Source organism: Anastrepha ludens, chromosome 4 (assembly GCF_028408465.1).
Source record: "Anastrepha ludens isolate Willacy chromosome 4, idAnaLude1.1, whole genome shotgun sequence".
Classification (NCBI taxonomy): Eukaryota; Metazoa; Arthropoda; class Insecta; order Diptera; family Tephritidae; genus Anastrepha; species Anastrepha ludens.
The window spans coordinates 53610500-53682588 of NC_071500.1; the positions used below are offsets into that span (position 1 = coordinate 53610500).

The window sequence follows — 72089 nt, forward strand, 5'->3', positions numbered from 1 at the left end:
TCAGTGCAAGTATCGAGTGACTAGCACCGGATATTGTGAAAAACATATTAAAAACGCTCGCCTAATCATTGCATTAAAATCTATGGTCCTAAGGTCACTTATGTATATAGGTTATGAAAATGTTTTAAGAAATTTTTCACGAAATTTTGCTGTGAAAATATTCTTAATTTAAATTTTTTTTTTCTTTGGTAAACCTATAAGAAATAGAAAAAAGCTGATGGTTACAATAATTGTATTTTTTATGATTTTGATTTTAACATAGCTGCTACTTCAGGTGGCAACTCCCTTTCACAAATTGTTAGCTTATTTAGGATACAATGGATCATATGCAATTTATCTTTTAAAACTTCATGTCAAATAAATGCTAACCTTACTTTGGAGTGTCAATAATATAACCCATTCTTCTTCACTAAGATATATAGTTTTCCTTGAACAATTAACAATTAATCATAAGCTATTTTTGGGCATACATTCCAACATGCCTACATTTTGTAACGACATTTTTCTAACCTACATATTTCTATACTTATATCTACATATGCCCTTGGAATTTTTGGTCAAAAGTGCATAGAGATGCTTTGGTAGGTTTCAGTCGACGTATGTAGCCAATTCTATGCGCAGAGCCATTCTTTTGTTACGATAATCTTGTGAAGCCTAACACTTCTGAATTCAACTCTCTAATTCTATTATAGGCCAATTCAACGTCATATTCAAGTGAGTTAATGCCTTATCTGCAGTTCGTATCATCTCTTAAGGGTATCTTAATTTTGAAAAATCGTTTTTTCTTTAGTCACCGCCTGTATCATATACGAGGTCTGTTCAAAAAGTATCGCGAATTTTGTGTTTTTTCAAAAATTATTGATTTATTCTTAATATCTATTTTGTTCCCTTCAAAATAATCCCCATGAGATATTATGCACTTGTACCAACGTTTTTTCCAATCTTCGAAGCACTTCAAAAAATCTTTTTTTTTATCTTGTTCAGCTCCTCCCCCGATGCTGTCTTTATCTCGTTAATCGTACCGTCGTCCTTTCATGGGCCTCTTCTGTTTCGGGAACAAGAAAAATTCACAGGGGGCCAGACCTGGGGAATATGGTGGCTGTGGCATCATTAGTGTGAGCTGGGGCGTTATAGTGATTCCAGAGCCATTTTTTGTTCTTCCACAAATCCGGGCGTTTCTGGCGGATTGTTTCGCGCAAATTGCGCATAACTTGCAGGTAATATTCCTTATTGACCATTTTACTCTGTCGCAAGAACTCATGATGCAGTCGAAGAAAACGGTAAGCAAAACTTTTACATTCGACCGATTCAGCTTCCATTGAGATGATTGAGCTTTGATTTCCACGTCATAACCAAAAACCCACGATTCGTCACCAGTTATGACCCTCTAGAGCAAATTTGGGTGGGCGCGGACAGAGACCAACATCTCATTAACACTGTCCATGCGATGCTGCTTTTGGTCGAAATTTAGCCGAACTCGTCGGCATGAGTGAGAGACATGAGTACCAACATATCGCGACAAAAAAAAAAATGAAATTCGAATATACGTAACCTGCGAAAATTCAAAATTCGCGATACTTTATGAACACACCTCGTATTACCACCTAGCATGATTTATTCAATCATTCGAAGTAAAATTAGCTTTCCACATAAATACATCAACTGTAAATGTAAAAGTTGTATTCCATAGAACATGGAAAAAATAAAAAAAAATTTGGAAAAATGAGTTTATATCTAAGTACTTGTGTCTCTAAAAATACCATAATTTTGATTAAGTATATAGCTATTGCCGAATGCGACATCGTATAAATAAGCGTAAGGAATTTCAGTCCATTCGCGTTATAACTACCCGCCATACATTCATTTAAATACAAAAATTAAAGTGAAAATCAAGGGAAAAACAATTCTATCGTCTTGAGCGCTCTGTTATAAGAGCTCTAGATGAAATAAACTGGGGTCAATTGACCTCTGCATATTCAATGTATGTATGTATTTTGCAGTAAAACTTAGCAAAATTCTGAATATATTTTTCTCAATTTGCATCGTATTGTCACCAGGAAGTTTTTAGTAGAAATAAAGGGGAGGGCCCCATTACGTGCACTTTTTAACATTGCTCCGTAGCTGTAAATTTGACAAGATCCGGAGAATATGGCTGATGCTGAAGGACCTCTAGCTCGAGCTCTTTAAGTGCAACTTTGACGATTTATGCAACATGGGGCCTGGTGTCGTCGTGAAGGAGTATGGTTCTACCATATCGGTTAAGCCTTTTCAGTCGAGTAGCCTCATTCGCGAGGTGTAGCTGGGCAATGTAGAGCTACTTGTTAACAGTAGTATTCTTCTCGAGTATAACCCAGTCCTACCAAACACATATTATGATCTTCGTTGGATGAAGATCCTCCTGGGCTCTCGTCTTTGGCGTTTTTCCCGGAACCACCCACTCCTTTCTTTGCTTCATATTGATGTATTGCCACTATTTCTCATCTCCTGTGGTGATTCTGTATAAAAAGCGCTGTTAATGACCGCGTGTTGCTCGATGGCGGGCGAGGTGCTCAGAAGCAATTCAAAGGCGACTTTCTTTTTTTTTTTTCATTGAGCTCGTGAGCCACTAGGACTCTCAATTTTTCGGTAAATGCCATTGAATGAAGGTGATTAAGAATTGTTTTATGACCGCAGTTCTTTTTTTCCGCCAATTCACGACCAACGATGGTTTGGCGACCGTTCTCCTTCAAAAGTGATTTCAGACATTCTTCATCGAACTCAGAATGCCATCCGCTGTGAGGCGTGCCATCGACGTCGAAGTCGCCATTTTTGAACTTTACAAAACATTTCCGTGAAATAGACTCACCTATGACAACTTCTCCACACACGTTGCAAATGTTCCGGGCTGCTTCGTCAGCTTTTTGCTCTCGATAAAAAGCAAAGAAGAGCAGGTGTCGAGAGTGTTGATTTTGCCTCCTGAGTATTCCATTTCTAAGCCTCAAAACTAATAAAAAATCTACAAAATCCTTAAAAATACAATTAAAATATTGTAGTTTTGTAGAGCACAAAGATTTCTATCGAATGAATACATACCATTTGCCAAACAACGAACAAATCGTTGTAAAATAAGGAAAATATAAAAACGCATTGAACTTATACTAATCCCCGAACCAAATTGTTTTTAATCAACGTCCTAACATATTTGAAGATCTTATAACGAAAGAACGAATAGCAGGTACAAAATTTAGCCTAGGTGGCTGCATTGAGAAACTCTTGAAGTATCATGAAGTGACATCTAAGTTTAATTTTGTTTGTACCAGTTTATTCCCATATTCCACCATTAAACTTGTTCTTAAAATAAAATATGTAGTACTCGTATATGTTTAAATATAAAGCCAATAACTCGTATATTTGCTACCACACACTTTTTACCTTTTCCTACTTCTCACTGAACTTGCAACTTACCCCCCCCCCCCCCTTAAGGAGCACTTCTACACTCTTTCGTACTCAGTGCATTTATGCTTTTCATTCCTGCTAATCTCCAGGTCCACATTTATTGCACAAAAACGTTATTGTTGTTTGGTTTTTTGCCTTTATTCTGTTGCTACCCTTGTGCATTGCATTGGCTTTGCTATCGATGTGACGTAATGCCTCATTGCCATTGTTGTTTGTGATTTTTGCGGTTTGCCAACGCTTGTTTCCTTCCGGCTCAACGCTTTGGTTGCCCTTGGATGCGTTCCATTGTTTTTTGTTGGGGATTTAATGTGTACGCTGTTGTCAGTTTACGCATGAATTAACTGTGGTAATGTGGCATAAAATGTGGTTTCAACAGTAGCCAGGGATGAAAAGAAAGAAAAAATAACAGGGTATCAGTAGAGACTCAAATACCACCCACTGGTAGTTAACGGTTAAATCCATAAATACGATAATAATTTAATTTTTTCAACCAGCATACCAAAATATATAAATCAGTTCAAAAAATATGTACAAAAAATATATGTGTAAGATATAAAGTGAATAGCGAAAAGTGAAAACTGTGGCCAAACGACAGTTCCAAACCAAAAACGAAACCAAAGAAACAAAAAAGAGCAAAATCACCGCAGGTGTCCTTCGCTTGGCAAGGATAACCGCATAATCGCCGCGTAAATTCATTCAAAATGATTAACAATAATTTAGATTATGAGCGTAATAGCAATACAACGCCAGATAGTGTTGCCACCAATACCGCAGCAGCGCATACAACAACAGCAATGCGGTCAACCACAGTTTCGCCAACAACGGCGAACAGCAACAATCAGAATAGCAACAGCAATCAGCCGAGTGTCGACAATGGCAGCTACTTTAATCGCTTCGACAATCGCATCGCCGCCAATTTAGCTGCTGTGCTGACGGGTTCACGCTTCCGCTCGTCGTCCACATCATCGAGTACGTCGTCGGCATCAAAAACCCTACAACGGAAAAGGAATGCGAATAATCTCCACAACACTCAGGGCATCTCGAATTCAAGTACAAATATGAATACAGTTGGCAAAGCTATTGGCAATCACTACAACGGCATTTCCACTTTGGGTGGAAGACATAATCCACCCACTCACTTGCAGCTGCACGGCTCAGTGGGGCGCAGTCGACGGCCGTTGCATTTATTCACGCAAGCGAATTTGAAGTGAGTAGCGCGAAAATATTTGATATTATTTCTTTTATTTTATCTTTTTTGTTATTACAAGTAGTAGACAAAGATATTCCGCGTATTATATATAAGTACAAGTAAAGCGTAGAATATTAAAGCACAAATGCTAAAGTATGGCCTGCTAAGCGAATGAATTGTCGTGACACGTGTCCTGAACATAAAATGCAATGAATGTAGCAAACGTGGCAGAAATGTAAGTTCCAAGGGTAAATTGTTTGAAAGATTTTGAAATAATCGAGGGATTCATGAAGTATGGGTGGTAACCAGCCAAAACTATATGGATGTAAGCTGAAAATACTTGTATAACAAAAGTTTTTTGTTCTTTTAATCCCTTCAGACAGAATATTTTTGATAAACAAGAGGGTGATGTATAGGTATGACGTAATGCAAGCAGTATAAAGTTATTCTCCACATTTTACTCTGTATAGGTACTGTAGAGTATTTGATTAAGATCGTTAGGTCAGACGATATCGGTGGCCTGCGAATGGCGCCGCCATGTAGGTGACGTAACTCTCGAACTACCAATAGAGTTAAATGTCAATACAATCGTCCAATATCGGTGTGCATCTTTAAAGAACCGAACTAAAATCTACATTAAAATATGCCTTTTTCGGCATGCAGGGGCAACTGATGAATTTGCCGTGGCTCTTTGTAACTAAAACTCCATCAATGGCGTTTGTCCACAAAGCTGATTAACCAGAGCCTGATCACTGATGATTACATTCTTTTCGTGGTCAGATGAACATATTTTAATTTTTACCGATTTCAGCGTACTATTTAATCATATAGTTATATTATAATGTTACATACTACTATACTTAGTTACATGATCACCCTATTCCTATATTATACCTACTCTTAATTCTAACTTAATCTTACTCTTATATTTAATTACTTATGCTAACTGTTATTTAAACCAACAACTGTTTTACATACTTTCTCACACTCTACACCCCCCACACGCTTACTCACGCACTCAACAAACACTCAACATACACACAACATGCATTCCTACATTCATTGCTAGTTTTACTTTCTCCCATTCTCATTAAATGTTAAATATTAGTTAAGCTTTAGGTTAAGAAGAGTTTTTGTTAAACTGGGAGTTGAAATAAAGTTCTTGGAAGAAGAATACGTGTTTCACTTCGTTATTGGCGCAGTCGGTCAAAAGCCTAAAAGGCACGGCAAAAATTAAAAAATTATTAAAAGTAGAATTTGTGGCGCAATCAATAAATTAAAACAAACATTCGGTACAAAAAAATAAATTAATAAAAATTGGTGGCAAATAATTCTAAAAGCACTAAATAATCTGAACTTAAAAAAATATTAATAAAAGAGTTTATTTATTGCGTATTTAAAAAAAACAATTTCAGTTCTGAACTTACTTTTTAATAAAACAATTTCAAGTTCCTATTATTGAAATGCTGGAAAATAAAACCTTGAAGTCAATTAAAGGTCACCTTGAAGTCAATTCAAAGTGAGAGACTGGAATAAAATAAAGCCAACTACAACTCCAAAACCAACAAAGCAGCGAGAAAGCAGCAGCGGCGGCATCGGAGAACATATCAGCGAGGGCAGTGGTTGAAGAAAAAGGAAAGCAACAGGCGTCATTCGGCGTAGATTTTCAAATCAACAGAGAGTTACATATATACATATGTACATATTCGCAGATATACCATAAAGTAAGTTGTGCTATAGTGAAAAAAAAAAAAAATTAGAAAGGTGCATACCTACATATATATGTACATACTCGTATAAATAAATATACGTACATATACTTACTTACTTACACATATACTTTTGTGAAGAAAAAAAAAAAACATTAAGATTAAAAAAAAGGAAATAAATAAGGGACAAACGTATATAAAATAAGTATAAATATAAAATGGATAACTTAGATGTAAACACTAAATTTAAGATTATTTCTACAAATTTAAGTAGTATACCAAGCTATGATGGAAATGCAGATGCTCTTTTAAGTTTTGTACAAAGAATTGATTTAATGATACCCATATTAGAATCGTTCCCTATAGAGTTTAAAATTTTGCTTATGGGTAATATTAAAGACAAAGTAATTGGAAGTGCAAGAAGATCAATTCTAATTAATGGCAATGTAGATACCTGGCCAGAAATAAAGAAAATTTTAGTTGATAATCACGGCGAACAAAAATCTGTTGATGAGTTAATTGATAAAATAAGATCTTGTCGGTGTGATTCAACTATAGAAAATTTTTATAATAATCTAAATGCTTTATTATGTCGCTTAAATAATGCTCTGTATTTTAGTAATAACAATTTCTTAGAAATTAATTCTGAAAGTAATGGCAGAATTGCTCTCAATTCTTTCAAATATGGATTACCGGAGCCTGTTAGGAGTATTATTGTGAGCAGGAATCCGAAAAATTTAAAAGACGCGTATGATATAATAAAATCCAATGGGTATCTGAAATATAACAATAAAAAATACTGTGATCATGTTACACATACAACATGCAGCCATTCAAATTTTCAACAAAATAATAATAAAAATAGTATTACAAAATTTCAACAACAATAATGATAGACAATTTCGTAATAGTAGTAGGCAAAACTACAACAGTAATGACAGTAAATCTTACTATAACAAATATAATGGACAAAATTTTAGCAAGAACAACAGTGGATAACCTTACAACAACAATACAACATTCCAGCAGCGTCATGCAAACGATAGTCAAAATTTTTCATCACAGCCGATGTTTAGTAATAGGTATAGCAGACAAACAGGCCGGCAACCAGAAAACAATTTTCAAACAACAAATTATATTGATACAAATAGGATTCCTTACAGTAACCAAAATTATAAAAATACATCAGTTGAACCAATGGAGTTAGGTGTTAACGAGAGTTTTCAAAATTTTCAATATCCCGGGAAAAGAAATTACCCTATATAGTGATTGATACGCATATTAGAAAGCTTAGGTTTATAATTGATACAGGGGCAGAGTATAGCATAATAAATCCTGAAGTATGCAACCCTAAGTATGCTGTTAAGCCAATCATTCGCGTATTAAAAGTTTTGGGAAGAACTGTCTATACGAGTAAGCAATATTCTATACCTTTATTTAAAGAATTTAAAAAACCCAATACTTGTGTGAGCTTTCTGGAATACTCATTTCATAAATATTTCGATGGTATTATAGGAAACAATATTTTACTTTTTTTAAATACAATAATCGATTATCAAAATAGAAAACTAAAAACCGATGAAGCAACTATACCTATATATTTTAATAAAGAAGAAGAGATTTTAGAAAATGAATATTTAAAAAATGGAAACTTAGAAATACTTACTTATGAAGATAGAATAGATAAATCCTCCAATGATATTTTTGCTAAACATTTAAATATAAGAGACAAGGAAATACTAAGTACACTTTTAAACGAATATCAGGATATATTTTACAAAGAAGGAGAAAGCTTGCCCTTTACCAAAGAAATTCAACACAGAATAATAACAAAAACTTATATCCCAGTGTACAGTAAACTTTATAGGTATCCGGTAATACATCGATCGGAAGTAGATCGGCAAATTCGTGATATGCTAGCTCAAAAAATAATTGTACCAAGTAATAGCCCATATAATTCACCTTTATGGGTTGTACCCAAAAAGGCGAATAGAGATGGGGCACCGCAATGGCGAGTTGTCATTGATTACCGGAAGCTCAATGATCAAACAGTCGATGATAAGTTCCCAATTCCGAATATGCAAGACATATTCGACAAATTGGGAAAATGTTGCTACTTCAGCACAATTGACCTAGCAAAGGGATTTCACCAAATTGAAGTACACCCTAATGATAGAGCAAAAACGGCTTTCTCAACGGCAGATGGCCATTATGAATTCACCCGTATGCCCTTTGGCCTTAAGACAGCACCTGCCACCTTTCAGAGGTTAATTAATTATGTTTTAAGGGAATATATAAATAAAATTTGTGTTGTTTACTTAGACGACATACTTATATTTTCAACTAGTTTTGACGAGCATATAGTCTCAATTAAGAAAATATTTAATACTCTACGAGCGTCGAATTTAAAAATTCAATTTAACAAATGTCAATTTGCTGGCTTCACAACAAAATTTCTGGGACACATTGTATCTGAAGACGGTATAAAACCGGATCCTTCGAAAATAACGGCGATTAATAATATGAAACCCCCAACTAGTGTAAAAGAAATAAAACAATTCCTTGGTATGACAGGATATTATAGAAAATTTATACGGGACTACGCAAAACTAGCTTACCCAATGGTTCGATTTCTGAAGGCAAACGCAATATTGGATTTTAAAAATATAGATTTTTTAAAAGCTTTTAATACATTAAAAACTCTAATTACCAATGAACCTGTCTTACAGCCACCAGATTTTGGTAAAAAATTTGTGCTTACAACTGATGCATCTCAGTTCGCTATTGGCGCGGTACTAAGCCAAAAAAATCACCCTATATGCTATGCATCTCGCACTTTATGTGATCATGAGATAAGATATTCAACTATAGAGAAAGAAGCTCTGGCTATGGTATGGGCTGTAAAGCATTTTAGAACTTATTTATATGGACGAAAGTTCATCATCCAAACGGATCATAAACCGCTTATTTGGCTTCACAATCTAAAGGAGCCTAATATGAAATTACAAAGATGGAAAATACTTCTAAATGAATACGATTTTGAAATAACGTATATTAAGGGAAAAGATAATAACGTGGCAGATACATTAAGCAGATATTTTGAGCAGTATAATAAAAATAGTGAAGTAGCTAATTTGTACAATAATATTGAAGGCAGTAAAATGGAAATTGATGATGAAAAGTGTGATAATTTGGATTCAATGTCTATAGAAGCAGCACACAGTGCTCTTGGGGATAATTCAAAATATATATTTATAACAGAAAAAAGCATTAATTATTACAAAAATCAGATATATCTCAGTTACGGTCAACGTGAACAGTTTTTTATAAAAATCGTTAACAAAAAGTGTCAGACTCATATAGTAGTAACGAAAAACTCGAATTTAAAAGATATCATGGAAAAAGTCTTGATAAACAAGGGAATTATGTGCATTTTTTGTGATGATAATGAACTATTTATAAAGTTCCAGTATATATACGTAAATTTTTTTGAGAATAATAATCTTACTTTGTACAAATCAAACGTTGTTTTAATAGAAGTTACGGATAAAAATGACATGTTAACAATAATAGAAAAAGAACATATTCGAAATAACCATAGGGGAATACAGGAAGTATATTCAGAACTAAAAAATAAATACTTTTACCCTAAACTATATAAAATAATAACGATTTTTATAAATAATTGCTCTATATGTAATATTGCTAAACATGACAGAAATCTTATCAAAATTCCATACCAAATTTCTGAAAGTCCATCACACTTTAACGATATAGTTCATATTGACATATGGTTTCCCTGCAGAAATACATTTTATTTAACCACAATAGATAAATTTTCTAAGTATGCGACATTTCACAAATTGAATGATCGAAATTGGATATCAATTTTAGCAGCTTTAAAAGAGCGAATTTTATTTTTAGGCAAAATGAATAAACTTATATTTGACAACGATCGTTGCATACTTCATAGCGCAGTTAAATTGTTTTTAAAAGAACAGGAGTTTGATACGCACACAACGACACCATATCTTAAAACCGGAAACTCAGACATTGAGAGGTTACATGGCACACTCAATGAGCATCTACGAATATTAAAAGCAGATAAAAGTAATACAACATTAACCTTGGAAGAAAAATTATTCAAAATTTTTGAAACTTATAATAGAACTATACACTCAAGTACGAAAAAAAGACCAATTGATTTTATAATTAAAAATTTTAGTAAAGAAGAAATAGAAAATTTGAGTAACGAATATGAAAAGCGTAAAATACAAAAAATTAATAAATTAAATGTGGATAGAAACTGTGAAGGGGAGCAGTTGGAAAACATAGTCGTCAATAGGCAAATAGAGAAAGCTCAGCCGAAGTATAAGAAACTTGAAAGTCATGATCGTCAAGGCAATTATGTTGTCGATACTTCCAATAACCGAAAAACTAAATATTATAAGAGTCAATAGAAAAGAAAATACAGGTTTACCAATGATAGTTCAAATTGATCTTGCATTTATTCACCTAAAGAAAAAAAAAATAAAAATAAAAATAAGAAAAAAAAAGACAGAAATTACGTGCGTAAACAAAAACAAATATGCACTTCAAAATAATTCTATTTTTGTAAATTTATTAGGTACTTATTTGCGTGGTAGCAAATAACTTAAGGGTGGAGGAGTTATATTATAATGTTACATACTACTATACTTAGTTACATGATCACCCTATTCCTATATTATACCTACTCTTAATTCTAACTTAATCTTACTCTTATATTTAATTACTTATGCTAACTGTTATTTAAACCAACAACTGTTTTACATACTTTCTCACACTCTACACCCCCCACACGCTTACTCACGCACTCAACAAACACTCAACATACACACAACATGCATTCCTACATTCATTGCTAGTTTTACTTTCTCCCATTCTCATTAAATGTTAAATATTAGTTAAGCTTTAGGTTAAGAAGAGTTTTTGTTAAACTGGGAGTTGAAATAAAGTTCTTGGAAGAAGAATACGTGTTTCACTTCGTTATTATATAGCCTAACAGCTGGTAATATCGATAACTATGGTTTGACAGCTGAGAGTAGCATTTCTGTTCAGTAAGGTTTGGCAGATCATCATGAATCGTTTAACGTCAGAAACACGCGTCCAAATTGTGGAAATTTAATTTTAAATAAATAAATCCGTTCGCGAAGTTCATAGAGCGAATTGTTGGAAAACAACCAGTTGGCATCTGTCCTTCGTCTTCGTGGAAAATTTTACCTAAGGATCTTGGCTTAGGTGCCTATAAAATATAGCTCGTGCAAGAATTGAAGCCAATTGATCATCGCTTGCGAAGCATTTTAGCTTGTTGGGCTCATTTGGATTGATTATTTAGATTTATTGAGATAAGTACCAAAAAAGTATTCAAATATCAGAATAAATGCCATTAAATTATATGCCAGATTATAATGGAAAAAAATCATTCAAGCAATATTTCTGTTTTGTATTATCATTTTATGTTCACAAGCTATTAAAGAAACATCCGATATTACAAAGATGTCCGGTGTATACTATAGCTATCCTAGCGCACATGTTGAAAACCTACAGGGGTTATTTAATTGGCACTTATGCCCTTTACCAGGTTTTTGAATGAGCTTCTTATTAAATTTGCAAGTGCTTTGATGTAGTTCTTCAATTTTGCATCAACTTCGAATGATAGATATTTTTATGAAAGTAGTTAAATTAATTAAATACACTCTTCACAGTGTCAGGTAATGAGTCCCACACTCTAACAGCGTTAATGAAAAATAATCTAGGTAATGTTGTTTAATTATATTTTGGAGCGATTGTGAAACTGTTGTGTCTTCGAGATTTTGCTGGTATCAACTTCTCTAACATTAAGTTTCCACATAAATATGCAATTTTCAGCAGACAGATAATTTTCAAGACAAGTAGTAGTACTTTGTACCTTTGCTCGCCAGGCAGAGATATGCTCGTATCTACCAGTCATTCATGACGCGTTGCATTATTAAACGCTACATTAAATTTCTGGTATGTTATTGAATACAATTCGCTATATAAAACCTCAGAGTAGACAATGAGTGGCATAATTACTTGAAAAACTAATTTGAGTATCGTTTTAACATAATTGGTAGAAACTCTCAACCTGTACTTCTCACATCCCTATTTATATGGTCAGATTCTTTACCTTATCCGTAAAACTAAGGAAACTGATACCTATCCGCAATTTAGAGGCGTTATCAACATACGCTACACTATTACATATAGATAATACAAATAACTTCGACGCATTCAAACATAGAAGAGGTATCATTAGCCTAGGCACAAAAATATCAAGCAAATCGTTGTATATTTTGAAACATATAGTAAATCCTCAACGAGACTAATATGACTGGACAACTACAATTATATATCATCAAACGGTAAAATTATCATTGACAAAGAGGCGGAATAGAAGTTCACCAAGGATATACCCTTTTAAATACCAGTGCGCTCAGTTCTAGGATGATATGTTAATACGCTTGTCTTAACCGTCTGCGTTCTAACTCCAAGATAGCTGGCCGTGAATTTCACCATACTACATTTGAAGTAGAAATAATGTTTCATCTTCGAACACAACAAATTGTGATCCCCTGCGTCAAATGTTTTTGAAAAGTCAAGTAAGCAAAAATGTGGCATGTCACTTAATTCTAATATCATCCAGTATTTTAGCCATTGCTGGCGAGCAAATACATATCGCACCCTAAATACAAAAGGGTCACAACTTAAAAATTTCCACACAAGATTATAACAGTCCTACCAAAAAACAAAAAAATTATTTTTGCCATATGTCATCCGCGGACCGTTTTATTGATAACGTCTCGTTAATACATATTTGAGCAGAAGGTACATTTTGAGTTGTGATCCTTTTGTATTTAGGGTGCGATATGCTTGAAGCGAGATTGTAGTGAGGAGAGTAAACGGTTCTGTTGCACAAATGAAGAAATTTGCGTGGCCATCAAGTTTCACAAGCCTTTGCAGAGCTTTTGTAGGTCTGTAGCCCCTAGCATAAATAGTATTTATCTTTTCCGGACTGCTGGGAAACATGAACTGGTAAAACAATAGTTTATTACATTTGCAAGATGCTCTCTTATATCCTGGATAACTATTCGAATGAGTTTTAGATTCTATCAGCCCCTATAGCATTAGACTTAGTTTAAATTTATTAATTTTAAAAGGAGATATTTGTATACTTTTAATTTAATTTAGTTTAAATAGTTTATTAACAAAATGTACGTAAATATCCATAAATCAAGTAGAAAGCATAACAAGACAAGATACAATATAGGATAGACATTAGACTAGGATATACGATACGACAATATTATGTAAAAGTTAATGAAAGAATGAATAAAGAATATTCTTCAAGTTGTTCTTACTTAGAACTGAAGTCCAGATACGAGCAGCATTGACATAAAGCTGTCTTGCAGAGTGAATTGTGATCAAAAATGTTGTAAATTTTCTGTTGTGATTAATAAAAGGAATATTTTTACATAATCTGCTTAAAAGAACATAGATGTAGTAAAAATAAACCCATTGCTAAAGCTTTCAAGCCAAAAATGTAGGACTGTGAGTCAATGCCAGGGAAATGAAATCCATGGACTCTTACTCTATAAAAGGTTCACAATTTTATCGTTTACCCATTGAAAACGTCAACAGATTATCTATCTTGGAAGCCAAATCATACTGAAGGTGAAGCAAAATACGGTATTGGTGTCAGAACCAAAAAAAAAAACCAAGGCAGTCTTTGCAAGCCTCAAAAGGAACTGGTTTTCCAAGCTGGTGATGCTACAAATTTTAAATCCTTACTGAATGGATGTGAAACGTTTTAGGGGTCTGTATTTGCGGCATGGAAGTTGCAAACATTTGGTCATCCGATACCTTAGAACCGTCCTGGTGACCTGACAACTGGATTTTAATCGAGCAAATCCTTGATCGAAGCAGACAGAGACTAGTAGGCACTGAAATACGGCAGCGGAAATGGAAATGGATTGGATATACAATACCCAAGTCAGCGACCGACATAAGTAGAATGACACTGGACTGGAAGTCCCAAAGATCGCGCAGCAGGGGACGCCCTAAATGATCTTGGCGACGTTACTTATATATTTGGGTGTTTGGCCAAGCTCCTCCTTTTTTTTGTGGCGAGCATCGTGATGTTGTTCCACAAACGGAGGGACCTAGTACAGGTTAAGCCGAATTCGAATGACAAATGGTTTTTTGAGAAGAGCTTTTACATGGCAGAAATACACTCGGAAGTTTGCCATTGCCTCCCTAGGGGCAACTGCTATTAGAAAAAACGGCGGGCACTTTAGCCGTAGTCTTTATGAAAAGTTTTTAAAAATTGACGAATCTCTCTCATGAACTCTTATTAAGACGAAAGCGAAAAGTAGACAACATTGGCTATCATTTGAAGCGACTTCAAGTAGTAACAATAATAATAATAATAAGTAAAATACGTTTCATTATTATTAGGTAAAATTTGTGCCGTTTCATTCAATACCATTTTGTTATTTTGAGAGTAATTTCATTATATCTGTACCATGTAAATACTCGCCTATATTGGAAAAGAACTGGGAAACAGATTATCTCAATTCAATTTCAGAACTATTTTTTACCTTCTTTGCTTTTATGATGAAAAGTCCCAATTTTGGCAATAGCTCCGATCTTGATGAAATTTTTCGCCCATTCTTTCATTTTCAGTTGATCTTGGATAGAATTTTATAACATATACTTCGAGTTCTGCAGCAGTAAGGGGAAAATATCACGCACATGTATATATAAAAATATATATTCTAGGAATCGTGCATTAATCCACCAAAATTATTACCACCAAACTTAGAACTGCTCTCTCCCCTTTTTAACAAACATTTTTGCTGACTTTTAATGCAGGATAGATTGAATTAAACGACTTACCACATATCGCACCCTAAATACAAAAGGGGCACAACTCAAAATTTTCCACACTCGAGCTTGACTTGTTTACAGTAACACAGAAAACAAACTATATGACATATCACGCTGAAATTTGCCATGTAAGCTTGTAACAGTCCTACCAAAAAACAAAAAATTTATTTTTGCCATATGTCATCCGCGGACCGTTTTATTGATAACGTCTCGTTCATATTTGAGCAGAAGTACATTTTGAGTTGTGACCCTTTTGTATTTAGGGTGCGATATGTAAATGCAATTCTTAAACGCTCACATAATACCATACAAATAACAACACAAAGCTGCAGTAAACAGAACTAAACACCATCATACAATAAAAAAATATATGAGACACAAATTCCAATGCAACCCTCATTGCGAGCAAATATATGCACATACATAAATAATCGCAGAAACTACAAAAGCGTACATGCAGCAGCCCACAAACCCACAACTTACATATGTATATATAATATAAGTGTATATATTGCACATGTGCTTTGAAGTTTATTGACTGCAGTTGTCAATTTCGATTATCTTCAAATGCTAAATCAAACAAAACAAAACAGAAAACAAACCAGCGTAAGGACACCGAAAACACTTATGCACTTTTTAAGCGCAGACTTTGGCTATGCAGACGACCCAGACACATGCGTGCACAACCACCACGATGACAGCCAAAACAGGAAACTACACACCACAAACATTTACGCAATTTCCTGCACACAATCCGGCCGCAAACCCACACCCATGACCCCCATCTCAATACTGGCAAAACTTCACTATAAATATTTAACTGCGCCATTATACTTAGTCACTAGAAGTCAACAAAATTTTCTTATATTCAATACAATATTCTACTTCCTTCAACGTATATATGTACATACATATGTACAATTTTCTATTACTAACGGTCTGCTTCATATATTTCTTCTCCCCTTTTTACTTTTTATTGCATGTCCTTTCATACTCGATAATGATAATATAGCTGCAATGACAACGAGAAAGCCGTACATATACCACCCAGCTCGGACGAAGACAACTCACCCACAGAGCTGAATAATTGCAAGCGTTTGGCCGACAAACCGCCGTTGGTAAGTACAGACACTTTTCAAAAATGTATAGCTTATATGCGCACTCGTCTATTGAATATGTTTGTAGTTCAGTGATGTGGTCGGTATGAGCTGGAACTGAAAGGAGAGAAACAATACAAAATGTCTATGGAAAATACAAATCACTCAAACAAAACAAAACGAGGCAAGCAATAAGGGGGTCGCATTTCTTATTGAAAAAATATTGACAGCTGATGTAAAATAGCACACCAATGCATATATGCGTATATAAAAATACTAGCACTAGTATATCACCGAAACACGCCACCATATAGAAATCAAAAAACTAAAAAACAAAAAAGGTAGTAAATTGCAAAAGTTTTGCTTTTTCGCTATTATTTTTGCATATTTTATGTGATATTGACGTTGATAAGGGTGACTACGCGGGGTTCCGGCGCATTTGGTTGTCACGCCAGCATTAAGGTGCAGTCAGACATGACAACGAAAGTGATTCTTAAGCTCACTCTGCCATCGAAAATGTTTACTTACGCTGTGAAGAGCCAAAAAGTAGTTTGAGAAAGTTATTTTGTAGCTTTGGAAGAAGAGGCAATTTGAGCTTCGATTTTGGGCTCGTTTAGTATTTTATTTATAAAAGCACAAGGACTCGGTGTGAATATAAGGTCGCTTGCTGCTGATGAGTAGATCATTGTTATTGTTTTTAATTACACGGGATGTCTATAAATTATTTGCTTCGCCTTTTGGGAAATACTATTGATGAAAAAAAAAAAAAAAAATTACGGTCATCACTTCCAGAACGAAAACTGGCATAGCCAGACGGAATTTATTGGAAAATTTGGAAAGTTATTTTCCACTTGGTAACAATGTACAGGCAGGCTTTTATTCTATGATACAATATTGGCTAATCGATGTGGAATATTAATAATACGATTGTGTGCGGCGTTTACGTACACCGGTCGGCCCTTCTCCGTTTGTTGTAAATTTTGTCTATTTGTATTCCCTGCAAATGTTGTGAATTTATTTAGATACATATTCTTTCTCACTCTCTCTCTCTCTCTCTCTCTCTCTCATTCTCTCTCGCGTCTCTCCCTCTTTCTTTCTCTGAAATTTTACATCTATTGTGTACTAAGCTATACGCACTTTTTTTTTTTGTGTTGGATTGATTGAACGTTACGTTCATTTCGCTCGTTATTCCCTTGCATAGCGTCTCAGAAATGCTATTGTAAATTAGCATAAGTCTTCGGCAATATCTGACTAACATGATTTACGAATACAAAACTAGAGCGAAATGTCACGCCTAAATCAGAAAACTCTTTAACTTTAAACAGAACAACAATTGGCAGATTAAGGAACAACATTTAGAGGTTTTGCAAATGTGACATGAAAACATTTCTTTATATTAAGTAAAAGCTTATTGTACACACTCCAAGAGACGAGTTTGTTTAAATCATGCTGTACTAAAGAAGCATCCGATTACTTCACTAAACATTTTCAGACCACCAGCACAGAGTAATAACCTACAATAGTTAAAACAGACCCCAATGCCGCTTATTAAAAGGGAAAATAAAATAGGACAAAGAATACTCCCCTGTGGCACACCCGGAGAGTTTACACATATGTAGGAATTAGTACCTTGAATTTGTACAAACGATTTTCTTTCGGATATATTTTTTCATATGACTGGAAAAGTTGTGGGAATCCCAGTGTTACATTTTCAGATATTACTGAACTCTTAATGAAAGAAATATGAAAAAAATTTGGGGAAATATGAAAAGAGTTGGGGTGTTTTTCAAAAATGCCAAACCATTTTTTTCGCACACACAAATCATTTTTGGGTTTCAACTGCATTTTATTTTCGTTCGAAATATGTTTATCCTGAAAAATCCAACAAAAAAGGAAACAAATAAATCAGTTTTCGCAAAAATGTCGAACAAAAAATATTAAATTATATTTAATTTTATTATTAAGTACGCAACTAAGTTCCCGCTGTTTGTCAATAGATGCTGCCAGCTATGTGTACTAGTCGATTCCATCATAACCTAAACGTCATAAACCAAGGTTAGACATATCGAAAACAAACTGCTTCGACACATTAGTCATTTTGTTTTGGTATCATATATACATACTTTTGGTTTTGTGAAAATGTCATTTGCGGGAAGTGTTGGTTTTCCTCTTTCATTCGAAAAAAACGGCGGCTGAAGCGCATCGAGAGCTACAAAAAGTTTATGGAGATGCTGGTTTAAGGGAAACATTGTGCCGAGGTAGGTTCCGTCGCTTCAAAGACGGTGATTTTAATGTTGACGACCATCCGCGTGAAGGAAGGCCAGAAACTTTCGAAGACACTGAATTGTAGGCATTGCTCAATGAGTATTCGTGTCAAACGCAAGAAAAGCTTGCTTCAGTTACCCGCCATTTCATTTCCAAGTGTTTTTTTCATCGCATCGTGACGGGTGATGGAAAGAGAATTCATTACAGCAATCTAAAGAAAAGAGAGAAAGGGGACTGCCCGGTATTCACGCTGGGATGTATTTGGTGCGACCAAATTGGTTTTATTTATTATGAACTGTTAAAACCAAGTGAATCCATCACTGGGGATCGGTGTCGACTACAACTGATGCGATTGAGCCGAGCACTGCGCGAGAAGCGGCTGCAATACGCGGAGAGGCATGAAAAAGTGATTCTACAGGAAGACGACGCTTAGCCTTACGTTGCCAAAACCGTTAAGTTCAACGTGGAAACACTGAAATAGGAAATCCTACCCCACCCATCATATTCTCCGATCGATGGCACATGGTCTAGCTGGCCATTCATATGAAGACATCAAAAAATGGCTTGATCCGTAAATAGCCTCAAAATATGAACAGTTTTACCGGGACGGTATACGAGATCTACCAAAAAGATGGGGAAAAAGTAGTAGCCAATGATTCAGTTGTAACCATTTTCTCAGAATAAAGTTGTATTTTCATCAAAAAAACAGCGAGAACTTAGTTGCGCACCTAATATATTTAATTTTATATAAATACAATTTTATTATGAAACATAATTTTTTACATTTTTTTAAATGTATATTTTTTTAAAATGGCTTTTTATAAATATAATATTTTTGTTAAAAGTATGTTTTATTCTGGAAAATCAATTATTTTATTATTTTTTATTATTATTAATATAATTTATATATTATAAAAACTTTTAATTAAAAAAAATGTATACCAGAAATTTTCAGCATTGAATAAATTTTATTATTAATTCTTTTTAAAATTTTTTTCAGTTTACTGCTTATTTTACCCAAGTCTAAAAATGAACCAATTTGTAGAAAAATTTACGACAACGTCTAAAATACTTGAATCACTTGGCGCAAAATCGCACACTTTTCTTACGATATTGAAATTTCATTTGTTGGGTCGTCTTGCAGATTGACAATTAAAGAACTGTGCTATATTATAGATTTTGCTTTGAAGTTTTTGATAAATAGACAGCCAGGTATGCAGATTAAATGATCTGCTTTTGCTAGAAACAGGTTTTAAAGACGAACTTATTCAAGAATGATAGATTTACAAGGTTTGGCTATTAACTATGGTGAAAAAGATAGTTGTAAGGGAGCTTCGACTGCCACGCCCCAAGGGATTCGGCAGCCAAGTTCTCCAGAATCATTTCGTATGTGTTGACACACTCGTCCAATCAGTCGTCGTTAAGATTGCAACGAATAAGATTCTGTTGCTTCTTTCGTATATCTCAGTTCTTTTGGTCAGCTCTCCTACGTCAGCCCATCAGCTAAATTGCCAAATTCGCTCTGAGCCGAACAACAGTATGTAAGTGAGCACTCATTCTTAATTATTTTCACCATAATCTTATCTTAACCTCGGCATCGGTCACCTTTAGTCCATTAGCGGAATTTTCGCCGTGGAAGTTGATTTTTCCGTCTGTCAAGTGAAATATTACTTGATTCCCCAACTTGGCGTTGAAGTCGGTGGCCATGATTTATATGTTGTGACATCGGCAGTGCTCATAGAACCTTACCTTTATCTTTCGCTAGGTAAAACCATCTTCCAAGGTTGAAAGTTTCAAGTTTTGTCATAAGCAACGTAAGCAACTTTGCATCTACTTTCTTGAAAAGGCATTTTTAGAGCTGCAGATCGACGTTTAAAATATGTCTTGAAACGAGTTTTCGTAAATTTTATAATTAAATAAAAAGAAAAGGAATTTAAACTTAACCTTAAATGTGCGCGACCCTCTCACCATTTTATTATAATTTTGTACCAAAATCGAATCCTCTCCATTGTGATTCATTTATTTTTTGATATCAAAATAAGACAGAAGATAAACAACAAAACTTTCGAACAGGCAACGCAATTTCGCTTTTTACATTCTGCGGGACGTGATGGCTAATTTGTAAATGACCTTCTGGGAAATAAGAAAATACTCTCGCAAAGCACTTTACATGCTTCGCGTCTTTGCCCGTGCAATTGGTATCCGTAATTCTCCAGTTCCATAAGTTTGCTGTGAACCTTTGCTCTTTTGTAACGTCTGACAGCTCCTTTACTGTTAATCGATACAACGAACTTTGTGTGCGCTATCGCCTAGAGAACGGGATATCATTTGCTTGCTGCCACTGCAGAAGCAAATTTCGTAGCAACAGAAAAACCAAAGCAGTTGGCTAGCATACGCTTGTACTCGTACTCGTAATAGCAGAAGCATTCGTATGTATGAGTGAAAAGTTCTTAGGTCTTGTTTTCTCCTAGCTAAGCAGGCTTTGGTTGGCTCGTCTCATTGACATGATTTTAATATCCAGAGGGGATACAAACTTTAATTTAACTAAAATTGGTTCTTTGCTTGAACGATTAAATTGGTTTGCGTGGGAATATTGACTGTAATCGCACCAAGGGATTTTAGTATTTGGTTTTAGTTAAAACTTTAGAGACATATCTTTTTATACCCGCACGCACTTGTGCACAAAGATATTATAATTTTGTTCACATAACGGTTGAGTGTAATAGAATAAATGAATCGAAATAGATATAGACATATCTCAGAATGATGAGAGAAGGCAATTTGGCTATGTTTGTTGTTTCGTCCACTCGCCCGTGTGCACGATAACTCGAGCAAAAATTAGTTGATTTAAATGAAATGTGGTACAAATATTACTCTTCATCCGAAGTAGGTAGGTTGGTTTGGAAAATGGGCGAAATCATTCAATAACCACGCCCACAATCCATACAAAGATACATTTCATAAAGCGACACAAAGCGAAATTGCTTATATTTGGGCTGCCACGCTCAGTTTTGTGTAAGCGCGTATTTCTCGATAACTTAGCTAGGCTTTGTCTTACCCAAATTTAGTAAGCCTTTTGCTTCCCCCACACTTAGATCCGGCATAAAATCACGCCCACTTTATATAAGATCCTCTAAGTCCTAGTCGAAGCATAGGGCGGCAACCGAAGTTGATTGTTCTACGATATGCTATATTGTGTTCTAGATAAATAGGTTTATAGCCTTTCTACCCTAGCTTGGTGTTAGTTGAACTGTCCGCACGTCCAAGCAGATGTTCGTCTGTTTTGGTCCGCGAAACGTATTTTATTTCCTCATTTACCGCCGCCTAGAGACGCGTCCGATGGAAAATAGACAACTCCACAATCCACTTTTTATATGATAATACAAAATTTCCGTCGGTCCGTCCAAAATTAAATTTTACTAAAATATGCTACATAAAGTTCAGTCCGGCCCGAATTTAGTATTTTCTTACTTTTTTTATTATTTTTGGGTAGAGTTGCTCAAAAAACACAAATTTGTGACATCTGGCATATCTGTAATATAAGATATAAATTTAACTTATGTAGGTTACTTAAGTTTTAATACACTGATTGATATTTGTTTAGGACACACTCTCAGATCTGTAAATGCCGGACAACTCTGATGAAAACCACGCTTACCGTTCTGGCTCTTGTAAATGTTTTGCTCACCAACCGATAAGACCGTTGACCACTCTCTCCGCCGCGCAGTGCTCGGTCACATGGTTTAGAACAAATTTACGGTTTTTAATTAAGAAAAAGTTGTGATATTTCTTGACAAAGCAAAACTTAATCTTATCAAAATATCTTGATATTTTTGTATCCATCTAAGCTCGAATGAACTATGTAGCGAAAAATTGTGACCTATTTCATTGTAAGCGAGGTATTCCTTCCTAGCCAGCTTATGCAAGTTTTTTATTCTTCAACAAAAATGATAAAAAATGAGTCACATACATTTTTTATCATTTTTGTTGAAGAATAAAGAACTTGCCTAAGCTGGCTTATGTAACATATTTAATATCTGTATTTCTGGAAGTATTCCGTGTCAAATAAGGTTAGAGTTATTTGCATATAGCTGCCTAATCATGTTTTATTAACGGATGAGCAAACATTTGGCACCTTAGTCAAATTAATGTATTCAGAACATTACAAAATACAAGTCGACTCCTCAAAAGTGATTTTATTCAGCTTAGAAGTATTCCCCATGAAGTGCTTCACGCAAACGTTTCATAACATCCAAATAAAAGTCCTTATTAACTATCTGACCTTCTGCAAAAAATTGATAATCCATAAAAACCGTGAACATTGCTTTCCTTTTTGACTGAGGAGGACGTGGTGCCTTTTTTGGTCTTTCGGAGCTTTCCACTCACTCGTCTGATATCTGGATGGCATGTCATACTTATAAACTCATTATCTGCAGTAATGATGAGTTTGATGATTATTAGAATGGATTCAGCCGTGGAAATCACGTATTTGACAATAAAAACAACAATATTTTTAAAGTAATTGGATTTAAAAATGAATACCACGGTTGTGTATTAGAGGGTTAAAAGCAAAATGTTTTTGTTTTCTATCTACTTTCACACTCAAATGTTTCTGAGAATCGCCTATTTTATTTTGCAATATCTTCTACTTACATGGTGCTTATAAGTGTGCTTAATTGTCTACATACGACTTAGGCAAGAAGTTGCTGGGGCTATAACTTTGTGTCGTTAGCATCTTGTGTTATATGACATGCGTTACAAATTTTAAATTCATGAACCCCCGAGACGCTTCGCTCGAAAGTGGAAATAAAGCAAGTTTTTGCAAATAAGCTGAACAGTACGCCCAAGGCCACAATTCAAACAAATATATCAACAGTACAATAGGTAAATGTAAAACTATGTATTAGGTATGTGTTAATACACCTGTGTTCAAAATAATAGCAGAGAAACGAATCAGTAAGTTTTAACTTTTTTTTTTTGTTAAAGTAACAGATAGGCCGAAAAGTCCCGGGCCTAACAAAGAAATCACGTTTATAGCACATTATCGTTCCGCATCAATGTAATTTACATCAAGAACAACGCAATCATTACAGCACCCCTGTAACTTTTGAATACCACTTTTGTAGATCGATTTATCTTTTGCCTCAAAATAAGCCTCGGTTTCAGCGAGCGAAATTTCTTACCGGCGAGCATTTTTTTAGGTCTGCGATCAGCCGGTAGTCGCTGGGACTTAAATCTGACGAATACAATGGATATGGGGGCCATTCGAAGCTTAATTGATGCGTGATTGATGCGACACGGTGTGTTGCCTTGATTAAGCAAAATAGTGAACAAACGCGGCACTCTCTTTGAACAGAGAAAGAACTATGAGAAAGAGTCAAATGCCCATGCAATATAAGGTCACACGTTTTTTTGATATCTTTACGATGTCAACTAACACACGCAACTTCACTTTTCAATTATTGAAAACAGCGGAGCATACCTGATTTTCTTCAAAGGGGGTTTCAATAACTCGACTGTGGATCTGTGAACTTGGTCAATGGTTGAATGCTTTGCGCGAAATCTAAGTTGGCGTGTAGGAATTATATTTCTCTGTTCAATTACGTTATTGAGACGCTTGGCAATTCATTTTTCCATTAATTTTGAAATCAGAGGCAAGAGAGATATGTACTGATATGTTCTTGTATCGTATGCTGGTTTTGATGACTTGTTAACCGTGATCACCTCAGCTGTTTTCTAGTAGATGGGAATGTATTTTATTTCGAAAGTGGCATTCATAATTTTTGTTAAAATTGATATAATATTTTGAGTTAGTTGCCTTAGGCTTTCGCTGGTTATTAGATTGAAGCCAGGCGACTTTTTTATTTTAATTTTATTTCTTCTTTTACTCCAGCATTCGTTGGTAGAGGGATTTCAGGGTTGTTATTAGAATGGCAAGAGGAAAGTCCAAATTCGGCTACACTTGGGGTGGCGTTTAAAAATATCTTCAAGACACCCCGAGAACGTATTGGCGTTTTCCTTGTTGTTTTTAGCCCTTGTAGTACCCCTTTTGTTTATTGGTAGGAATTGCACTGTCGGTCTTGTTTGTTGCCACCGTCTCCATACTTTACGTGTTTCTTCAACCATTGTTTTTATTTCTTTAGTGTATTTTTGATCTGCTGTAGGTGTTCTTTTTACTTCACACTCTGAATAAAAAGTTAAAAATTTTCATGGCAATTTTTTTAAATTTTTTTTAAGTTTGCTGGTTTTTAAAAATAGTTTGAAACTGAAGTGAAGAAAACACTTTTATAAAAAAAATATGAAAAGAAAAAAATATCTATAAATCAACTGTTAAAACTTGGTAATTCATCGCGCTGCTAATGTTTTGAACACAGGTATATATAACTCATGTGCGCATTTTGGAAAAACTTTTATCAGACTAAAGTTCTGTTTTATCCAAGTTCATTGGCGTGAGTGAGTTTTCATATTCATACACCACATTTCGCATAAATAATTGCAAACTTAACGCAATTGTGTTATGCTTATACGCTGAGTCACGTGTTGGGGAAACATTTGTCACGAATAACCCAAACCGCTTGTGAAACTTTTCCCCAATCACGTGTTGACGATAGTATAAGAATTTAAATCGACATGAGCACTTATAGTAAGGAATTTAAAGTTCATAAAATAATATGAAAAAATGTATTTTGCCGTTGTTCTAAATATATGAGTAGGCGAAATAAGAGTCACCAAGTGATATTCATATAAAAACATTGTTTGCAAAAGTTTTTATAGGTAGAAAGAAAGGTTCTTCAATTGCAGTTCACAATTCCAAAAATAGATAGGCAGATATTTAAATATCTTCCGCTGATCTGAAAGGGTTGCATGTATTCCGCGATTAGTTTCAGCTTGAATCCGACAGCAGAACTCCTGAAAGTACCCCGTACCTGTGTTAGACACTTTTGCATTTCACAACGTGAGATATAGATTAGGAAAGCTGAAAGAATCGTGACTACCTAAGATTAGCAGGAATGTAATCCTTGAACAGCAGTTGACAAAAAGCTGTAAGAGACTGGTTTTAGCGGCAGTGATTATCCAGGTAGAGCTCTATAACTTAAATGAGAATGTTCTTAAGTGTCAAGGGCGACTTTTCCGGTACCGTGCATAATTCATATGGCTCAGCACAATGTACTTATATCTATAGTATACTCCTTATTACAGTTGAGCTTCAAAGCTAAAATACAGCCGGTCTGCCAAAAGAACTGTTGCAAGGGATCTGAACAAACTACAACACTACTATACAACACAATTCGGATGAAATAATTCTTAATATTTTTAATTTTCATATTTTTAATTTAATGTCTTTTCAGAAATCTAAGCTAAATAAATCAAAATAAGATCGAAAGTGATCACAAAAAAAGAGCTGGCATATTCGCTACTAATTTAATTTAATCCATGGCTTAATATGACCCAGGTATAGGTATACTATATGTACTATATATACAAGAAGTATGTAATTACGGGAGTTATAAAAATCAAAATTTTATAAAAACATTATCTCCAAAGATGTGGGACTATCACCTGCTTGGTGTGCGAGTCCACTTGTGAATATGAATGAATATCAAATTGTGCAAGATCTTTTTAATAACTTTCTCTCCTTGGCAAATAAAACCCCTTGCAAAACGACTGAGTGTACTTGTGCGATCGAAAAACTAATGAGAAAAAACTATCTGCCGTTCAAAATTATCATCATACTGCACCTTCACTTATGAGAAAACATGAATACGAACTTTATAAATCAAAAATCATCTTAATAAAAACGCGCTTAAAGCATTTAAAGGTGTAATGTATGTTCAAAGCAGTCATTAAAACGAGTATAGAAGGAAAACAAAATTTCACAAAATACAATGAGCGCATACGCAAATAGCTTTACAAACAGAATAATGAAAATAATTATCACTGCGAAAAAACACGAAGGCGAATCTATTAAAGGTGACATCAGTAGACCAGCTGAGTTGCCGTTTGCTTTCGCCGCGCTCACTAAGATGTCAATACAAATTGAAATGACGAAAAACCTTTCTATTCGCACCATCGTAGTATGCTTCTATCCCCAACATTTTTTAAACTCATCCGCCGGAATCGCGTTCAGTTTGGCGGTCACAGTTTTTTGGATCGCCTCGATGGAGTCGAAACGCCTCCCCTTCAGCTTTCTTTTCAGGCGCGGGAACAAGAAGAAGTCCCGCATTGTAATAATTTAAATTTAACTCTTCACTGATCTCATGTAGACTAGCACGACGGTTCACATCTTCGTCTGTTTGCGTCGTCGAAGGCCTTCCAGATCGCTGTTCGTCTTCGACGTCGTCCCGGCCTTCCTTGAACGACTTGGTCCCCGTAAGCCTCCTTGAGTAGCCCAATGGTTTCGGTACTCGTTTTGTTTAGCTTTACGCAAAATTTGATCGAGTAACGTTGCTCCAACGATTGCTGCATTTTCGCCACTGCAAAATCCTAACACACTTTTAAAACAGATTTCACGCGCGGAACAATGTTGACTGCACCCTTTTAGTGGAAGGGGAAGGTCCAACAATAATTTTCCCCCCCCAGCCGATTAGGTTGATCGCTTGGCAGACGCTCCGCGAAGGAAGGCTCATTACTTATCAATCAAACCCTGTACCCCACGAACTTTCTAAACCGCGAATGTTTAAATAAAACAAAACATAGTTAAAAATTAGGTCAATTTATTTTATCTTCTTCAATATATGACTCGTCTGAAGCAATAAACATGTACCAACGTTTGACCTAGTGCTCCATGCACCCCTGGTAGGCCGACGAAGGGATGACCTTCCGCTCCTTCGTCGCATTCTCTTTGATCTCCTCTATCGACTGAAATCTCCTTCCACGAAGTGGTAGCTACAACTTGGGAAACAAAAAGAAGTCGCACGGAGCCATATTAGGTGAATACGCGATGGTATTTACTTGGTGTTTGGTCAAATGATCCAGCACAATTTGGGATCGGAAGGTACTCATGGTGCACTACGCCTTGGCAATCGAAGAAAACAGTCAACATCACCTTTCCGGCAAGTTTTGATACAATTCGTTATTTTAGTCTAGTACCACCACCTTTTATGAATTCGCTTTGATTTCAATAAAGACAGACGCATGAAAAGGAAATCACGAGTTGACAGTGTAAAGAGTAAAAGGAAAATTTTCTGAACACAAAGGAGACATAAAATGAAAACAGCACACATTTCGCTTGCGTAATGATAGCTATAAATCTTCTTGCAGCGGTCGTTGCGACACACGCTCTACGACTAGGAAAATAATTCCAGCTGATGCCTAGAAATTCCTCTTTTTCTGTTGGCACATGTGTATGGATTGCAGATATTTACGTACTATATATTCTGAAACTAGCGGTGTCAATTTTTTCGATTTTCACGATCCAAAGACCTTCGGGATATCATTTTTACAATACCTGGATCATAGGGTTTGAATATACATTATTTAGCATATAATACAATAAAAATAAGTGAATAAAAAACAAAAGACAAAAGTGTGTGGCGGAAAATTAATCACCTTATCGGAACTAGACTGCCGCAGTATACAAACAGGCATATACTGAAGTGATGTACTGTCTAAATAAAGATTTGCAAAGCTCAAAATAATATTTTTTTACTTACTAAAATAAAGGTATTCAAGGACAAAATAGAATGATTAGTAATTGAAATTTACTGCGGAATTTGGTTTGAGCTTGAAATGGTAAAACCAGAACCTAATTTTACTACAGTAGAAACTCGATACTTCTATATCTTTATTTATTTTTTTTTCCTTGTTCACTCCACTCCCAGACTCAGTCTTACGTTGGTTTCGTTAATCTATTTGATTTCTGACAGGGTAGGTGATTAGCCTGCCGCTACCAGTTCTTAGTTGTGGGAATGCCCATCTGTTGTTGCTTAGGAACAACGCCGTTTTACTGCTTGAAGCGCCATCTGTGTGTCAAATTTTTGTGGCAGAAGGATCACACAGATGGTTGAGGACTTCGCTAAACTTGGTATGTTCGCGCTATTATCGCGATTGTCCGCTTCCTCTTGCTGGCGTGTAACTGTGTCTTTTTCTTTATTTTTTATTAAGGTAGTTGGGGTTGAGGAATTATTAATATTATTTTTTTTTTTATAGAAACTAGGAACGTAGGTAAGTTTGAAAAAGTGCGAGGACCGTGTTTTGCGTTGGATTCGAACCCACAACCTCTGAGATGGCAGGCTAGTGCACTTAAGCTAGACTACCGGGGCCGGATCTTTATACTTGTGACCCAATTTTTTTTATTGCGTATTCAGTACTTGTCATATTAGCAAATTTTGACCTTGCAAGTGATACTTGCATCATTTTTTGTTTTGTCTTTCTGTTTAGCATGTTTTAGGTTGTATTTTTGAGAATAAAGCTCAGGGAAGTAGGAAGGAAGTTTTTTAATTGAATTAGTTGAATGACTTTAGGTGAAGTACCGTCCAATTCATTTGCGGACGAAATGACAGTTTTGCGTTCAATTTTGCATGGTGTGGTCTCATAATGGCAAAGAGAAAATTTACACTTACGCCTACAATAAAAGAAAGAACTGATATTCTGAACAAATTAAATTCGAAAATTTCAATTAATGCATTAGATGAAACCATTCATGTGCAAAGAGTAGCAATAACTCACATTTAAAAATTGAACAGTTCTTAAAGAAGTTTGTTACACCATCTGAAAGTTCAGGAAAAGCCTAGAGGCTTCCATGCTAGCAATGGTTGGGTTGCAAACATCAAAAATAGGCTTGGAATACTATGCCTATAAATTTGCGGGACAAAATATCAAATAAAAGTGACTCCATCAACACATTTTTGGAGAAATACTATTTTATTAAATTTGGAAAAATGGATTTAAGTTTGACAAAATAGGAGATTAAAAGAGTTCCTTCACGCACAAAGCACTTCTTCTTATTGATAGTCCTCTAAGCCATCACAAAGAAGTCTAGTGTGCTTTCCTCTAAACTGTACGACTCTAATACAGCCCAAGGATCAAAAAGTCATAAGACTTACTTAAATTGAATTACAAAAAATCCCTCTGAAGTCACATTGTTGCTCGTGGACGAACTATCGATAAGTCACTACGAAATATAGACCTGAAAAATTAAATATGTTTTTAAGCTAAAGCATAGGATGCTCTTACTACAACTTCACTTCAGTCATTATTTCAAAAACTGGGATTGAAAAGACATTATTCGTCTTCGAAGTTATGATTAAAGATAGCGGATCATCCAATATTCAATTCATTGCAACTTTGCTTCGCGAAGTAGCACCATTGCAGCACGTCTCCCAATCTAAAATCGAGCAATGGATTGTTGAACTTCATTCGGAACTTACAGCTTTAAATAAAGAATATTGCAATGAAGACGACAAAATAGTCGGTGAAGAATCTAACGACGTGAAGGTAAATACGAATAAAATTACATCGGAGGAGACAATATCAGCATTCAATATAAGCTGGGATTGGGCAGAGCAAAGTAATGCTTGCTTAAATGATGTTCTGAGAGGCTGCAGAGGCTCAGAAACAGTGCGATACTGAACAAGCGAATGTTTGCAAAACAAACCAAAATCAAGCATCCGGAAAATTGTGAATATCTCGGAGTTTTAGGACTTAAGAATACCATGACACCAGGACTAGCATCTCTAGCTGGTCCTCTATATATAAGTATATTCGTACTACTCTATATACTTATGTACAAGTATATTAAATTTCTCCATTGGTAAATGAGAGACACCTACGGTTCCAGTTATTTTTAGGCTTTCAGTTTTTGTTTTGTCAATAAATCAATTTTCTTAATATTCCCAAAATGTGCGTTCAAAAACCAACGCCCACCCACTAACACACATTTCAGTTTTACCCCTAAAATGGCACTTGACTTATGTGAATTTGCACGCTCACCGACGACCATCAGTTCCATAACTCGTTTGCTTATTGAAAGAAATTTAATATGCCACTACTCAAACTGTTGCCACTGCTGCCACTGCCGCAGCCGCTGTCACTGCTAAGTAAGCACACAAACAAAAACAAATCAACACTCACGTCTTTAACCCACTCAATGGCGGGTTGTTTACTGTAAAATGCTGCGGTGTTATACAAACATTAGACAACATTTACTATATAGGTGCATATGTAGTAGTAGTAAGTGTCAAACTTCTCTAATATGTATGCGCGAATGTGAGCTTTAGTTGATGTGCGGGGCGTATGATAAACATTGCCTCTCTTTGGCGTTTCGTGCCATGTGTACATACATACGTTGTTGCCAACGTCAATGTATTGAACTGTATTGATGTTTACACATTTTGTTGCTTGTTGTTATTGTTGTTTTCGTGACTGCGCACTTTGTTACCCTTGCGGCATACTTCATTGGCAGCCTTTTTAGCGATACGCAAATTAATTTCCTGAAATGTGCAATGGCAGTGGTGTTAGCGCCTGTCAAAAGTCATGGTAGCTTGTGTCCGCTTATCTGCGCAAATATATATATATATGTGTGTTCCGATTTTACGTGAAAGTCTTATCAGCGCACGTTCGTTTTGATGGCTGATGTCGATGACAACTAAGTTGATTGCCTGTAGTATTTTGTTGGTGCTTAGTATTGCAATCTTGTTCAGAAAGTTTTTATGCTTAAAGCACGAATATACATATGTATATGAATATGTTAGATGAAGTATGATGAATTTTCGCTCCTTCAATGTTTGCCTGTGCTACAGATTCAATTTTCAAATACGCATCTAGTAGAGATTTTCACATAGCGCCTGCGTTGGCAAAACACAGAGTCAAGTGTGTAGATTAGGTGAGGTATGTAAAGTGTTAGCAAAGTTAAACGATTATGAGACTGATTTCATGCTGCTGCACAAATGGTTTTGCACATTCGAGCGAAATTCTACTATTAACAAAATTGGCTCAAAATTTTGGTTGGAATCATTGAATCGGATTTTACTATACGACTATTTAAAGGCGTTATTACTCACCTGTTTCAAAAAAAGGTATTTGACAGTTTTGAGCTACACTCCTTAAATAAGAAACTAAATACGGGAAAAATTTAAAAAATTGGTTACATGCTTTAATAGAATTATGAGCAAAATAAAAATTAAAAACAGGTAATGAACAAAATTGTGCCATTTATGGGCCTATTCAGTACAGATTGCAATAACAAAGGGTGGATTTCCATGATTCAGCCCTGGTAAATTGGACGCCGAAAATACCAATGAAATGTCGAAAACCTTGAAATCGGATCGAGTTATAAAGATTTTGTTCATTGCCTAAAAAGGCAAATTTTTTCTATAGGTTAGATTAAAAATAAATAATAATAAAAATAATCGGCCATAACAAATACGCTGACGCTGCAAAACATTTTTTTTTAATTTTAAACATATTTACTTATTATCACTCCTTATATGCAACCCTCTTCTATGTAAAACTACAAGGCTTCATGCCTTTATTCAATTTTACGAAACTAATCTGGTAATATTCTTCAAACGCTAGTGTTGCTCTTCTTAATAATCATTTCAATTTACAAAGCATAGAATTCACACTCCGCGGGTTCTGCTCTATAACTTCTTTAGCTCCTTTGTGGTCACTATTTTCGTAAAACCATTTGAACGAAGCTGTAAATTGAGTCACAGATTCAGAAAAACGTCACGCGAGGTAATGCCAGAATGATAGTCCTCCTTTATTTCAACTTACTTTCAGCTTTAAAGATAATGTGATATGGAATCATATAGATTTTGCCATGTATACAGTTATAAATTTGGTAATTTAAATGGTTATTTCAAAAATATGCATTTGAATTTTCGCTTTTGGATGCAAAAGTAATTTTTCAATTTTTTTTTTTCAAATATCTTTTGTTCAAATAAATTGATAAGGATGTTTCAAACAACATTTTTGAAGTAGAAAAACTATTTTTCCAGAATTTATCGCACACAAAAGAGAGTCATGAGACGGTAAATTGCCGTGGTGAGGCAATCACTACTTTTATTCTATAATTCCGGCCTCTTACGACGATGATTTTATATCTCAAACGCTTTAGTAAACACTTAATTTGTATACCATTTCGACTGCTTGGCCTGGCCAAAGAATCCGAAGTAGACTACGACACAATAAAAAAAAACACATCAAAATCCTGCGCGTTGTGATTTTGGTGTCATTTAGAAAATGATTGCATTTGCCTGGATGTCATATTCATAGATACATGATATCTGCGACAACATCTTCATTTAAAGAAACCATTTGCTTAGTTACAGCAACGCGATGCTATTTTTATATGAAATCCAACACTTCCGTCTCTTACTCAAAATATCGCACACTCAGCAGTCTTATAAAGTAATTTACAGAGCAGTGGTCAGCATTTGATATCTCAATTGTACCCGCTCCTATCACACATATTTTTACGCTCATCCCATCTCATCGGTCCTAAATCCGATTAGATGTCAAACGGTACGTAATACTGGAGCATTGTTAAGACGAAAGTTTCGTAAAAAGTATGTAAAGTAATGACATCTACCACATATACCGTATACTCAAGTAGTTTTAAAAATATACCCAAAACTTATCCTTTTTCTCATTCTAATTCTCCATATTTGTCTGCTTCCCTTGCTTTATTCAAAAAATATTCAAGCATTTTTGGCTCAATTCTTAATTTATTTGATAATTTCAATTGGTTTCGTTTTTCAAAGCCTGCATGCTGCAGTAACATTTTGATCGCTGCTTTGTACATTTTAAAGATTGGCTCATTTGGGCCCTTTCCAGTACAGCCATCCATTTATATTTCCACACTCTATGTATACACAAAAGTCGTACAGCTGGTGTTCCCACCATTTAGCCGCCCATAACTCTACTGTTTGCAAACCACGACTATTTATGACTTTTCAACGAAACTTAGCACATACGAATGCAAGCAAACCATCATCAATCCGGCCCAAAATATTCAATACAAGTTGACGATCCAAGCAGCAACAAAAATTCAATACGATTGGAAAATCGTTTTTTTTTTTTACTCGAATGAAAGCGCAGCAATCTCAAAAGGCTTCAATACATGATTGTCTGAATACTGTCAGCAATACACGTATTACAGAGCAGCAATGATAACAACGCATCTATACGCAAAAGGATCGTAAAACACAATATACGAGGGATACCCGCATCGCCGGCAGTAAGTATTTTGCATATATTTTTTTAAGTTGCTGCCGGTATATGCTGTATTCTACAGATATGTATGTGCATGTGAATAAGTATTATTGTGTGTTGTTTGCGCTTTTCTTTACTCATTTCCATTTGCTCAAATCGGCCGCAGTCATTTGTGAATGCCTGCCAGCATTTTGCCATCAATCAGTGCAGCAACAGTTTGCAGTTCATGCGTGTTGTACACAAAACCAATTGAAGTATGAAGACGCATGCACAAGTTGTGCGGTACAAAGTACAGGGCGGTTCAAATTACAGTGATTCTCAATACTATTATTATTAAAATTATATTTCAAAATTCATTTATTAAATATACTTTGGAGGCTCGGTTACGAACCATTTTGCCTCGCAAGCATGTTTATATCATATTATATATATATTTCATGCAGCAGGTTATGTTTTTTAAAAGCATCGTTTAGTACTTTCCTTGCTGCAGCCTAGAATTGTAGTTAGATTGTTGCTGCAGCTCGAGATGAGGCAGTCCTTTAGAATGTGTTATATGCTAAAAAGTGTATTACACCGCCTGCACTATGGTGGGATTACGCGGCTGTAGTAGCGCTCAGATATAAATTTTGTTACACCTACTCTTATTCTGGCTATTGTGATGCATTTTTCGTGTGAGAAATTTTTGTGGTAGTTTGGTCGCTCGCATCTGAAGTTGTGGGTCCTTAAGAATTCTTAATAATATTTTATATAAAAAAATTAACCGTTTTTCCAGTAAGTCAATAAAAGCTGCCTTCAAGTCAATTAGAAGGAAATTGAAGTATTTTCCATAGATGGTTGAAATATCTCTTTGTAAACATTCGACAAATTTTTATCAAAATTTCAAACTTTTTAATAAGAATTTTTAGAAAAATTTCGGGCATGTTGTTTTATAGATCATTGACTTTTCGTATAAAAAAAGCTGGTTTGATGTCTGAATGAGTTTTTGAAATGTTTAGCTGAAAAGTACAAAGATGAACTGCCCATTCTCAGCTTTGACTGATGATCGATAAATAGTAACCCCTAGCTGCTTTCCACTAAATCAAATAAATTAGTATTTCCTCCACTCTTGTTGAATATTTATTTTAATTTCATGAAAGCAACACTTTTTTCTTGATGTGGGAGAGTTACAGCTGATCCACTAACTGTATTTATTATTGTGCCATTAAAGAACGCAATCGCAATCTCGATTTGTTTTGATTTTTTAATCAAATGTTTAGGAGCAATGTTTTGTTCAAAATATTTCCAAAAGCTTCCCGGTTTGTATTTTGATTATAAGGCGTTTTAACGAAAGTTGGTTTTGAATAGGGTCAGTGAGTTTGGCAAGTAGTCAAATATGTAGCCCGAGATATATTTTAATTTTCATTTGTCCACATATGCTGCAGCTCAAGAAGAGTAGAACACTAACCCAACATGGATAAATGATGACTTACAAAAATGGTACGCAGATGGTTCCAAAACGCTCCAAGGAGTAAGAGCAGGAACAGTGGGGCCTAGAGCACACAAATCCCTAACACTTAGTTCACATACCACTATTTTCCATGCGGAGCTCTTCACCATAATGGAATCAGTGGAAATCACATCCAAAAGAGGGTATGAGAAAGTAAAAATTAAAATACTTTCGGACAGCCAATCGAGTCTCAAAGCCTTGATTAGCTTCACATTCAAGTTTCAAGTCCTAATAGAGTGTAACAATGCACTCAACAAACTTTCCACGCATAATCAGGTCTCACTGATTTGTTTACCAGTACATGAGGAACCCGAAGGAAACGAGACGGCAGACTTTTTTGCCAAAAAAGGTGCAGAAGCGCTATTTATTGGGTCAACCCCATTTTTCGGCTTTAACAAATATAATATAAAACAGGAAACCAAAAAATGGATCCAAATTAAAATCAGGGAGCACAGGAACGGCACTAGCGGCCTTAATCACTCCAAAAAGTTTTTGAACTTCAATGCCAATGATTCAATGATTTCGTGTTAGTTAGCCTAGACCCACAGGTCAGGGAAGGTGCATTGAAATATCTGCTGGCTATAAATCTATTTCCTTGGGTTTTAAGGTAGTTCATATTCTGAATTCCTTTATTCTTGTGTCTGTACGGGCTGTATATTGCGGTAATTGGCATGGGGCCAAGGTTGTCAGTAACCTTTATACTCTTCCATCTCATCGCATAATATACATATTTCGTCAAATAATAATAGCCGTTTCATCATTAGCTTTATTTTCAAGACAATTAGTATAGAGTATCTTGTAGATGGAGATGCGTTTATCGCTTTTGGTTCGAAAATATACCCTTATTTGAACCACCCTGTACACGCGCCATTTAATACGCAAGCGGTGAGGTGTGATAAACAAATGGGCGTAATGGAACAATCTTAAGATACCAGGGGTAGGTAGATGAATGAAAAGTAGAATATATTAAGCCAGTCTGTCGTGCATACATACATACACACTCGCATAAATGCAAAACAACTCATCAACATTTCTACCAGAATAATGACAGAAACTCACTACACAGAAAGTCAATGCCATAAAATATGGCTGCACGACTGAAATCTCCAAAATGGAGCTGGCCGTTAGCGTTTTTCAGAAATCATTACAAAATTTGTTGGTTGTGATGTCTCCATCATTTACAAGCGTCACCAGCTACTGCCCGCTGCGCTGTACAGCTGTCTATTGGGTTGATGAGATCAGTTAAACAAACCGGATAGCAGCAGTTTCCCAAAATAGCAACTTCATTAAATTTGCATACATTAACAAAATCAAGCCAAACTGTGTGTCCGGGCGTCCATTTAGCTAAGTACAAACTGAACCGAGTGCTTATGTGCTGCCATAGGCGTAACATACCATCGCTTACAAACATCTATGTGTGTGCGGCATGCAACAACTGTAGCTAATGTGTGGCACGCCGAACGCACATAAATACATATTGGTATGTTTGCATGCACATATTTGTTGTGCTATTTTAAAGTCAGCTCTGGCTGTTTACCAGTTTTCAATTAGAAAACATTTTTGGCTTCTAGGAGCATGGTAAATTATTTTTTGTGGCACAACCCCAACATGTCTGCGAAAATTTTACGTCTGCTACCATGGTGACTTTGCGAAACTTTTGTGTCTGTGCTTGTGTGATTTTGTGCGTGTTGGCGTTAACGTTTGTATGTTGGGTTGGTTATGACTTATGTAAGACAAAAATAATTTACCAAAAAACAATTATACTGGCAGCAGCTGACAACCTGAAAATGAAAATGTCAGCCCGTCAGTCAGCTATTACATACTTACAAACATTTGGAAAATTTTTAAAATATCCCCAACGCCCCAATGCTACCGCATAAAAGTGAATACCTATACATCGTAGTATGCAATATGTGCGTTAGATTGGGTCAACCTAATTACAACATTTTTTCAAAAATGTATTTCCTTCCTAAATACAGCGGGGCTCTGTAATTTATTTATTTACTTATTTGTCTTAAGTCATGTAGGTGTATATTTAAGTGTAACAGTTAAAGTCTTTATAATACATCTACAACATGGAAGTTACAGAAATTTAAAAAAAACTTAACTCTAGTACAAGGGAAGGTAAACTTAAAACTAAAAAGAACCAGTCACAAAAATACAGCTAGTAAATTTGAATATAACTTCTTATAATTAAAGATAAATAATTAAAGATAAATACAAAGCCTTGAAAAAATAAACATTTTGAGAAAGCAGGACAGCTACAGGGGTTACATAGGTTCAGCAGCGGCAGAAATGCGCTAAAAGAAAAATTGTTTTAGAAGGGATAACAATAAAAGTAAATACAATATAAAAAAAAAATTATTCATTTTTTGTTTAAATACTAAACTTTATAAAAAAAATTATTTTAATTTTTATTTAATTTAATTTATTTTTAATTTATTTCAATTTTTCTTTACAAAAATTTGTATAGAAAAAATCAAAGTACAATAAAAAAAAGTTCCTCCACGGTCTTCACCATTTCTCCTTGAAAAGAATTAAAGTAATTTCCCTCAGCTATGTCAGTCATAGCACAAATGATTGAGTATGTCACCAAAATAATAAAAAATGCTTTTGGGATAACTCAAGTTATCTTTCGCGCAAAATAAAGTACGCAAGCTTTCTTTAAAATTCATACCAGCAAAATATAAAGGGTGGTTAAGTTTCAAGGGCCGGTGTTGATTTTCAATAAAATACAATTTTTTAAGAAATTATTGTCATTTCTCTTTATTATGATAATATTGGTATGGCTCAATTACGTATGGAATAAAATATCGGCCAAATGGCAGCACACCTCCATCTGATGGTCTAAATTTTCGATGACGTTAAGGCATAATTGAGGTTCTATGCCATTAATGTGCCGAATTATCTCATTCTTTAGCTCTTGAATTGTTGCTGGCTTATCGAGGAACACCTTTTCTTTCAAATAACCCCAAAGAAAGAAGTCCAACGGTGTCAAATCACATGATCTTGGCGGCCAATTGACATCGTCGCGACGTGAGATTATTCGGCCATCAAATTTTTCGCGCATAAGAGCCATTGTTTCGATAGCTGTGTGACAAGCGGCACCGTCCTGTTGAAATATCTTCGAATTCGGGCCATAAAGAGTTCGTTATCATCTCACGGTAGCGAACACTATTCACAGTAACTGCCTGACCGGCCTCATTTTGGAAAAAATACGGCCCAATGATGCCGCCGGCCCATAAACTGCACCAAACAGTCACTCTTTGTGGGTGTATTGGTTTTTCGGCAATCACTCTTGGATTATCATTCGCCCAAATGCGGCAATTCTGCTTATTGACTAATACACTGAGGTAAAAATGTGCCTGATCTCTCAAGATGATTTTCTTCGAAAATTGGTTATTCACTGTTGCTATTTCCTGCCACCATTCTGACCATTGACGACGCTTGAAATGGTCAAGAGGCTTTAGTTCTTGAGTCAATTGCACCTTGTAAGCGTGTACATGCAAATCTTTATGTATAATGTTCATCAACGACGAGCGTGAGAGGTGCAATTGTTGGGCACGACGACGAGTTGAGGTAGACGGATCTTCAACCACACTATCGCGAACAGCAGCAATATTTTCTGCAGTACGAGCTGTACGAGCACATCTCCTACAGGCCCGGTTTGCTCAAACTGTTGCACAATTTTTCCGATTGTACACACATTTGGACGATTAAATTGACCAAAAAAATCACGAAGTGCGCGATATGCATTTTGATTTGAACGCCAGTTTTCATAATAAGCCTGAATAACTTTAACGCGCTGCTCGATTGTGTATCTTTCCATAGTTCAAATTGAATTTGTCTGAAATTTAAAAATTTTAAATAAAATGCAGAAAAAACTTGACGTTGAGTATGGTTCACATTCAATATCGGACCTTAAAATTTAACCACCCTTTATTTTGTAATTCAAATATCAAGTAATTTTTATATTTTCAAAAATATTTCCATTATTCCATATTTCGATGTACGCGAATCTATATCCTTTTTGGTATAAAATTTGATTTATGTAGCTTTTCAAATTTGTTTGCGACCCCACTTAATGCACACATTCTCATATTGTGTTTAACTGAATGCGTATGCACATACAGACTTACTTTCATGTAAATGCATGTAAAAATGTTTACGTTTGCTCATAAATTTGTATTGCGCACTTGAAATGCTTTCCTTGTTTAATAAAGCCAGCGCAGCAAATGAAATCGCCCACTCTTCCTCATGCACAAATATTCATTTTTTCAATTTAAAAATAAAAGCAACTCACTCCTTTTCTGAGCATGCTTTCTAAATTTAAGCAAATGTTTTGCAAGTTAATATGCTTTTCATTTGTTTATTCATTTCTTGTTCAAAATTTGATTGCCAGGTGGTTTGTAAGTTACTAAATATTTTAATTACCTTTTGAAAATGGAAATTCAATATTTGGAAATTTTAATGTTCATGCTTGTTTGTTAACTTATTTTTTGTAAGCATAGCTTCTGAAAATAATTTACAGTAAAATTCTGAAAATTAGAGGACAGTACAAAAAGTGAGCTAGCAAATTTAATCTACGGCTGTGTAGGTTTTTGAGTAATTACTCAATTAGTTCTGAGATCTATGGCCTCTGTGGACCGAATCAGGAATAAAAACTGTTTCCCAAAAGCTGTTCATCCTTGACAAGTCTTCGAGTGCACATTTATGCCATGAAAGAGTATCCCATAAAAACACCTCACAGATAATGCATCGTCAATATACTGATAATCGAAAATATTTAATAGATATCATACAAAGATTTGGATCTGGGTTTCTTCACATAAATAATCTAGATTTGTGAACAGTTAGAGTTTGCAAGAAAAATTAGTTAAGTAATAAGCCGTCTTTGAAAACGGAGGGTGTAAAATTTTTTATATAAAGGGTGCTTAAGTTTCAAGGCCCGCTGCTGATTTTGAATAAAATACAATTTTTTTATGAAATTATTGTCATTTCTCTTTATTATGATAATATTGATATAGCTCAATTACGTATGGAACCAAATATCGGCCAAATGGCCGCCGCGGCCTCGACGGCACACCTCCATCCGATGGTCCAAATTTTCGATGACGCTGAGGCATAATTGAGGTTATGCCGAATTTTCTCATCCTTTAGCTCTTGAATTATTGCTGGCTTATCGGCGTACACCTTTTCTTTCAAATAACCCCAAAGAGAGAAGTCCAACGGTGTCGTTGACGTTTAGGTGTGGTGCGGCCCTTGAAATTTAACCACCCTTTCGAATAATATTCAGTATTAAGCAAATCATTCATAGCGACCGGCACTTTTGCCCGAAAAACTATCAATAGAGAAATGGCAAAAGAAGAATTAATTGGCAGATAAACTTGATTTTATAGAAGCAATCATGCTTAGGTTATATGGCTGCCCACGAGAGAGCCCACTTTGACGATAGGTCGGACGAACGATCGAATGGACGAACATTATGATTTAAGGCCATCCTGACTAAATATCTTTTCAGATTATACTGAAGTCGCTGACTGCGCATTTCATTCCCAAAAGTTTTTAATCGTCTGCTGAAAGCTTTGTTTTATTGCTCTTTTTTCATTTTCAAAACAAAAGTTTTGTATGAAAGAATAGGAACAAAAGGAGTAAGAACAAATATTCTTTTTTTATTTATATAACTTTTTTAAATTTTGGTTTTATTTTTTTCTATATTTTCTAAATTTAATCTTTTTTTCTAAATTCTCTACTAAATACTTCAGTTCAAAAATTCTTTCTACTAAATATTAAAAAAAAATTTGGTGGACCTTCGCACATATACCAAATTAAAGTAAATAGCAACAGATTCGTATCATCAAATTAAAAACAAAAATATCAAAAACCACAAGTAATTTATAACCATTGAAATTGATAAGACAATGAAAATTTTTGAGTTTCATGAAGGCGCATTTGTTCCATTATCCACTAAAATACGAGACAAATATGAAAGGTTTTTACGGACTTTTCTGATATAATTAAAGTCCCAAAACTTATTAACTAAATGAATAACGATCGTGAAGTCAAATATTTGCTCATCAACTGTACCATATGAATATGGAATGTAAAGGGTGTTTTTTTAGACGTTAGGTTTTCAAGTTGGCACTACTTTTTTCGTAGATGGTCTTTTTGACAGCTGTCACTTGATTTATGCTCAGTTTGGTTTGCCATTCCATAATGAATAGACTTACACCTGAACAAGCGCGTCGCACGTTCGGTGAATGGGTCCAAAACGAGATGGCCACCGATCCCGATTTTCACAAGAAAATTTGCGATGAAGCTCACTTTTGGTTGAATGGCCAAAAGCCATTGCTGAGACGCCGTTACATCCTCAAAAAGTCACTGTTTGGTGTGCTCTATGGGCAGAGGGAATCATTGGTCCATATTTCTTTAAAAATGAAGCCGGCCATAATGTTACAGTCAATGGAGAGCGCTATGGTTAATGGTTAATGGTTGTAAAGGGTTAAGGAGTAGCCCTTTAGCACTGCGACCATATTGATCTATTGTGCACCCTATGCTATCTATTGACTGTTAAGTATGCTTATGAATTGTCCCAGCTCCTTCTGAGGGAGTGATTGAAGGTCTTCATCTGTAAGCATGAACTTGTTTAAAAACCTTTTCCTTCTATGCGTCAACCCCGGGCATTCGATAATGAGATGTTCCATAGACTCTATATGGCGCTATAGAGCCATGATTAATGACTTTTTCGTACCCGAATTGGACGATGTTGATGTGGACGACTTTTGGTTCCAACAAGACGGCGCTACATGCCATACAGCCAACGCAACAATCGATTTATTGAAGGAAACTTTTGGTGAGCGCATTATCTCGCGCCGTGGACCTGTGGCGTGGCCTCCAAGATCGTGCAATATAACACCGCTGGACTATTTCTTGTGGGGCTATGTGAAGTCGCTTGTCTACGCAGATAAGCCCGAGACGATTGACGCCTTGGAAGAGAATATTCGGCGCGTTATTGCTGACATACGGCCCCAATTGCTGCAAAAAGTGGTCGAAAATTGGGCCTCTCGGATGGAATTTATTCGAGCCAGCCGCGGCGACCACTTGCCCGAAATCATTTTTAAAACATAGTGGCAAACCCTTATCTTTATAATAAAGCTAAATTCTTGGCCATAACATTAAATTATATGCGTTTTATTTCATCTTGAAAACCTAACCTCTAAAAAAACACCCTTTAGTAAAGAGCAAGTAGTTATCACTATTTGTTGCACAAGTACCAAATTACAATGAGCCTTTTGTTTCTGCAAGATGATTCTGTCTACACCAAACTCCGTCGTCGAATCGCAGAACTTTCGAAATGTTTACCTACCAGGGCCTAAAAAGATAAATTGATTGCAATAAAATCTGCGATTAGCTCAAAACTCGACCTTCAAGGAACAGCAGGGACCTAATTAAAAGAAATCATCCATTTTTAGAAAAAATCTCTACAATACAAATGTCGGAATGTCGAAATATTACATAACATTTTGACCTTATATTTGTTGATGAACTTTGAACGGGCAAAATTATTAGTTTTCTTGATTTGAGTTGGGAAAAAATTGTAAAAATTAATGTTTCGAAGATTCCGCATGAGCAATAACTTAACGGTGCTACTAGCTGAGTACTTCACGAACACACTATTGCGACTGGACACAAAAATTGATCTCAAATAAAAGTAAAAAAAATAAGTAGCTTAGGTTATGTTTGGCAGCCGCATCGTACATAGAGACAGCGATGCCACTTAGACCACGAATTTTATAATATTCTTGGACATACATAGATTTAGCCTTAGCCCTGTTTTCCTAGCAATTACACTGGTATTGGAACTAATCCATTTTTGATTTACAGAACTTATTAGTGCGTGCTTAATAAGAAGCTTACAAGTTGGGAGGGGTTCCGCCATAAAATTACTTATGTTTGGCATACAGGTACCTTCTCTTGAAAGCTGGTCAGCCCTACAGTTGCCTGGTATATCTCTGTGGCCTTGAACCCAGCGTAAGATAGTATGATATTATTTGGACATCTCATAAAGAGATTGGCAACAATGTAAGACACTCAAGGCCCGTAGGGCAGCTTCGTTGTCTGATAGAATGCGGAACAGGCCGCTGAGTATTTGCAAAAGAGATCTAGGGGTGGGAGATGTAATATGATTTCCAAAGCCATGGATGGCGTGGTTTTCGTGATGCCGCATATTGCTAATTCCGCTGATCTCTGCACCTTATTCAAAAAATTAGATTAGGTTTTTTCTGCATAGCACACCACCAGATAACATTTCCATATAGGAGAATGGGTCTGACGACAGCAGTATAAAGTCAATGAGCAACCTTAGGTTTAATTCCCCAGGTCTTACCTAAAGCTCTCTTACCTGCATAAAAAGCTAGGTTCGCTTTCATGACTCTTTCTAAGATGTTTGGCTTCCAAGTCAGTTTCCTATCTATGTTTAGTCCCAAGTACTTGGTTTCTTCTGAAATACCAAGAGCTTCCCCCTTGAGCATAATTTTGCATAATTATTAAAAAAAAAATGTTAATATATTAAAATATGTTCTTAGATATTTTACTTGAGATATATGAATAATAAATCAAAAAAGTTTGTTGTGATGTAGAATCAGCGGTATAAGGTGTATAAAAATGTTGCTGACTTTCCGAGTGCGGCTTGAAGCGAGTGACGACAAAAAAGCAGGATAAAGTGATTGTCTAACTTTTTAAGCGGGGCCCTTCTTTGCGACAACGCCAAGCACGCGCAATTCTTACTGAACAGGGTATACAGGTGAGTATTAACACCATCCAACGAACATATCCTACCGTCACACCTCATCAAAACCTCTGCTCTCAGAAAAATACATTGAGAAACAACAAATTAAGAAAATGGCGTCGCAGTATTGGACAGGCCTTCCCAATCCCCACACGCCAATGCCATTGAAAATGCGTGGGGAACTATGAAAACGCATCTTGCCGGAAGGCCAGTCCATGATTTAAAGCAACTCGTGCGTCAAGTTCACAAAATCTAGTCCTGTTTGTCGACGAGCTACGCAGAAAAGCTGGTTCAAAGCATGAAGAAGATGCCAGGCTATACTCGACATCGATGGAGACTACCCGGTTTATTGAATAATTGCGACTTATGATTTTCTACATACTTTCATGCAAAAAAAATTTAAGTATTTATCTTTTATACTTCATGAATAATCGCGGTACCTTTTTTCTGACACAGACTGTAAATGCTGAAAGCCACCCTTCTTACCTTCAACTTTTTTACTGATTAACCTGTAATACCGTATTGTTACAGATCAACGCAATTTTTAAACCAGTTCGAGCTATCAAAATTCAATGAGATGTTTATAGCAGGGCTAATCTAAAAATTTTTATAAAAATTCGATTTTTTTGTGAACATTCTTTGAATTTTTGTTTTTTAATTTAAGCAAAATTTAAAGCTCAGACGTATGTGGTTTGCTTTGGAAGAATTAGCAACACTTTAATAGAAAATTATTAAAATTAAATAAGAAATAAAAATATTATCAAACGTGGCGAATAAGTCCTTGCGCTATAGTTATCAAGCGTACTATAATTATTCAACAAAAGACATGTTTTAAGTAAGACCATATATTGCAACAGATGGCGCAAAATTAATCATCCAATTTGGTTTTTGAATAATTTTTTACTAAAATTTTACATAAAAACGAACTATTTTGCTCACAGAAATCACACATCTTCTAATAGGGTGACTGATTTTACATTATCTTGTATTTGATCAACCGCAGGCTTTCGATAAACTCTATACTACACCAATTACCCAATACGACTTTATTGATTGCCACACTATGCTGAGTGGGTTTTCACTAAAAAAGTCTGAATTTTACAAATTTCAGTTGCCTAGCACTTCTTCCAACACTACATAGTTCAGGCATAGTGAGTGGCAGGCAATGATTCCAGTGTTAATTTGATTACTCTCTTTTGAGCTGTCTCGATATTCAATATAACTTTGGCAACTCGAATACATGAATTATGAATATGTTTTGCAATATAATTTTTATGATTCCATTTTAATCAACAAATTCACATCCATGTGGCCTATTCCTTCGTCTGTGTGTATATTTACATACAAATATATTGCATACATACATTTGAGTGTATCTCTTCAGTCGCTGTGGCGTATGAGTAATGAAGCTGAAATGTATAAAATATTTTCGTAAATTGTTTTCATTTGTGCACTCGTGCCTATCCGACAAGTAAATACATCAATACGCAAATATACAACCGTACAAATAGGGATACGACATTAAAATATCAAATAGAAAGCCAGAAATTGGATGGTTGGAAAAAGTGAAAATAATATAAATGTTTGTGAATAAATGCTGCTAGATGTCCCTTGCAAACGTATTTCAAGTGCAACACCGTGAAATTGTAAGTCACAAGCCATAAAATTCCAACAAATTGTGCAGAAACTCAAACGAAAATGGGTATGAAAATCAAATGAATATTGGCACGAAAAATTAGGCATGAAGTAAAAAAAAAATAATAAAGCAGAGCGGAGCTTATCGGTGTGGGTTATACATTTAGCTGAGAACCAAGAAAAGAGAAGTTCTCATACCGTTTAAAAACGCGTTTGTAATTATTTCGAAAAAACTAACTTCAAGGTAAGATTTGCTTCATAATAAAAAAGGTATGAGCACATATTTATTATCGTGAAAAAAAGCGTGTATTTGCTTCCTAATGCATGTTTAGCACGTAGCGAATAGCTGAAGTAACAGGGGTTTTTACAGCGTTTTATTTACGGCAGAGGTCAGCAGCGGTTGTATTGGTGATTTACGACAAAATGAGCATAGCCATTACTCATGTTACTTTCTTGCGTAAGAGCGTAAGAATACATGTGAAATGGGCCGACAGAATTCTCTCACAATTTACCTTTCGATGAACAAACTATAAATCCTATCAGCCTTGCGTATCGGTCTGCTAACGATAAGATACGGCTGCGTACTGGCGCTTCGCTAGTGCAGTATTTTGCACTGATTTCTCACTGGTTCCCGGTACGTATTTGAATTCAAGTCGAATCGAAAAGTTTTGAGAACTTGTGAGCTATGGCAAATTGCTTCGTCTCTTCAATCGGGTGTACGGTTGGTATGCCAAGTTCACGACGGAGTTCGGTGTTCCTTATGTAGTATGGTGTGTTTACTATGTTCCGCAGAATTTTGTTTTGCAGATGTTGCATAAATTAGATTTAGATTTATTGGAGAATTGAACTTCGACATCATGGCTTTTTGTGGCCTCTACTCATCACAGTATCACATCCAGACAATGTTCCCTTATTAAATTTAAAATAGTGGTGGGTTGGACTGAGGGGATGTACCTTTCTTCTGGCTGCAAATGGCCGAGATATCTTCACATCGAAGATTATTACATCAAAATTAATAATCTCTTTTTTTTTTGTTTTCAGATGAAAATTGCAAGTTGTATCTTGTACAGAAGTTGGATACAGGCGCTCTGGGAATCTATTGATAACTCGGCTTACAATATATTGTTGGAGATTGTACAAATTTTTTTTTTTAGTTCAAATATATATTAAACTATCCCCAAAACTTCATTTGGCTAATTGTTTTTTTTTCTCATCCTACAACGCTTCGCGAAAACTACTGAATTTAGGACATCTAATTGGCCCGCCGGCCTTAAATAGTTACCCATTTTTGACAAAATCGCAAGCGCACCTTCATTTAATACTCACTAAACAAAAGTAACTGCGGATAATATGCAATCAGCGTATCTGCTGACTTTCAGACCGTTTAAATCAAAGCCACTGACCTCAAAAAGTTCGGTACGACTCATTCGCACAACTTTCTAACCCACCTTTCAAGTTCGGCTGGAGTGCTCAAAAGCAGTGCCGCTGCAACAGCATTTGTCTAAATGCCACTAAATTATTGCATTGTCGTGAGGTGCAGTAACAGCAAAGCCAAAATAGTAAAAACGGCAGATTTCACTGAATTCACCGGGTTTACTTTAAGCCATTTTATTATTGTCGCCTTCACTTACTGCATCCACATCTGACAACCAGAAGACGTTGCACCGCCTAGTGCTGAACTTCAACAAAAGGTAGGTACTTTATACTCGTATATACCACTACATGACGGTATATAATAGACGCAATAATGCTCTAAGTTCTTGGCCTGGTTTCTGCTCTAAAATGTGCTGTACGTCTTTACGTTGAAGAGTCATTAAAGAGTAAAAATAAATTTGAAGGCTTGCCCTTGATTGCCGAGATGCTGCCGTTGGAAAAATCAACTTGTGCCGTCATTTGCTTTTTCATTGCCATGGTGTGCATCGAACCCGGTACTAACCAAATGGTGATCATGTATAAGCCAACTATGCTATCGCGGCTGGTAGTCTGCCAAAATGGCCACCAGCCCAGAGGTGGCGGTATGCCAGTTAAAAGCGTAAGCAACGGCTAAGTCAAATAATTTTTTTTGGTTTTTTTTTCGCTCTTCCAAGTGCAGTCGCAGTTACTTCCGCCAAACTGTGACTAGACCGCAGTCATGTACAAACAAGTAAACTTAAAATGAGAGCGCCAACAAGAAAAAAGTTATTGGTTGAAGTAGCACCACCAAGTAAGTTCAGGTAAAACCATACCGTTAGCCAGCCTCTGAAAAAAGTAGGCAAAGTAGTGACAGCGGTGGTGGCGGTAGTGTCGTCTGGTTGAGTGAGAAAAACTTTTCGCTTTGCATTTATAGCTCTTCCCTCCATCACTTACCGCACCATTGCCCTTCCACCTCTCACAGGTATTCGTATTAAATCCCATTGTGCGGTAGTTTGTTAGCTATGGTTTTTGGTAATAAATTTCTACAGCCGGAAATTTATTCGCCCGCAAATGTTTGGTTGTGTATTAAGTACTACTGAAGGCGGTTAAGCAGACCACAGTCTACAAAAAGAGAAATATAACAGAAAAATTTAAAACAAAAGAGAAGATGGAAAAAAATCATTGGATGCAATACAACGCGTCGAAACAAAAATACTAATAATGCGTAAAGGCGCTTAAAATGGGTGGCAACAAAAAATTATAGCATACTTTACGGCGCGTGAGACTGTGCTTAAACTTGAACACTTCAATGCGAACACTCGTTTTTCCCCGCCTATGCTGCATATTTTCGGTTGCCGCTTTCAACATTTTTCTCTGCATTTTTAACTCTTCCGAACAGTGAAAGAGTGCATTTTTGCAACATTGCTAAGGACTTACAAGAGCGCGTCGCACTGTTTTGTGCCAACAGTTCAAATATTCAACTTTAACTAAGTACTCTTTGCGCCTGTTTTCGCACTTAATGCCAGTTTCTGAAGTTCAAGGATAATTTTAAAATGTAAGCAGCTAGAAATGCCGGCTTTAAATCTCGCTGACAAAAACAGTAGTGCTACTTAAATAATTTGTTACATACTTTGAGCGATTTAATAACTTTTTACGCTTTCTTTACATATCTTTCAGGTCAAACGTTTAACCATGGGGCTGTTGCGTTCGAATGAGGAATCACGCCCGCTAGTGGGTGTTGACACAACTAACACGGCACCTAACACACTGATCAACTTAAAACTGAACAGTTCGACGAGCAATAAAATTTACTCTAATGGTTATATCAATGAGGAAGCTTTTGAGCCGGAGAAATTTATTGCGAGCAAATTTGGCGATTCTTGTCGACAATCATTGACGGCTATACCCATGTTGGACACTGTAAATCTAAACGACAACAGCGAATTCAATTTGAAGAAGCGATATTTACGAGAGACGAGTAGTGGTGAGTGAAAGTCATTTTTTTTTATTATTTACGGTGAAAATAAAATATAAATAGTTCATATGTGTTTAACTGCAAAATTTGTGAAATCGATGCCCCCGCACAATAATACGCGCTTGGTGGCCAGAAAACTGCATAGTGAACGCTGAAGTGCATAGTAGGTGCAGCTAAGTTTCAATGGACGTCGAAATCCGTAACTCGAAGTGAGTATGGAGTAGACGTACCCTCAGAAAACCAGCCCAAGAAATACCATCGATGGCTGTGAAGTGGAATCCTCAAGGGTATAGACGCAGGGGTACACCAAGAGGATCCTAACGACGCATCCTTCATAACGAAATAGCTCGCAACGATCTCTCCTGGACTCAATTGAGTCAAAACGCAAACGATAAATATAAGTGCAAATCATTAACTTTGGCACAATGCGCCACATAATAGGTGCTTAAGTAAACTCTAATAAAAATGCTTAATCACTTTCTTAAAGTTGAATTCAGTTCACGTTCTTGATATTGGGCTAGTGTTGACTGGCGAAAGTCTTCCGCCAAACCTATTCACACTCATTCCGGTTTACTAAATTTTCTTGGTAACAACTTGTCCATTTCACTGAAATTATCATACTTCCAGTTTTTCAATTCATTTCCTTCGGCTGCGCCTTGGCTTCGAAAACTGAAGCTGCCATAGTAAAAGCAAAGCAATAGCAAAAAGACCGTAGCTGCGCTGTCACTTTCGTGGGTTATAATAGGACTATGAATAAGTTCGTGCGGTTTTTTTTCGAAATTTGAAACTTTATTGACGTAAAATGGTTACAAATTTAATATTCAAAATATTGTCCATCGCTTACTACTACTTTTTCCCATCTTTCTGGCAATTCACGGATTCCCTTTGTGAAAAATTCGGTCGGTTTTGCCGCAATCCACGAATCGATCCATTTTTTGACTTCATCGTAATTACGGAAGTGCTGGTCAGCCAGGCCATGTTGCATCGATCGGAAGAGATAGTAATCGGATGGCGCAAGGTCTGGACTATACAGCGGGTGGGGTAGGACATCCCATTTGAGCGTTTCTAAGTATGTTTTGACCACTTGTGCAACATGTGGCCGAGCATTGTCATGTTGCAAAATAACTTTGTCGTGTCTATCGGCGTATTGCGGCCGTTTTTCTCGCAGTGCTCGGCTCAAACGCATCAATTGTCGTCGGTAGACATCCCCCGTAATCGTTTCATTCGGTTTCAGTAGCTCATAATACACAACACCCAGCTGGTCCCACCAGATACACAGCATAACCTTCAGGCCATGAATATTCTGCGCCGACGTCGATGTTGAAGCATGGCCAGGGTATCCATACGTTGCCCGACGTTTTGGATTGTCGTAATGGACCCACTTTTCATCGCCAGTCACAATTCGATGCAAAAAACCCTTTCTTTTGTGCCGTTGAAGCAGTTGTTCGCATGCCATAAAACGGCGTTCAACGTCTCTTGGCTTCAATTCATACGGCACCCAATGGCCTACCTTTCGGATCATTCCCATGGCTTTTAAACGTTTGGAAATGGTTGATTGATCAACTCCCAAAGTTTTTGCAACCTCTTCTTGCGTTTGAGCCGGATCTTGATCGAGCAATTCCTCCAATTCGGTATCCATGAACTTTGGCGGCGCACCCTCGCGTTCTTCGTCTTCCAAGCCAAAATCACCACTTTTAAAGCGTGCAAACCACTTCTGGCACGTTCGCTCAGATAGAGCATGCTCACCATAAACTTCCACCAAGATACGATGACTTTCGGCTGCTTTTTTCTTCATATTAAAATAATGAAGAAGAATTCCCCGCAAAAACACATTATTTGGCACGAAATTCGACATTTTCAAGTGTGGTAAAAATATTGTTGTTTACGCTTCAAATAAAAAACTTATACTGACGTTTGTGCCTTACGACAGTAGCTCTCCAATGAATGTTTGGAAATGTGGATCGATGGAATAATAATCAAGTTACGCCATCTGTTGTAAAACCGCACGAACTTATAAATAGACCTTAGCACAACAACATAGCGACAGTGGTTTAGAAAAAGCCAGAGTTTTGCTGTAGTTTTTGCTGTCGTAACAGTTATATTTATAAATAATTCAATAAATAGTTTTATGTAACACAGGAAAAATTACTGAAGTGGTTTTTACAAAGTTGAATCAGTTACCCAGAATTGTGATTACCTAAGATATCCTTTTTGTTTCATAAATCTCAAGTGCATTAAAATTCATAAAAAGTCTGCTTTTGAACTGTTTTGCTAAATTAGTAAATATTGAAGTATTTAATAGGGACCAATCCAACAATGTAAAAACTTCGGAGGTCGAGAGAATAAGATTTATGTGAGTTGGACCGATATAAAAATAAGTAGTTTGTGAGAAACTTTTATCAAAAAATCACCTCATATGAAAAAACAGTTTAAAGGTTAAAAAACCTACATTAAAATATCTAAAAATTGTATCAATAGAAGCAATACAGAAAAATATTGCATGCCATTTTTTGAAGATAGGTTTAAGGAAATCTTAAACAATTCAACAGAATCTCGATTTGAAGTATATACAGAACCAAAAATTTCATTTTCATTTTGCTCCGACGGTGACACTCCACCCGACGAAGTTCGCTCAGCATTTTGATTCTGGTTATACAACGTGGCGCAAAATTATCATTCCCTTCTAACCTCTCGACCACCTTGTTGTTGCCGTTTCGCCAAAAATCGCCTGGTCTGAAGTCAAAGATGTTGTCGAGCCGGGCGTTGTCGTGAAGGGGTATTGTTTGACCGTGCCGATCAGATGTTTTCAGTCGATTAGCCTCATTCACGAGGTGTAGCTGGGTAATGTAGAGCTCCTTGTTAACCGTGGCATTCTTTTCAAGCATTTCCCAGTGCACCATGCCTCCCCAGTTCTACCAAACACATCATGATCTTCATTGGACAAAGGTCCAGCTTGACTTTAGGCTTTGGCGTATCTCCTGGAGCCACCCAGTCTCTTCTTTGCTTTACATTGAGGCATAGGCACCATTTCTCATCTCCCGTGACGATTAGGAACAAAAAGCACTGTTTATGACCGCGTGTTGCTCTATGGCGGGCGAGAAGCGGAGATGTTTTCTGGTGTTGTTGTTTTTTTCGTTGAGCCATTGATACCATTGTATGGATGGATTACGATCCGCCAATACGCGACCGGATTAGCGACCGTTCTTCTTCGAAAGTGATTTGAGACGTTCTTCATCGAACTCAGAAGGCCTTCCGATGCGTAACGTGTCATCGATGTCGAAGTCGCCATTTTTGAACTTTGCAATCCACTTCCGTTCTGTAAACTCTTCTATTACACCTACACCATACCCGTTGTAAATTTCCTGGGCTGCTTCGGCAGCTTTTTAACCTCGCTGAAAAGCAAAGAAAAGCAGGTGCCGAAAGTGTTGACTTTTGACTCCAGGGTATTCCATTTCTTAGCCTCAAAACAAATAAAAAATCTACAAAATCCTAAAAAATACAACTAAATCTTACTCTCTCTATTTTCTTTCTCAAACAAACAAAAACAAAACGAACAGCGAATTCCAGTCCTAAAATATTTGCTAGTCGCCTGCGCACCAATACAGTATCGGCGGCAATGCGTTCCGACAACACCTCGAACTCCATCACAAACACCACCCTTGCCACCGCATCCGATGCCTTGGACGAAGCCGTTGAAGCTGATCTGAAGGATGCCTCCTGGTTCCAGGCGGGCATTTCACGTGACATAGCGGTCGAAGTGCTTACTAATAAAAGCCCTGGTGCCTTTTTGGTGCGCAAAAGCACCTCCAAACCGGGTTGTTTCGCATTAACGCTACGCGTGCCGTCGCCGCCAGGTCCAAAAACAGTCAACTATATTATTTTACGAACGCCGCGTGGTTACAAAATTAAGGTAGGCGTTTGTAGAGGATTACATAAACTTATGATTTTCATTAAAAATTATTTATTCAAAAAAATTCTTTGTCATCTAAATCGAAACTAACTTAAATTTGTTTACCTGACATGTTTTTAGGGCTTTCGCAAGGAGTTCTCCACGCTTCAGGCCTTAATCACACACCATTCCGTCATGCCCGAATTACTACCTGTACCGCTTGCTATGCCACGCCCAACAAATATGACTTCATCCAGAAGGAATATCGACGACTTCGATACATATGATTCACTACAAATGCTGCTGAAATACTTGCGTGCAAAAAATTTAGAAAATGAGTAAAATACATTTAGTTGAGTTATAGCGCACCGAAATAAAAGTATTTACCGGGCACAAGTGGTTCTTCATACCTGATATGCTTGCACGTAAAGAAACAGCACAAACAAAGCACGGCAAACTGAAGCAGTGCAGTGAAAAGGAAACTGGAAAGGCAGAAGTTGAAAAATTGTCCTCGCTTAAGCTTTATCTGTGGTTTATAAAGTATTTACGTTTATGGAAAATATATATTTCGGCTTGCAACCAATAATTTTAGCTGCATACAATTCCACTTATTCCACCAACTTCGCGAAAGACTTCACACAAGATAAACATCGAGTCACGGAAACTACCAAACTATATAAATATTTTGCAGCCAAAAGTAGGCCACAAATTTTCTAAGTGCATATAATTTTTAAGCATCCAATTCTCTAACGCATATGTATGTATGTATGTATGCGAGTATGGTTGCATATTAGAATGAATGAAATAAAGTTTATAGAAAAATGTGATATCATTAAGTGACGCTACAGGTGACTGGCGTAGGCGAATGGCGCGTCTGTTGCAAAACTACATAGTTTACTTAGTATGTATGTATGTATTTAATGTTAAAGTTGGTTTGTGTATAACTGTTGAGAAATGCATGCGAACATTATTATGCATATGTGGTATATATGTAGGTACACATGTATCTGTGTGAAAATATAAATTATTGATTAATTTGTCTAAGAGACCACTAAAAGTTAAATGCAAATTTAGACACATTTTAAATACAGTGTAAATAAAATTAATTTTTTGCAAAATCAATAATGTACGAAAGGAAAAATAAATTTGTTTAGTTTTCATAAAAAATTCCACAATCATCTAGTCCATTTTTTGAAGCGATTGAAGTTCTGGTAAGTACCTCAATTGTTGTATGTATGTATAATACTGCCACCAGGTTACGAGGAAAGCCGTCGAGAAACTTAGAAATATTATTATTTAGGTCACTTCTGGTTAGTTTGGTCATATGGTTAGAGTGGGGGGTATACGAAGCAGAAATGCAATGCAAAGTGCGTGATTACATTTAACATAATAAAAGTAACAAATGTTTGCCCCTTTAATGTTTTAAGTTGCCCCACCACCTCCTCGCGGCGTCCCATGAATAAGCTACGAACCTCCGTCCGCAGTGAACTAAGGTGTGCAGGGACTGGGAAGCTCATTTAAGCGTTTTGTGTTCGGCTTGCGAACCACCATTTAAAAAAAGTACTCCAATTGAAGACCAAAATAAGTCTCGGATAAGGACCCCCCGCTAACGCTATAGGGCAACGGCTTGAGGATAAGCACCTGAAACGTCAGAACTCTCTACAGGCAAGGTGCCGCTATCCAGCTAGTTGAGGCCCTCAACGAATTCAAGACTGGCATCCTCGCGCTCCAGCAAATGCGATAGACTGGTTAAGGTCACTCTAAAAGCCTTCCTGTGAGATCTACTACAGCTATCGTGAAATAAAGCATGAATTAGTAGTAGGCTTTGCGGTAGACCAAAGACTTCGCCCTCTTGTCTCCCAGTTCAAACCTCTGAACGATTTGGTTAAGTTTTAGTGGTGACTTTTATTAATTGGCATATCCTTTAACTGAAGCAGAAAAAATCGGATTAACTACATCTAAAAAATGGACGTACCTGAAAATAATCTTTAAAATAGAGTATCTCGAAAATGGTCAAGTTTTGGACATCATGTCATGTAACTAAATTAATCATAAACTCTTCTTCTTCTTCGTAATTGGCGCGATAACTTCTTAAACGACTTCGGTCGAGTTTATCAAAGCCCACCAGTAGTTTCTTTCTAGTGCTTACTACCGCCAGTTGAACACACAAAGTGCAGCCAAGTCCTTTCTCAAGCAAAGGAGGCCTTTCTCTTCCTCTGCCACCACCAGATGGTACCGTATCGAGTGCTTTGAGAGCTGGAACGTTCGTATACATTCGGATGGCATGCCCTGGCCAGTGGAGTAGCTGGATCTTTACTCTCCGCGGTGTGCCTATGTGATCGCAAAGTTCAGACAAGTCGTTGTTCCTCGTCTGTGACATTTGTCAACGCCAACGTGCAAAGTTCCAAAAATCTTTCTCTTAAGCACTCCACGGCTCGCTTATTAGAAATCAGAAATTATGTAAATAATATTGTCCTTAAGCATCTATGATGCTTTTCTCGGTAACCTTGCATAATGCAAATAAGTGGCAAGCTTTCGAGCGTGAAATTCGAGATCAAATTGAACAAGTTGCAATGGACAGAAAACATGGTTCCAGTGTCTAAGGTGAATACATAATCTGAGTTCCTAACATTGCCTCGGGTCATATCTGGCTGCAAGGCACATCCATACATATATCTAAAAGGCTTATATTGCAGCAGACTACCAGCAGATTCGGTATTCAATTCTCTTGTCTCCACTCTTGTGACTGATTTTTTGACTAGAAATCGCATTTTAACCATCAATTACTCCCCGTATTCGCCTGATATGGCTCCCTGTCACTCCTATCTATTCAGAAAATTGCATTTGACCATGAAAGAAAAACGTTTTGCGTCCGTAGAGGCCATCCAAAAGGCTTGTACCGACATCTAGAAGGACATTCCGGTCAATGATCTGAAACACTGTTTCGAAAAGCTTTTAGATCGCGCAAAACAGTGTATCGAGGTCAGAAGAGACTATTTTCAATAAATAAACTCGAAGTTATCAGAACAAAGCTCCTATCGTTTCTATTTTAGCTCAGTTTCGTTTGGACTTCACCTTGTAGACAATAAGAGTTATAGCTTATAACATCAGAAGGATGGATGGAGAATAAGTCTTAACATAAAAAATGTAAAAACGGTCTCTGAGTCCGAGAGATATACCACCAATTACCATTTTTGGATTAAAGAAAAAAGGCAGATTCGAGCAATTTCTAATATCTGGAGAATCCGCTATCTGATCAAAGGTAGTGGCACATAAATGAAATATAATGCAATTTTTTCGTTAATCCATATTTGTTATTTACAATATCTTGAAAACTCTGATCGATTTTTCAAAGGAATTAGGTGGACTGGTTCCTGGGTTAAAAAGTCAATAATTATTTGGAATCTGTTTTATAGTTATGTTGGCCGATTTCACCAACACCAACCTACTTTGGATAAAGAGTGGTATGTATTGGGTATGGAAATAAGTTTCCGTCCTCGTAAAAGAGGTGTCGCTGCTGATACAATTTTTGTGATCGCTCTATTCCTATACTGGTGATTTGAGGGTGTATATGTGAGGTCTCGATCGCACCGTTGACATCTGTTTGAAGCATAAAGATCCTCTTTTATCTGACGTTAAAAACGTCTGCGTCCGGTCCAAAAAACAGGTTTTACGGGAAGTTTTATTTCATTATTACCTTTAAAGAAAAGTGCAGCTGAAACATGTCGTATATTGATCAATATTTACGTTAATCATGCCTCATCAAATACAACTTGTAGAGAATGGTTTCGACGTCACCAAAGTGGCAATTTCGACGTGAGTGATAAAGATCGCGAAGGGCCACCGAAAAAATTTGAAGATTCTCAACTACAATAATTATTGGATAAAGACACATGTCGAACCCTTGGTGATATGTCTAAAGAGTTGGATGTAGAGAGATCAACCGTCGGTAAATGTTTGCACGCGATGGGAATGGTCCAGAAAGCAGGTAACTGGGTTGCACATCAATTGAAGGAGAGGGGTATGGAGAGACGTTTAGAGATGTGTGAAATGCTTCTTGAACGACAGAAAAGAAAAGGTTTTCTGCATCGTATCGTCACTGGCGATGAAAAATGGATCTATTATGATAACCCTAAGCGTAGAAAATGTTGGAGCCTGCCAGGTGAGCCAGTCCCATTGGCAGCGCAAAAAAAAAATATTCATTCTTCAAAGGTTATGTTGTGTATCTGGTGAGATCAGAAGTATGTCATCTATTATGAACTCCTTAAACTATCTAAAACTATCACTGACGATTGTTACCGACTTCAGCTAATGCGTTTGAATCGAGCTGCTAAAGAAAGAAAGAAAAGCGGCCGGAATGGGATGGTAGGCTTGACAAACAGATTTTGGAAATTGGGAAATCTTGCCCCATCCGTCGTATTCCCCACAAATTGTCCCTTCGGATTACCATCTGTCCCGAACAATGCCATCAGCCCTTATTGCCGAACGGTTCACTTCTTACCAGAGCATCACAAGGATCAAGTCAAAAGAACTCGAATTTTTCGTCAGGGAATCCGTATGCTGCCTGAAAGATGAAGTGAAGTTGTACTATATTATTTAATTGTTTAAATAATTCGTAACTTTGGCTAAGAAAGGACGGAAATTTATTCCCATAACTTATAATATAAGTACAAAGAGCTGGACGCCGAGAGAGATGCCACGAATTCTAATAAAGTTCGATAGCTAGTCGAGGTGCTTCAGACCGAGATGGTTCGCTACTAGAATAATGAGGTCAACAATTCGCACTGTAATCCAAATACATTTGTCTTAAAATCAAAATCACGCTTCTTTGAACTGGCGAGTGTTGACTGTAATTTAAATTACAAAGAATATGAATAAGTTGGATCCAAATTATTGCTGTTCCATAACCCCTGTAAGATGAAATTTGGTATGAAGTACAGCAATAGGGCGGATTACACAGGCCAACAACCAAAAAACTTTTTCGATAATTTTAACTAAGGTTTTAAGGTTTTTTTATGCTTAGGGGTTTAAGGTTTTTTTATGCTTTAAAATGCATTTTTTTAAATATTTTTACGATTGATATAAGAAAAGTTATTCTATTTTGAATTGGAGACTTTTAGATATGCAAATTCAACCTTTCTAACTCTCTAACGCCCCTGTAAAGGGCGAATTCAAAATAGTATAACTTTTTTTATATTAATCGCAAAAATATTTTTAAAAATGGATTTTAAAGCTGAAGACTAGTACTTTGCGATGCCGTTGTGGAAAATTAAAAAAAAACTTCACCTTGCCCAAAAAAAATTAAAAAAATGGCCAAAATCTGCATTTTTAGACTTTTTAACCTCAAATTGCAAAAAAACCTGACGTGCTGGAGCATTTTCAAGGTCATATTCGTTGTCAGCATAAAAAAACCTTCAAGAAGCACCCATAGCCGTGTTAAAAGCTATAAAAAAGCGAGATTTTGTTGGCCTGTGTTATCAGATAAACCACGGGGGCCAAGTAAGGCGGCGGAGAGTTAGTAAGGCACGCATTTACGCCTATGGCAGGTTGATTGGAACTTAAATATACCCCGCCCAATTTAAAGAAAGGGTACTCCTGCAATCTCTACAGTTTTCATACAATCAGTCTACTTAATATTGTATAGTAAATAGGGACCGTTTCGTGGACAGAATAAGGTTCCCATTTAAAACCGACTATCATTGTGGTATCTGCAATGAGACCGAAAACTTTGTCCATTACAAAAATTGTATCCACTCAATATTCAATTAAAAAGTTTCTTTCCCGCCATACAACAATAGACCTCACAAATGAATAGTTAATAATAAAAACAAACAAAAAGTCGAAATATTACTGTAGCAACAAATACACGAGCTGATGGCGCCAGAATTTGAGCAAGTATTTATATGAATAGCGACTCAGGATTATTATTGTTGTACGAGCAAGAGCAGAAAAAATCAGGCATACACTCCAAATGCATTAACATAAGCGATATAAAAAAGTTAGGACTAAGAATGCTCACACACACACACATGCAAGTATATATATTCTGTGTGCTTTAGTATTTTCCCGGCAGTCAAGCCTGCTACTTCTGAATTACTTTTAAACCACATGTATTGCAACGCAGTAGTACATCTTCTACATTTCTTCAATGCTAGCGACTGGTATTTTTGACATGGCCACACTAGTTAGCAAAGTAGTAAGCGCATGTGTCAGTGCTTTACCACCTGATAAACAACAGCCTGCGCCAAATGGGTTTTTTGAATGTTCATAATGGGTTTTTGCAAAAATATTACTCGTTGTCTAAGGGCTAACTGTATATGTAAATCCAAGTTTCAAACCATACATACAAAAATTCTGAACACTTTTCTTCGTAATTCCACGGGTTTTAATTATATATTCTAGAAACATATTTGGTATAAAATTTTAGTAGCAGCCCCCTTGATTTTTTATAATTTTTCCCAGGACGATATTACCCATTTGCTCACCAAGCGCTGATCCTCATATCTATTAATCCCAGCAAGACTATCATTGTTTCTTTTACAAACAATTTAGAGCTGGGCTTTGGTAAAATAATTGTAGTACTACTATAAGCTACTACAATAAAGTAAAATGTCTAGGTGTTATCTTAAATAAGGGTATAAAATGGAACACTCACCTCGAAACGGTGATAGATAAAGGTCACTTGCCTCCTTTGTTCGGTGGCCGAAAACCAAACAAGTAACCACTAAACAACTACTTCATAGTTTTCAAAGACAAGCCAGCTTGTCTGTTGCCATGAAAAGCCGTCCTACCTATAGAAGTGATAGTAAGACTATCCCCACTGCATATTTTCCTATGGTCCATACACCCATACCTAGCATCTTTCAAGCTGAAATTCAAGCAATTTCAACATGTGCGAGAATAAATCATATGAGGGGCAACAAGGATACACACATAGCTATATGTTCGGACAGCCAAGCTGCTTTAAAAACCCTAGCTTCAAATTCTGTGAAGCAGGGTTGGGCATAATGCACTACAAAATAAATTCCGTAAGCGTTTCACTCCCACTACTTCTTCAGTGATAGTTAAAACACGAATTTCATTATCACTGAATATTTAGTGATAGTGAAAAAAAAATTAAATATCACTAAACTTTTAGTGATAGTGAAAAAATTGCACTAGCCCTAAATATTTAGTGAAAGTGAAAATCTTGAGTGATAAATAACTTTTTCTTTTTCTTGAAGAATAAAAATAAGACTATATGAGCTGAAGCAGTATAAGGAAATATTTTCAGAATAAATCTTAATTTTGAGTAGAATCTTTTAATTATACTGCACCAAAGCGATGCAAACCATCATCCATCATCGTTCTTCAAGTACAAAATAACTTCAGTTGATATAAGTCCACCATGGGAGTCTATACCTATAATAATTTTCATCTGAAAAAAAAGAAGTTATTTATAAAAACTTTTCAGTTTCGTTTACTTTAACCGAGTACCACATCAAATTCGAGAAATGAAGTATTAGCACTTATGGAAGGCTGCAATTACTTTTTTCCCCTATAAGTTGTCTTTTACTTTAGAGGGTTGCCTTTAACTTAATCTTGGGCATCATCTAGAGTGTATGACTCAGCACTTTCCAGCAAAGCTTTGGCAAAATTTGAATGTGATATCGGAAAAGATGCAAGAATTAGAGTCAGAGCGCAAGCGAAAATATTTCCAAACCTTTGCAGGTTTGAAAGCTTCCGCGATTGGTTGCATTACTCTTTCATATTTTTCAAAATATTCAATTCCTTCCTCATTAAAAGTATAATTTTTCAGCTTGTAGCAGATGCTTTCTATTTCAATTCAACCGGGCTATTCGGGTCATGTTGTTCGATTTCGATGTAACTCAAATATGTTGCTCTCTGGTTAAAATAATGAGACACGTATTTTTTTGTTCGCCCGAAAAAATTTTTTTTCCAGATTTATCGGCAATTTTGTTTTTCGGCTTAAAATCGATTTTTTTTTAGTTATACAAGAAACATTTTTTTTAAATGCTCATAACTTAGTCAAAAATGAACCGATTTTAATGATTCTGGGTTCAAAATGATCGTCATTACTTGCACGAGCGACTTCATGTAGAAACTATTGCAAAAAAGTAGTTGAACATTTTTTTATTTTGCAAAAAACAAAAAATTTGAAATTTTTTCGAAATTCAATATTTCAAAAAGCGTTTTTTTTTTTTTTAACTTTTTCCACATCAAGAAGACACCTCAAACTTTAATTGAGCTGAATGCCCAGTAGCTAAAATGAGTTGTTTTTGAGTAATGAATTTTTGAGTAAAAAACCTGTTTCGCACTGTTGACACCAAGACGTCGTGAGTTATTTCCTCAGATTGACTTAATGACACATTGTAATTGCACCGCCTATACACCAAGAAGAATTTCTTATCAACAAACTAGTTGATCACTTATATCGACCATGATCATGTTTCCCTGAAAATTTAGTGATAGCAATAAATAAAATTGTAGTCTGCTGGGTTCCTAGTCACTGTGGAATAAAAGGTAATGAAATAGCTGATGAACTCACTAGAGAGGGGTCGGTAGCAGATTTTCACGGTCCAGAACCGTATTGTGGCAACAACTGGGTAGAACCCAATGACAGGGTAAATAGCTAGGAGAATACTCAAACAGCTACCTATTGGGAAGTCACACAAATACTTCGTCGAGCCAAAAGGTTTATAAGACCTTTTAACTACAATAAGGAACTGCACATCATGCATTAGGAAGACATCAGGAAAATAGTAGGTTTTCTAACAGGTCACTATTACTTAAATTACCATCTCTCAAAAATTCACATTCAGAATGAGACGGAGTATAGACTCTATCTGGAGGATGATGGCATCACAGCACAACTGTATTACCTTGGCAAAGACAAGACTGCACATCTTTCATGGAGATAAAATGGATCCGAATGAAATCAAGAATGCTCCTGATGCAGTTATTCTGAAATTAGTTCGCAAGGCGAAAATTTTACTGAAAGAACTTGGCTTTCATCGAGAGAAGACTTTACTACTGGCAACTTAGTTCGAAGTAGAACTTCTTGGCAAGAGAGATTCTCCATTGGACTCGAGCTTGATATTATTATCGGTGTTAATATGGTTCGAAGATAAGTGAAGTCTCTTACAACCTCGAAATCAGAACTCTCAATAGTGAGAAATTTTTTTGTACGTTGAGCATTTTACTAAAATATAAGAAACTTTCAATAGACAAATAAAAAATAGTCAAAACTTTTCTAAAACAGTTCATCTTGCCGCGCAGTGTGCATAGTTCACATCGGACAAAACAACAATTAAATGACTGACCCGCAAAAATATTTATATTCTTCTACTGTAGTACGCATTTCTTGCATCCTTAACTTTTGAAGCATTCTTATTTACAAAAATATAATATAAAAATGATAATGAAAACTATTTATAGTAATGGAACAATATTTATGGTATTTTCCACTCACCTCTAAGTAGACATTTTGCAGCTGCTGCAGTTCTAATCCCTCTCAACTAAAACATCTGCTGAGGAATTAGGTATTTCACTGCAGGGATACTACGTAAATAACAAAATAAGAGTGAGGTGGTAATAAGCTGATGCCGAGGCTGATACTTTTGTTTTTCATCGAAGTCTAACTACGGCAGTTTTTCTTTTTAAATGTCTCTTGTCATCCCTGCCGCACACACTTTGCACTCTCACTGCTGTTATAATTGATTTCGAGCAGCATCCTTAGTACTAGCGCTAACACTGTGCTGCTGTGATGTTTATTTACTTTTTAAATATTTAATGAGAAATTGACAGAAAGGACATATTTCTACTCCTCCTTCTAAAAGTTTGCCCACCCCAACAAAAGTAAAAGTATTCACCACAACCAAAGATTTATGTGAAGGCACTCAGTACACACACCAATAGATAAACAGGTCTTCTCAGTGATGGCAGGTACATACTGAACGCAGTCACAGCTGACTGAAGTTTGTCCTTTATTGCCAGGGACTTAAGCAAACTGTGCACATTCATATTCATTGAAATAATTTTCGCTACTGAAAGTTATTTGGCATGAAAAAAAAATACGCCGAAAATTTGTGTAAAAAAGAATGCAAGTGCGTCTTTGACGTTGACTTTGACTTTGAGTGCGGTGCAATTTTTTCAACTAATTATTTAAATGTTACTCTGTGTAGGTTGAATGCGTCAAAGCCAGAAGTGCGCATTCGTGTGTATCGGAGCTGATAATTGCAAAATGTTGAAGAAAAACTTTTTCAGTATAAGTAGCATAATATAAAAAAGAAGGCATCAATTAATAATTGAGCACAGACGCAGAGTATTCAACGCACAATGGGTAAGGATAAGGGATCAAAGGCGTAGAAACAAAGGCACAAACGAAAGAAGAATAAGGGCAAATGGAAATATTGAAGCAAAATAAACTCTTCGCACAAACTAGAAGCAGACAAACTAAAACCCTTTTTCAGAAATTTAAATATTTTCTACTTAAAAATAAGTGAATATGAATGTCGAAACAGTGGAGCACTCTTAGGTGAAATATTTATGTCCTTCATACAAACACTATGTATACACAAGTTAGGATCGATTGAGCGTTAGTAACTAGTGGAGTGCACCTGCGAGCCAGGGGCCCAAAAATTTTTGTGTAAAAAACTTCATAATATCTTCTTCTTCTTAGGTCCTTAATCTCTCATGGAACATAGGACATCAACCACGGCTGCACGTCATCTTGTGCGATTTTTGGCAATGTACTTCCATTGATTACAGCTCTTTCCGAAGTTTCCAGCTTCCCTTTCAGCGGTCCGCCTCCAGGTTTCGCTTGGTCTACCAGGCTTGCGACATTGCAACATTCGTGAGAGGGTTCCACTCTAATGCTTTTCGTGCAATGCATACATCGTTTTTGCGTAGAGTGTGCCCAATCCATCTGAATTTATGGCGTTTTATGAGTATTTTGATTGGCTCCATTTGCACCTGTTTCAGTAAACCTGAGTTCGAAATTCCTTTGGGCCAAAAAATGCGGAAGATGTCCCTCAGGCAGTGATTTATAAAAACCTGAAGGCTCGTAGTGGTAAATTTGGTCACTTTCCATGTACAGCAAGCATAAAGTAGAACCGATACTACTTTGGATTTGCAAATTTTAATTTTCGATGAACTCAAATTTTGTTATTGCGCATAACCAAAGGCGGCTCTAGCTTTATCAATGCGAGACTTGACTTCTTGGTTTACAATTATCTTTGTGCCTTAAAAACTTTTTAGTTGTGAAAGTTTTAAGTGACTACAAAATACGTATGATTTTTGACATTTTTGTTCCATGAGATGCCACGTCATTTCTTCCATTCAAAGTAAATGCTCCGATCCCTTATTAAACTTAAAATAGAGCTGGGTTGGACTACCCATGTGCCTTTCTTTTGGCTGCAAATAGCCGAGATGTCTCAACCTTGTCCTCGCTATAGCGCTGCATACAAGGATAAATTACATTGGGGTCTCCTATGATGGGTCCCAGAAACGAAATGAATTAATGAACTACATCCCGGTTCTGTTGAGATGATTACGCTGTCTGCAATGGCCTGCGAGAATGGCCTGAGCATTCTCAGTTTATCCTCGAGAAAAGTCATGAGTTTTTTTTTTTTACCCTAAACCGAGGGGGACAGGTACGGATTTCGCCAGGCGTAGCCCCATATTTTGATACTAGCTTTCCTCCCATAGCCTTAGCTCTCCACTCCTAAGCTCCTTGGTAGAGTGTTATCCCATAGCAAGAAAGGGTTCGAGCCCTATTATTAGTAAGGCAGTCTCTCTTGTCAATACGCTACTTCATTCCCAGTTATACCCCTGCAGATTAAGGGAGCCTTTACTGCTTTGAACGAGGTTATATCCTATGCCTTTTTCAGTTAAGCTTGGAATCCAGAACGAAGCCAAGGTACTTAATTTCGCTTACCAATCTAATAGCAGCCTCGTGCATGCTGATCTCACTCTCTTCTGGTAAAACTTTGTTCCTGGTAAAAAGAATGATGCTGTTTTGGGCTTAATATTCAGACCGACCTTATTACACCATCTTTCCGCCAGGCTTAAAGTTTTTTGAAATATGTTGCAAAGAGTGTTCTCTAACTAGCCCCTATTTTTATAGTTATATGGTTTTATTGAAGTATGAACCATATTTCTATAAACGAATAATAGAGCCTCATTTCGGGTTGATCTAAACGCTAACGTTTTCTTGAATTATACTCCTACTTATTAGCGCTGCTAATATCTCGATACCAATTCCATACCACAATCATTCGAATTTCGATATTGGCATTCCTGAAAGTAAATAATCTCAACATACGAATTGAGTAACCTCTTCTTTTTGGGCCAACAAATAAGGAAAATAAGTTAATAAAAGCTTACAAAAAACAGAACTCTCAAAGAAAACGTTGAAGAAATTGGCAACTTTTTAATGTAATTTCTTTGGAAACACGCGCATCAGTGACTTAAGCAGCCATCATCAAAAACAAGAACTACATCAGATAAGCGATAGCATCGCATGCCTCGCTACTAGAGAGGTATTCATCGCAAACAGCTGTATTCATTTCAAAGTTAACTTTGTACACGACAGTTGAAAAAGTGTGCAGAATTACCGCAATTAAAAGGGATTTCAAGTAGGACAAGCAGCAAGCAATTCGGGTAGCACAGGAAATTGCTGGTCAAAGGATACAAATTAAATTTCAACTTTGATTTGATAATTTTTTTCCACCCTTTCTTCTGCGCATTTTTCTCCATTTGATTTTCATGCCTCGTGCGAATCGACACAAGCCTTTTTCAGTTCTTTTTTCCTCTCGATTTAATTTTTTCTTCGGTATCCAGCTTTGCTGTTACATTCTTTCACGCTTGCTGGCAACAAATTAAAACTAGATAATGTAGCTGAATACACATAAAAAGTTGAAAATTTTTCTGCGTTCCACTAGTAAGTAGGTGATTAGGAAGAATGCAATTTGAGAAAAAAGGGTCCATTTCTTTCTTATATTTGTTTCTTATGACACGCTCATACCACTTACATATGAAAATGTGAAGAAGATTTCTTACACTGTTCAATATCTGAAATAAGCCCGTACTTCATTACTATTTTCGGAAAGTAAAGAGATTCTGCGTAAGATTTTTGGACCTTTGCACGTTGGCAGCGGCGAATATCGCAGGCGATGGAACGATGAGCTGTATGAGCTTTACGACGACATAGACATAGCGCAGCGAATAAAGATCCAGCGGCTACGCTGGCTGGGTCATGTTGTCCGAATGGATACAAACGCTCCTGCTTTGAAAGTATTCGATGCGGTACCAGCTGGTGGTAGCAGAGAAAGAGGAAGGCCTCCTCTGCGTTGGAAAGATCAAGTGGAGAAGGACTTGGCTTCACTTGGTATGTCCAATTGGCGCCGGTTAGCACGAGAAAGAAACGACTGGCGCGCTTTTTTAAACTCGGCCAAAATCGCGTAAGCGGTTATAGCGCCAATTAAGAAGAAGAAGAGAAAAGAAACAGAAAAAAGTATTGCCTAATAAAAAGTCGATGGATTTGACAGGGTTAACTCAAATAATTTTCAAAAGCATTTCAATCCTCTAACGACTTTCCAATTCTTGTTTTTTAGGAGTTTCTTGAAGTAAAGATCAAAGAAACTATTTTAGGCGGGAGCTAAAGAGTTGAGATAATTTATGAAAATGTTTTCCGTGAAATTTTACTTTATATGTCTTAACCTTTGTTTTCCCTCAGCAATATATTTCAACAATTTTTCCACTTTTTTGAAATCAATCTAAGCAAAACAAAAAGAATTCGAGCTAACTGGACATCTATACCTTCAGAAGTAATTAACAAAGTCCGTGCTGCTTCGAATTGCTACAAAATTTTCGCACAGTGTCATCGCATACCAAGCCACTGATCTTTTCATAAGCCCGATGAGAAATCGATTATATGATATATAAAGGTTCGCTTCGCCTTTTTTTATGCTTAACTATTACGTTTCACCCTTCACCCGCACTGTTATTACTAACTATCCCAAATGTTTCAGGACTACAGACTTTCTCTTGCTAACTTCATTCGTTCTACCTAAACTTGCGAGGTAATCTATAATACAGTTTTCTTCCATATTCCTATGTCTCTTGAATTTAATTGAAATCGGGTTTGTACTCTTTTGCCATTATTCCGTAGAGATCGGCAACAGTGCAGCATAAGCTTAGAGTTAAGCCGAAATTGAAGCAGTCCTCCGATTGAAACCTGGTTGTTTCCTGTTATGCGTAAGATGAAGAACACAGTTCTGAATATTTGCAATAAGATACCTTAAGTGAGTCATTACTCACGATTTACGTGCGAAATTATATTCAAATGAATAAAACGACATTTCATAGTTGGCATTGTGCTTCAAAACAGCTTTTTGACAGTTTAGTGTTTCTGTGATAGGTGTTATAGAGTTCTAAAATATAGGTAAATAATTCAATAAAACGTTTAGTAGTACTACGACTAGAATAAATATAAATTCATAAAAAGAGATTTTCTTCGAATATTTTTTTTTTTATTGAAAAAAAAATTTCTATAAAAATAGTTTAATTAAATCAAACCAAAAATATTTTAATAAAAACAAACTAAATCCTAATCACAATAAAAAAAAAAAAAATTAGTCGCACAACAAAATTAGTCCCAAAGTCAGAAAGCACTAACGTTTCTGAAAGTGTCGGGTGTTTTTATTCTGGCTGCATGTGAACGATCGATATCGAAACTGTGGTTTGATAGCCGAGACTGGCAGACTGTGTTGACATTTCTGTTCAGTAAGGTTTGATAAGTTAACATCGATTTTATGGATGGTTTAACGTCAGAACCAAATTCTGGAAATTTACTTTGAAAAAATAAATCTGTTTGCGAGGTTCATAGAGCATAGCGAGCGCCTTGTGGCCGTGCTACTTGATTTTTTTTAAGTGAAACTTCTTAGGCGTCGATGGGCGAGCGAGAATGGAGAGTAAAATTTCATAATCGTGCAACGTTTTTCGTTCCGCGAGAGAGAAAAAAGATATAACATAGAGGAAAAGAAGAGAGAGATAAATACCTTATATATATCTTAGATATAGGCTATTTTTCCTGAGTATTTCCTAGTGGTTGCTAATTTCTAGGGAGAAATAACACCGCCTACTTTTTGGCGCTTGTTTGTTGGTGCAAACTTGTAGGAAATATATTTTTGGTGCCTACTGTTTGGCGTTATATTTCCTTGGTGCCTACTGTTTGGGACGTTTTTTGGTCCCAACTTTTTGGCGTTTTTTTTTTTGGTGCCTACTTTTTCGCGCTTATTTCCGTTTGCTGGCAAGTGCTTGTGCGTACTATACAGTGCTATCCATTCCGGCGTCGGGTTTATTGGTATTGCCTTGAGGTAATTTGTGCCATTACTGCGGTCCTGGAATCGCTGCGCTTGTGCGGGTAGTGCGCGTTGTTACCACGGTTTGTATCCGGCATTTACCTACACCGGTCAACCCATCTCCGTTTTTTTTAAATTTTGTCTATTTGTATTCTCTGCCAATGTTGTGAATTTATTTAGATATATATTCTTTCCCTCGCTCTCTCTCTCTCATTCTCTCTCGGGTCCCTCCATCTTTCCTGCCTTTCCTGCCTACGCTACACGCACTTTTTTTCAAAATTGAATCAGCTAAGCATCGACTATATTTGATCCGCATGGCTCAACCTGTCATACAGTGCGCTTAATAATCGATGTATTGCAATATTCAAGCCGCCATTGACGTCATACGGTCGGTTTTTTTTGGAAAAAATAATGAAAAATGGACTGATTGAATGGACCATGTAACTCGTAGCCGTGTAAATGCCATGAAATCATCTACCAGATTATAACGAAAAGATGCATTCCAAAATATTTATGTTTTTTTTTTCATTTTAAGTTATCCAGCTTTACCAAAAACATTCCTTACTACATTACAAAAACTAAAGTGTCATGAAATCAATCATCGGATGTAACCTTCAAGTCTTTGTTGTCGGTAAGAAAACATCCTGCATAATTGGCGTTGCGTCTTTTTGGCACAGGTCAATGGCTTTGAAAACTGCTTTTGCCCTTTCCTTAATCGCATCTAAACTTCTCCAATCTCATTCTAAATCCCGTTCTCGCATAGTAAGCGCATGGTTTGGAACCATTTACTTGAGGCCCCGGTGGTCTAGAACTCGGTAATTTGGGGTATTTTCAGGAATTTTTTTCACCAATAAAAAAGAAGATACTTAAATTTTTTAGGCTTTTTATTTATTTTCTTTACATAAAAATTAAAAAAAATTTTTTTTTTTAATTTTAATAATTTTAAAAACGGCGCGGGAGTAGGCCCTCCCGAAAAATTGGGCCTGGACGGTGTTGTCCATTTTGGCTCGTCTATTTATCTGAAACACAAAAACCAAAAAAATTACTAGTCAGCATGTTTGTAGCTATGTCCCGTATTAGAATAAAAAAATTGACAAAGTGGCGCAGTTTTGAATTTGACACTCTAAATTTTATAAAAAAAAAACGAAATAATGGAAATAATAATATGATTCTAGTACACGCGATAGCCATTGATGTTGTGAATAACATATTAAAGCTTCAGGCGATTCGGTTGAATAGTTTTTTTTTTTTGTTTTTTGACAACACTAGGCCGAAAAAAGTCGTTTCGAGGTAAATGAGCTTTTTGAGGTACAGGAGCGCGCGGACCGCTCTCTACCTAGTTAATGGGCTGTAGAAGCTATAACATTGGGAATTCCCGCATGAAAATTTCACAGTATATTCTTAAAAGACTATCCTTTCGAAATATCGAAACAACAAAAAACGATTTTTTGAAATTTCTAGACCACCTTAAAAGTAATTATAACTGCCTTATTTTTGCTGCACCTAATATTTCAATCCAGAAAGCTCAGCTTTGCAAGAATAAATCATTTCCCACCATATCGTCAAGCTTAGAGTGATCCCTTGCTTCATGATTTTGTCTCAAGAGAGATCAGACACGGCGATCTATGCAGCTAGGAAGAAAGCCAATATTACAGCTAAATATATTCTACATCCAAGGAAAGCATTTTTTTGAAGAAAAAAGAGAACTCGAGTATTTTTTATATAAGTAGTAGCAATTCAACTTCTGGCTATTAACTTTATTGCCAACGATGTACTAGAGAGTTTTCTAATACTCAAAATTGTGAGCTTAATGTCTTAAGGCACTGTTTGCATTTCGTTGTAAGTAGTTTGTGCTCCTGCTACTGCTGTTGCCTCGGCCATTGTTGTTAATATTGATGATAATGCTCCTTTTGTTATTTTCTCTGTTGCCGTTGCATACGTACGACGTAGCTCGTAGCTGGTTTTTTGCAAGATTGCCTCCACTTTTCTGTGTACTATTTTCCAGATTTTTTTCTCTGTTTTCCACTTCAACTACCACAACTTAATGCAGGCACGCAGATTTCTGTTAAATTTAAAACTTTGGCGTAAATTTTGCTGCAGCACTGAATGAAAACTGCAAAGAAGTTAATGTGCGATGGATGCGTATGAAGAGGTGAGCATGCAATATATTAACGGTGAAGTGCAACGTAAACGCTGGCGGCGTCAAGAAAAGAAAAGTATACGCAAAAAATTGTGGGGAAAAAGGCTTGAGTCGTTGGAAAAATCAAATAAAAACAAGCTAAGTAAAGTACACAAACAAAAAAAGGTAAACAAGCTGCTAAAGGATGCCAAAGAGAAGAAGTTGGAAGACTTATTACATTGCCACATTGCCAGGAAGGAAGCAACACAAAAGTAGCTTCCGCTTATAAGCAAGTAGGTAGTTAATTTTTTCGTTAAGAAGCAGATTGGCTGCTACTTACTTCTACACTCTTGGGCCTCACTGTCCCGCAAACTGCATTTTTGCGCGCTACTCGGAGTCTTCATTGCCAAGGAAGCTGCCAAGGATACGCTTAAGTGGCAGTAACAGTTTTCATGCAAATGTCGCTTAAACAAACATGTTTTGGCAATGAATAGGCTTGGCGAGAATGCCAAAATGGCGAGAGAAAGCGACTAAGTCTGAACGGATAGGCAATTGTATGGGGGTTTGTTCATGTAGTATAGTTAAAATGAAGTAAGTGCATAAGATAAAACCAAAGAAGAAGTTATTGAAAAGAACTATGCGAATCTACGAACATCTTAACCATTTGGCAACGACAATGCAAATGAATGAGTGTGCAATGTGTGAACATCGCCGTTGTGCTTATACGGCTATCTGCATGTGAACTTGATTTTACAGTAATTCTTTTTCCTGCTCCTTTTTGTGTAGAAGCTGTGTTTAGTTAAGTGCAATTTTGAGTGCAAAGCAAAATCTAACACTGTAGCACAGTGGCAACCTTTCAACAGACGAGTCATCACATGACATATATATTTGAGAAGAGTACTGCGATCTACGATCTATTGTGGCCTCTATTATTTGCTGCACCTCATACAGATCTAAACCTTTTGGAAAAATTTAGAAAAAGTTTGATGACGAACGTCCATCGGCTTTAGCCGTGGTGAGCGTCGAAACGAACCTCTCCCACTTCATTGATAGGGCAACACACTCTAGAAGCGAATGCATAGAAATCTCAGTGGCCATAAAAACGATAGACCTAGTATGACAACTTCCCGGAATTGATCTTAGAGAGATTAATAATTGTTTGAAATATTTCCCTAATACTCTGTTATTTGCTGCCATTGCGGTTCTTTCAGTGTCCATTCTTCTTTCTTGAGGTCCTCTTCTCTAAATCAGTCAATTCATCTATTTTCATAAAATTGTCGAATAGTGCTGGTGTTTCACACGCAGACGTCTAATCGATCCTGCAGGCATGCAGAAAGCTTAGGGAATGTGGCGGCAAGGGAGATATTAACATTTTTCCCGATAGTCAGATCCATTGGTGCAGATCCATTCTGGATAATTCCTATAAGGATGAGTGTGCATGTAACATTTCTTTGAGCTGGGCATCAGGACATAGGAACATAAAGAGAAATGATGGCTCGTCTGGATTAACTCTGAATTGGCCTCAGTCATCGGCTTCCCTAACTGTTATCAAAGGGGAAATTTTCAGAAAAGCGTAGAAGAGATTGGCTTCCACTTCTCTATATGCTATTTCGAAAAACCCTTGTTCCCAGGATAATAGA

The 72089-nt window shown here is 36.3% G+C and overlaps 1 protein-coding gene across 1 annotated transcript; it reads left to right on the plus strand.

Moving 5' to 3' along the window:
* Positions 1-3935: 3935 nt before the first annotated feature.
* LOC128862374 (EGFR adapter protein) lies at positions 3936-53946 on the plus strand. The gene is made up of 5 exons (XM_054100954.1): positions 3936-4642; positions 16295-16400; positions 48779-49085; positions 52634-52986; positions 53107-53946. Exons 1-5 carry the CDS (start codon positions 4137-4139, stop codon positions 53305-53307), a joined length of 1473 nt encoding a protein of 490 aa, XP_053956929.1. The 5' UTR covers positions 3936-4136; the 3' UTR covers positions 53308-53946.
* The last annotated feature ends 18143 nt before the right edge of the window (positions 53947-72089 follow it).

What these genes read in the sequence shown, in the direction of transcription:
- LOC128862374 (XM_054100954.1), top strand. Translation starts at nt 4,137, where the DNA reads ATGATTAACAATAATTTAGATTATGAGCGTAATAGCAATACAACGCCA. An exon ending in TGGCCGACAAACCGCCGTTG is followed by an intron (nt 16,401 to 48,778) that starts GTAAGTACAGAC and finishes CATATCTTTCAG; the next exon opens with GTCAAACGTTTAACCATGGG. An exon ending in CGCGTGGTTACAAAATTAAG is followed by an intron (nt 52,987 to 53,106) that starts GTAGGCGTTTGT and finishes ACATGTTTTTAG; the next exon opens with GGCTTTCGCAAGGAGTTCTC.